This window comes from Coregonus clupeaformis, unplaced genomic scaffold (genome assembly GCF_020615455.1).
Source record: "Coregonus clupeaformis isolate EN_2021a unplaced genomic scaffold, ASM2061545v1 scaf1144, whole genome shotgun sequence".
Taxonomy (NCBI): Eukaryota; Metazoa; Chordata; class Actinopteri; order Salmoniformes; family Salmonidae; genus Coregonus; species Coregonus clupeaformis.
The window spans coordinates 24,676-93,285 of NW_025534598.1; the positions used below are offsets into that span (position 1 = coordinate 24,676).

At 43.0% G+C, this 68,610-nt stretch overlaps 4 protein-coding genes across 4 annotated transcripts; 2 read left to right on the forward strand and 2 right to left on the reverse strand.

The window, feature by feature from the left end:
* Positions 1 to 4,780: 4,780 nt before the first annotated feature.
* On the forward strand, positions 4,781 to 5,944 carry LOC121542530 (fibroblast growth factor 23-like). The gene is made up of 3 exons (XM_041851925.2): positions 4,781 to 5,015; positions 5,122 to 5,225; positions 5,498 to 5,944. Exons 1-3 carry the CDS (start codon positions 4,781 to 4,783, stop codon positions 5,942 to 5,944), a joined length of 786 nt encoding a protein of 261 aa, XP_041707859.2.
* Positions 5,945 to 16,748: 10,804 nt separating this feature from the next.
* Positions 16,749 to 19,081, forward strand: LOC121542487 (fibroblast growth factor 23-like). The gene is made up of 3 exons (XM_041851881.2): positions 16,749 to 17,001; positions 17,107 to 17,210; positions 17,515 to 19,081. The coding sequence occupies exons 1-3, from the start codon at positions 16,767 to 16,769 to the stop codon at positions 17,959 to 17,961; spliced, it is 786 nt and encodes a 261-aa protein (XP_041707815.1). The 5' UTR covers positions 16,749 to 16,766; the 3' UTR covers positions 17,962 to 19,081.
* A 1,091-nt stretch (positions 19,082 to 20,172) lies between these two features.
* Positions 20,173 to 25,614, reverse strand: LOC121542488 (fructose-2,6-bisphosphatase TIGAR B). Its single transcript, XM_041851882.2, has 6 exons — positions 25,524 to 25,614; positions 25,025 to 25,062; positions 22,999 to 23,120; positions 22,336 to 22,413; positions 22,076 to 22,186; positions 20,173 to 21,848 (listed from the first exon to the last, which is right to left on the reverse strand). The coding sequence occupies exons 1-6, from the start codon at positions 25,553 to 25,555 to the stop codon at positions 21,408 to 21,410; spliced, it is 822 nt and encodes a 273-aa protein (XP_041707816.1). The 5' UTR covers positions 25,556 to 25,614; the 3' UTR covers positions 20,173 to 21,407.
* Positions 25,615 to 26,864: 1,250 nt separating this feature from the next.
* On the reverse strand, positions 26,865 to 53,931 carry LOC121543531 (G1/S-specific cyclin-D2). The gene is made up of 5 exons (XM_041853467.2): positions 53,386 to 53,931; positions 52,185 to 52,400; positions 48,926 to 49,085; positions 46,982 to 47,130; positions 26,865 to 31,096 (listed from the first exon to the last, which is right to left on the reverse strand). Exons 1-5 carry the CDS (start codon positions 53,575 to 53,577, stop codon positions 30,908 to 30,910), a joined length of 906 nt encoding a protein of 301 aa, XP_041709401.1. The 5' UTR covers positions 53,578 to 53,931; the 3' UTR covers positions 26,865 to 30,907.
* Between the last annotated feature and the right edge of the window lie 14,679 nt (positions 53,932 to 68,610).

A 68,610-nucleotide genomic window follows, 5' to 3' on the forward strand; every position in this document is an offset into this window, starting at 1 on the left:
TGCATCCTGTCTTGAAATGAACTGAAAAGGGGACTAGCATTAAAACATGTATCTGCTCACAAACTGGGACTGCTGATATACCTGAAAGCTTTAGCGTTTGGCTTTAGGTAAGTGTGTGAAATGTAAAATTGCAAGCTTTTGTGCATCGCCATGGATAAAGATGTGTATTAAGCCAATGAAAAATGATGTAAATATTGACAAATGTGAAACATAGAAAAAAGAACCAGGAGCTTTATGTAGCTTCAATCTCAATCGCCCGGAAGTGGCTTAGTTCAGGTTGCACAATGACCATCAATGATGGTGCCTGATGACTTTTTGTTGTTGTTGAGAATCGTTCCCATACATGATTATTTATTTAGTTGTTTGGTAATGTGTTTGGTGAATTCCCATAGAGAGAGACCCTGCTGTGGGAAATCCTCTGAGATCAGTGTACTCTGCAGCAGCACTGCAGTGGCAGAAAGTTATTGGAAGCTGTAGTTGGATGGTTTTAAATATAATTACGGGAGGCTCAGTTCCTAGAGTCAATGTGTGACACTGGACTGAAGGACAGTGCAGTGCCTCGTAGTTGATAGTGTTCTTTCCTCTGCTGCTGGTTACTTGAAAACTGAGGCTTCTCACTCTGCCCACCCCAAGTCACCCTCTGGGAATGTTCTCTTTGGTGGAGCCGAGGAGGAGCAGGACTATTTTAACCTAGGAAAGACTTATGGGATGCTGCCTGCCTGCTGTCTCTGTTTGTTGTATCCCCCGCAAGAATGTGTCTCGGCCAGAATGACTGGCTGCTCCCCACATACTCCCCTTTAACCAGTACCACCCCGGTCGTCAGATACCCCTGTGAAAACCCATGGAGCTGGAGGGACCTTGGGATTCCAGCAGTAACCCAGGAGTTTTTAGTTCACGGTCAGAGTCATGGACCAGTGTTGACCCTGACTCTGTGTCCAGGGTGGTCTGCTATTTGGGTCACCCAACCCCCCCCTTCCCCCCCCCACTCTCATCAAATCTATGTTTGTCTCTATTTGATTCATTTTCAATGAATTTCATGAAAAGCTAGTTGATCGGTGTTAAAGGGACATACAGGGCTGTACTGGGTTTATTATTTATTTATGGAATCCCTTATGCACTGTTTGAATGGTCTCCATAGAAAGACCATCATTGGCCTCCAAGACTTCCATCTTGTTCTTAATTGCTCTTATGCGTGGCTTTAAAGCTACAGTCTGTGATTGGTGCATCAATTGTTGTACTTTACATGTAATGATCGCCTATATAGCCATTCATTCTTAAAGAATATACTTTAAAATGCCTCATGACCTTAGTTAAGCTGTCTTACCCCATCAGAACCCAATATATAAGCTTGGTTTACTCCACTGTTTTGTGAACAATGTAACTGTAAACAAACACTGTGGGTTTAAAATAGGTTAAAACTATATTAACTATTGGCTAGGCAGCGTTTTGTTTTTCAAATCATAGACTGTAGCTTTCAAAAATATATACAACTGTCGTTGTCACTTTTCATATCTGATTGCCTGGCTGAGAATGCATGTGTCTGAGATCTACAGTTGTTTGAGTTACGTCTTTAATTTATCTTGCCGAAGTTCAAACACTTGGTTTGATACGCCTGCCCTGCATTAATGTGAAATGCGGATTTCATTTTTGCTCCTCTCACACCCCTTCCCTCACACACTTGTGCGTAGCCTACATCCAAATACTTCCGGGGAGGGGACCTCTGCAGACTTGATGCAGTCCTTGAGGCAAAGAGCAATGTCACTGCAAGCCTCTCTCCTCCCAGTTCTCTGTGTCTCTACAGCAGGCCTTTTGGGCCACTGTGACGTCAACCAACCAACTACTCTTCAGGAATCACCTGGCTCTGCCTGAGAACCAAGGCTCTCATGTCAAAATACTGTGGACACGAGCTTCCAACCTTATCTAAAACAACCCTTCCCTTACACTTTTGCAACCTTAACAGAGAGGTCTAAAGATTTTAGTGGCACATTGGAGTACTGCAGGGGAGTTTCATATTGCAGTGTAACTGTTAAACAGATTTCCGAAGTTTACAAGCGTCAGTTGGGGTTATATTCAGGATTGATGGACGTTTTCTCTAAAGGGCAGCAGCTACCTACCTGTACACCTACTAGTGATGTGCAACAGGAATTTACTTTTTTAGGATGGATTATTATTGGCCATACAATGAATCTGTCACACGGTGTAGTGGCCTGGATCAAATCTCCCTTTCCTAACTTGTTGTAATGAGAATCTATGTAGTGGAAGTAAATGATATTGTTTGGCTATTGGTTAAATAGTGGTTTCAGAGATCAGACTAAAGCCTTGTTGCCGTTGTGACTGCATGTGGTATTACATGAAAACATTATGGGATAGTTATTGACATTGGTAAAAGTAAATACAAAAAAATAATCTGATACATTGTTCTGATAAAAGTGAGGCAAATATGTATTTAATAAGTTCAATGTGAGTTCATTTGAACAGCTAAATCCTCATGTCAACATACCAGGATGTGAAGTGGAACTGACCTGTGTGTGTGTGTGTGTGCGTGTGTGATTGCGTGTGTGTGTGTGTAAGAGTCTTGCACGCCCTCCCTCAAAGTCAACAAGATGTCAAAGGTGCACCTTATCAGAGATCTTGAAAATATTGAAAGTAGTGCTGCTTGTGGAAAGTTAACGTTTGCTATCTTAAAGTAGCCTATAAAATGCTGTCTTTCCTATGTCTGAGCATGGTAACGGGTTAGTGAGGCAATTAAAAGCTGTAAGCCTAAAGGTTCATATTCTGTTCCCTATCAGACTTGACCAAAACATACGACCGCAATAAATTCTAGTTCTTTTTTTAATGATTTGGGAATTGTGTCAATTAACTTCAGCAGAGAACACATCCTGTTATCATGCTCTGATAACTCTTAAAGATGTTTGAAGCCCACCAAGCTTGATTGGGAGTGTGTCTGCATGTGTTTCCCTTGTGTGTTTCGGCAAAATGTTCTCTCTCTTGGTTTTGTACCCCTGCACTAAGGGGAGTGAGCTTCCACCTATGCCCCTCCTCTCTGTTAACATATACCTCACCTTCTGCCTTAGTTTTAATTTGTTATGACGATTGTAAAATAGTAGACTTCTGCAATCATTTATTTCTGAAAAACTGATGAGGCTACATAAGAATACTGATATATTGAAAATGTTTTTCCTTTTATTTTTGTACGTATGTGCTGTGCACAGCATTCTACTGTATTCCTGAGATACCAATAAACGTTTGTTTTATACATGTTGTTTTCTTGGTTTCTTATTGAGCTCTGGGCTCTATGGGTTTGTTAAAGGTGACAGAGAAGAATGTACACGTCACCTAGGACGAGATCAACTTGATCTCATCCTAGCATCTCACTCACAAAGATGAGTGACTTACCAAACATATAGTGTGTGATGCACACTGACCAGTGCACCATGCCCTCTATAGCCTATTGCAATACTTCAAGTGATATACTATTTGAAGGATCTGGGGCACTGCTCCGCAAAAGGTGACCCCTGAACCCCCTTATAGAATGTTAACACTTATGTTGAAGGACCAACAACAAAGGCAAATCTGCAGTAGTTTACGCATGGAAAAGTGTCTAACATGAAATCATAAGGTCTGAAGATTAGATTAGATCAACTTTATTGTCCCACCAGTGGGAAATGCATTTAGTCAGGTGCATAAAAAGACAAAGTACTTACAACATATAAACAGAATAACACACAATAAAATTCATTTGAAAGTGCAATAGGCTACCTATTTGAAATAAGATAGTTATGACTTCTCATTTTATTTTTATTTGGTCCCACACTAGAAACCCCTGTGCCATCCATATTGTGGCATAAATTACCTTGTGGTTCCCTCTGCTGGTCAAACTCTGTAATGGTGGAACTGTTTGTGATGGACAGCTGGCACCAATGACCATACTTTATGTAAGGGGTCCATTCATCATCACATATACACAGTGTAATGTTAATTTGCAGCTTAATTAGTATTATTCAGGCATGGATTTATGTTTTTATAACGAAATAGAAAATACTAGAGAGAAATACAACACTAAATAAGATCAGTGTTTTTAAATGGTCAAATATGTATCTAAGTCTAAGATGTTGTCTTATCATTAATTCGAACAGATTGTAACATAATGTTCAATTACTATCATAAAATTACGTTTTCAAAACATTGGAAAGGTGTTGGAAATAGATTGTATCGATTAGGGACAGGAAACCATGGGAATTGGTTGTATAGATTATCTATAACCTTAGAAAATGGGTAAAACTCGATTCAATAAAGGGCGTATCCTTGACTCAGTGTTTTCAACGTGAAATGATTAATATTTTTCTATATCTATTATAGGTAATAATAATATGCTTACTGGACAGAGGGGTATATTGCACACACTGAGATGACAGAGGGTATGTGAGTCCAAGGATCATGATTATGAACGTTTTGATGTGTGAAAAAAAATACGTCACTTTTGTACAGACATTGTTCAAAGAGACTACTACGTTATTTGGTGACCAATACCTTTAGACAAACAGTCAGGTGGAGATGCACCCGCTTCCTTCCGCGGAGAGAAAGACCCACATCTGCGTTGGAGGCGAGCGCTGCGTAGGCTAAAGGATGTGAGCAGGAGTGGCACTTCGGTCCCTTTAAATAGAGCCGTTCTCAAACTTTGGACCATCAGATCAGCTGAAGTTTGCAAACAGTTTGCTGCAGAACTCACAGCTACATCCGAAATCTCTGGGATACATTTTCGGTGTTCTTTGGGGAAAAGATGGAAATAACCAAGAAATCTAGGATGAGGGACGCCGTCCTTGTGCTCTTACTGGCTGTTCTTCAGGGATTTCGACTTGTGGATGCTCTTCCAAACCCATCACCTCTCCTGGGATCCAACTGGGGGAATCCAAGAAGATACGTACACCTGCAGACGTCTTCAGACGTGAACAATTTCTACCTTGAGATCCGTTTAAATGGCCACGTGCGCAAAACTACACTTCGAAGCTCATACAGTAAGTTCATATTACATTTTTGGCGTTTCGTTTTGAAATAAATGTTGTTTTAAGTTTGTGTCTTTAATCTGCTTCTATAGGCTAACACAATTAATTTCCTCGACAGGTGTGATTTTATTAAAGGCGGAAACAAGAGAGCGCGTGGCAATACTTGGAGTCAAAAGTAACCGTTATCTGTGCATGGATGCCCTGGGAAACCCTTTCAGCTCTGTAAGTAAATGCTAATTTTCATGATTAATTTAATTGAAATACATGTTTTCTTAACATTTAGAATAAGACTCGTGAGATAATTGAATGGCACTTTTTACTAATTTGAACCATTTCTGACATAAACCAAAAATGCGCTTTTACGCACGGATTTCAGACCACTTTTTTTGTTGTTTTTTTGTTTAGCACTCAAGCAACACTTAAACAATTAAGTTAATGGATGTACGTTTCTATATTGCGTTTTTACGTAAACCTATGAATGTATCTGTTTACAGACCGTTTGCCACAAGGAAGACTGTCTTTTTAACCACAAGCTATTGGAAAACCACCGTGACGTGTACTACTCTTGCAGAACTGGTATTCTGCTCAACTTGGAAGGGGCAAAGCAAGTGTACACTGTGGGTCAGAATCTACCACATACCTCCCTCTTCCTATCAGAGAAGAACACGGTGCCCCTGGAGCGCCTCTTGCACCGGGAGAAGAGAAACCGGGTGGTTGACCCTTCTGATCCGTACAACATGCTGGATCAGACGGAGGAGGATGAGGACTCCCGGGCTATGCCGGAGCTGGATGACACCTTGGAGACAAACCAGGAGGCTGAACTCCCCGAGGGCCGCAACATCTCCAGGGAGACCCCCCAGTCTCCCTCCGACGACCCGTGGAACGTGCATTCCCTAAACCCCCCTCCCAGCCCCCGTATCATGAATGCAATGGTGGGATAAGTGGACAGAACACTTGCCATTGTACAGCTGGGTTTAAGAATGTAAGTTGTGTGCGCGTTCACGTTGGGTCTTTTCCAGCTGGTCTGGAAAGAAACCCCAATTATTACAGTTGTGAAAGTCTAACCGTGACAGGGTTATTAGTGCATATTAGTCATTTGTATATAGTCATAAGATGGAAAATTGTATTTAGTTGATTATTCATTATAGCACAGTAGCTAGTGAGTATGTAACTATTGGCTTCCGTGCTTTTTAATTCTATGATGCAAATTCTGCACTTGAGTGCGCTCTGTTTACGGGGAGGATTCTTATGAGAATCATGCTGAAACCCGAAATATTTGTGCATATTTTTTGAAGAAAAAAAGGGAGTTGAGCTGAAGTCACTTTATAAAATGTTCTACAATGGAAGAAGCCTACAAGAAAATACTCTGGTTATCAAATCAAATCAAGCTTTATTTATACAGCACATTTCAGACAAGGAATGCAACACAATATGCTTTACAGGAATAAATAAATAAAAAACAATGAAAATAAAAGCTGAAATATTTACTACACAACAAACATAATATAAAAACAAAAGAATGACACAAACGGAACAACTAAAAAGCACCCAAAGGAAAAGCAAAGCTAAAATATGTGTTTTAAAGATCTCTTTTAAATATGTCCACAGTTTCGGCCCCCCTCAGGTTGTCTGGCAGGCTATTCCAGAGGCTGGGGGCATAATAACTAAAGGCTGCTTCTCCATGCCTCTTGGTCCTAGGCTTTGGGATAGTTAAAAGGCCACTGCCAGAGGACCTGAGGGACCTGCTGGGTACATAACTTAAAAGCATGTCTGACATGCATTGGGGTGCACAATCGTGGATGGATTTAAAAACCAATATAATAATCTTAAAATGAATTCTAAAACTCACAGGCAGCCAGTGCAGAGACCTTAAAACCGGTGTAATGTGTGCTCTCCGTCTGGTCTTGGTCAGTACCCGTGCTGTAGCATTCTGCATGTTTTGCAGTTGACCAATGGCTTTCTTGGGTAGACCAGACAGGAGAGCATTACAGTAGTCAAGCCTGCTTGTAATGAAAGCATGGATGAGTCTCTCTGTATCAGCCTGAGCGAGAAACAGCCACACCTTGGCAATATTCCTCAGGTGGTAAAAAGCTATTTTGGCCACATTCCTAATGTGTGATTCGAAATTTAGTTCAGAATCTAAAATAACACCTAGGTTTTTTACCTGGTGTTTTATCTTTATTGCCCGTTAATTAAAATGTGCTAGATTCTCTCTCTGGGCTTTGGCTCCAACAATAAGTACCTCCGTTTTATCTTCATTTAGCTGGAGGAAGTTGTGAGCCATTCAAGTATTTAAATCAATAATACAGTCTAATAATTTATCCGTGGAGCTAAAATCCTCTAGAGAAATGTAAAGTTGTGTATCATCTGCATAGCAGTGAACATCAATTATTTGCTTTCTGATAATGCCTCCAAGGGGTAACATATTTAAACTGAACAGTACCAGACCCAAAATCGAATGTTGTGGAACGCCACATGTGATATGTATTTTCTTTGAGTTATATTCACCAGGGTTCGACCGGTTAAATAGGTCCTAAACCAATTTAGAACTGGACCGGAGAGGCCAACCCACCTCTCCAGTCTGTCCAGAAGGACATCATGGTCAACAGCGTCGAATGCAGAACTTAAATTTAAGAGTACAAGGACAGATTATGACAATGAAACTTAAACACATTCCATCTAAAATTAGGCCTACTACAATGTTGAATATGCCAGTAGGCCTATATGTTATAGGACACTTTATTGCAGTGAGACATTTCATTTAAAACAGGAATGAATGGTAGGCCTATACCCTACAGGGTATTAGAACAAATAGAAACGACAGGTTGGTAATAGGTGCTGGCCAGCAAAAGCAAACAACAAAGCCAATCCCAAGAAAGTTGAAAGAAAGTATTTATTTATTTAAATCTATCCATTTATTGTTATTTATAGTATTTATATGGATGCTTAACAGTTAAAGAGGAATTCTGAGTTAGCCTATGTTGGGATATAGCTTCCGTTCCCCCAGAAAAATGGATGTGGGGACTCAGCTCAGGCGTTTGTTTTATGCCTGCTACATTAGATTAATTGTGAGTAGGCTGTGTGTGAGTATTGGTGACATTTATCTAGAAAAAATAAATTATTATGAACAAAATATGACTTTTTCCAATGTACTTATATAATTTTATTATATTTTAGATAAATATTTTAGTACTTCAGGATGAAAAACTGTATACCTGAGATCCCCATGATGTCACAATAGCAAGCTAATGTAGTTCTGGGTGGAGAAAAAGGAGCACTCGGTTTTGTTTCGGAATCGTCTAAATCGACTTGATATTGACAGTAATCTACAAGGTAGGGACTTTGTAATTATATAAATTACAACAAATCCCATATTCAGAAATATAAGATGTTTCATGTGTTCTTTTGCTTATGTTTAGAGCTTGCAAGAAAGGCATTTCACTGTACTTGTGCATTTTACATTAAACTTGAAACTTGCTGTGTGAGACTATTTGAAAGGTTAGCAATCGCACCAGTTGACATAAAGTTGGCTACAGTCATGGCTAACAGGCAAACAAGCTGATGGCTATCGAGAAATCAAACAAATAAATTAGACGGCAATTCACCATATTCCCTATAATTGACTACTTCAATATCTAACTTGCTTGCTTATCACTGTGATTAACATAAGCATAATAACAGCCTCTACCCAATATCTGTGCAGATAATGATTGCATTGAGGAGCAAGATTCATTGTACAAAATAAGGGAGAGGGTTGGGGAGGGTTGTGTGTTTTTTGGGGGGGCACAGGGGAGGGTAGTGCATTTCTTCCCTGGTTTACATTTGCTCTTCTTCTCGTATTTTCTCTATAAACAATGGATTTACTTACTTTTGATATTATCATAATACAGTTTAGAAACATTTGAGAAGGTTTGGTGTGGTATGGCTATTATTAAGCTTTAGGTACTGCAGGCCTATGATATGAAGGCAGTGGGCCCCGGCGCGCCAACTGACTCCGACAGTTGAACTTGAGGTGAGGAAGACTGTTTCAGGTTTACCAGAGTTACTCCTATAATCTAACAATATAATGCTTATCTTTATACAAAATATTTGGATCGAAAATGAATGAATTACCCTCTGTAAGTCCCATATTTGTATAGCAGACGCAGTAGCCATCTGACAAGAAATGCATGTCAGTGTCGTAGCATGCCACCGGCATATCTCTATCTCTCTGGGGTTAGGCCTAAGCTTCTCTTCCTTTATATAGAATACATATACACTACTGTTCAAACGTTTGGGGTCACTTAGAAGTTTCCTTGTTTTCAAAAGAAAAGCAATTTTTTTGTCTATTAAAATAACATCAAATTGATCAGAAATACAGTGTAGACATTGTTAATGTTGTAAATGGCTATTGTAGCTGGAAACGGCTAATTTTTTATGGAATATCTACATAGGCGTACAGAGGCCCATTATCAGCAACCATCAGTCCTGTGTTCCAATGGCACATTGTGTTTGCTAATCCAAGTTTATCAGTTTAAAAGGCTAATTGATCATTAGAAAACCCTTTTGCAATTATGTTAGCACAGCTGAAAACTTTTGTGCTGATTAAAGAAGCAATAAAACTGTCCCTCTTGAGACTAGTTGAGTATCTGGAGCATCAGCAATTGTGGGTTCAATTACAGGCTCAAAATGGCCAGAAACAAATAACTTTCTTCTGAAACTTGTCAGTCTATTCTTGTTCTGAGAAATGAAGGCTATGCTATGCGAGAAATTGCCAAGAAACTGAAGATCTTGTACAACGCTGTGTACTACTCCCTTCACAGAACAGCGCAAACTGGCTCTAACCAGAATAGAAAGAGGAGTGGGAGGCCCCATTGCACAACTGAGCAAGAGGACAAATACATTAGAGTGTCTAGTTTGAGAAACGGACGCCTCACAGGTCCTCAACTGGCAGCTTCATTAAATAGTACCTGCAAAACACCAGTCTCAACGTCAACAGTGAAGCTGCGACTCCGGGATGATGACCTTCTAGGCAGAGTTGCAATGAAAAAGCTGTATCTCAGACTGCCCATCTTAATCTTTTCTTTTTATTGGCCAGTCTGAGACATGGCTTTTTCTGTGACCAACAGATGCATATCTGTATTCCCAGTCATGTGAAATCCATAGATAAGGGTCTAATGAATTTATTTAAAGCCAGCTCTGATTTTAGTGTAATGAAACAGGCAGAGTGAGCTCGTCTGTGGTGGTTGGCGAACCCTCAACCTAGCCCTGCGTGGCATCGACTGTGCCACAAAAGCATGCTGAAGTGGCAAAGTTGATATCCACGTTTATAAACACAGGGTCGCTACAGTTATTGTTATTTGTGGTCGTAAACATTATTTTGAGTGAATTCTATGAGGGGGAGGGTGTTTAATTTATTTTAAAGTACAAGGGGAGGGTCATGTGGAAATATTTATAACTTTTTTTTATGACACCTTGAGTTGGACCAGGCCCTCCCCCCTAATATATTTAGATCTGTCCCTTAAGGAGCCTAACATTACCATTACTCCTTAAGGGACAACAACCTTTTGTTGTTTTCAGAAGTAGACAGGCTCTGTGTCACGATCGTCGGTAAGAGAGGAGGACCAAGGCGCAGCGTTGCAGGCAAACATACTCTTTATTTAGCGATAAACGACAAAATAAACAAAACGATAACGTGACAGTTCACGGTCTAACACAAACCAACTCGAAACAAGATCCCACAACTAATGTGGGAAAACAGCCTCTATAAGTGTGGCTGGTTGTCTCTGATTGGGAGCCATATTTAAACTGTCTGTTTTTCCCTTTGTGTTTGTGGGTTCTTGTTCCGTGTTGGTCTAAGTTACCTAGGACGTTACGAGTCGTTTGTTGTTTTGTTTACTGTCCGTGTTTATCGCTAATGATAAATAAACATGTTCGTTCATCACGCTGCGCCTTGGTCTACTTCCTACGACGATCGTGACAGAAGAACCCACCATACAAGGACCAAGCAGCATGTCCAGGAGCAGGCAGACTGGACATGGGAGGAAGCGCCGGGAAAGGAGATGGAGAGGTTGGCGATGGCCCAGGTGGGCAAAGTGTGGTCCTGGGAGGACATGCTCGGGGGAAAAGGACCATGGGCTAGGATTAAGGCCCTGGCGAGAGAGGAGCAGCGGCGTCAGCAGTGTCATCGTCGGACGGACGAGAGGCAACCCCAAAACATTTTTAGGGGGGGGCACAGGGCATGGACGACGGGGCTGACGGAGGCAGAAAAGGGGCGTATTCAGAAGGCCACCAGGTTACGGGGGCCACTGGTCAAAGTAGGGAAAGAAGGTTTAGAGGCACGGCGAGAGGTACTGGGGTGTGTTACCAGTCCGGTCCGGCCCGTTCCAGATCCCGGGGTAGAGCCAGTGGTGTGTGTCCCCAGTACGGTCCGGCCTGTTACGGCCCCTCGCACCAAGTGTACGGTGCGCGTCGCCAGCCCGGCCCGGCCTGTTCCTGCCTCTCGCACCAAGCCTACGGTGCGCGTCGCCAGCCCGGCCCGGCCTGTTCCTGCCTCTCGCACCAAGCCTACGGTGCGCGTCGCCAGCCCGGCCCGGCCTGTTCCTGCCCCTTGCACCAAGCCTACGGTGTGCGTCGCCAGCCCGGTCCGGCCTGTTCCTGCCCCTCGCACCAAGCCTACGGTGTGCGTCGCCAGCCCGGTCCGGCCTGTTCCTGCCCCTCGCACCAAGCCTACGGTGCGCGGCGCCAGCCCGGCCTGTTCCTGCCCCTCGAACCAAGCCTACGGTGCGCGTCGCCAGCCCGGCCCGGCCTGTTCCTGCCACTCGCACCAAGTCTACGGTGCGCGTCGCCAGCCCGGTCCGGTCCGTTCCTGCTCCACGCACCAAGCCAGGGGTGCGCGTCGCCAGCCCGGCCCGGCCTGTTCCTGCCACTCGCACCAAGCCAGGGGTGCGAGTCGTCAGCCTGGTCCAGCCCGTTCCTGCTACTCGCACCAAGCCAGGGGTGCGAGTCGTCAGCCTGGTCCAGCCCGTCGCTGCTCCACGCACCAAGCCAGGGGTGCGAGTCGTCAGTCCGGTGAGGCCCGTTCCGGCTCCACGCACCAAGCCAGGGGTGCGCATCGTCAGCCCGGTCCGGTCCGTTCCTGCTCCACGCACCAAGCCAGAGGTGCGTATCGTCAGCCCGGTCCGGCCCGTTGCTGCTCCACACACCAAGCCAGGGTGCGCATCGTCAGCCCGGTCGGTCCGTTTCCTGCCTCACGCACCAAGCCAGGGGTGCGCGTCGTCAGTCGGCACAACCCGTGCCTGGGTCACCGGTGCCTAATCAGGTACCGGTCAACTGCTCCACAACGGAGCTGAAGCTATCCGCTCATACTACGTCCAGTTCAGCTCCAGCCAGCGGGGCCAGACCGGACCAGGGGCGTTATGGGGGGATTATTGGAGGGTGGTGGGCAAGCCCGGAGCCAGAACCGCCGCCGAGGAGGAATGCCCACCCAGCCCTCCCTGTTTTGCTCTGGTTGAGGCGCGGTCGCAGTCCGCGCCTTTGAGGGGTACTGTCACACCCTGGCGCTGGGACTCTATATGTTGAGCCAGGGTGTGTTCGTTCTATGTGGTGTAATTCTATGTTGGGAGTTCTAGTTTGTTTATTTCTATGTTGGCCTGAGTGACTCCCAATCAGAGGCAACGAGTGTCAGCTGTGGCTGGTTGTCTCTGATTGGGAGCCATATTTAAACTGTCTGTTTTTCCCTTTGTGTTTGTGGGTTCTTGTTCCGTGTTGGTCTAAGTTACCTAGGACGTTACGAGTCGTTTGTTGTTTTGTTTACTGTCCGTGTTTATCGCTAATGATAAATAAACATGTTCGTTCATCACGCTGCGCCTTGGTCTACTTCCTACGACGATCGTGACACTCTGGCAGCCCAAAACAGCCAAATACTCCATCTAAACATGAATCGATTCTCAATTGCGTTACGTTTCCCCCCTTGTTCATTCAATATAATCTATAAAAGGTTAAGCTGACCCTAAATCAGCACTCCCACTCTGAGACACTTCTGCGCTATCCCAATGAAAAAAAAAACAAGCGCGCATAATTTAGCTGAAAATAATAGTAGACTACATAATATATCACAAAACAATAAGTGTAAACTGTTTTACAGTGCCAGAGGGGGTCCAAACATATGGGAGTGAGGCAAGAAAAGAGGTCAGAGAAGGCAGAGTCAGGCAGAGAGGAGAGAGGGAGTGAGAAGCAGAGAGGAGAGAGGGAGTGAGAAGCAGAGAGGAGAGAGGGAGTGAAAAGCAGAGAAGAGAAAGAGTGAAGAGAGGTAGAGAATAGATCAGGAACACAATTATGGCTGAACTTACATTGGAGAACACTGACCACAAAAGATACCAACAAAAATTACAACTTTGCATTGAAGACCCATACAGTTTACAAGAAGGGTGGTATACAGACCCCAACAAATTACCTCCTGTTCAATATATGTCCATATATAATTACCTAATTAATACCTCTGGTCCCTGCACAGGTGAAGCGTTACATGCGTACAAATCACTTGATGAATACAATTACTATGTGTGTGGTCATCTAAAGAGCATCAGGCCATGACTTATCTGAAGAAAGCCCAGTTACATTTGCGGCAGCCACAGTGGACCCAGGCCAGAGAGTCAGTGAACTGCCATACAAACCTTGGGTGTGTCTAGACACGAAGAATGGCTATGTAGTGGCAACCCACTGCACTTGTGCTGCAGCTACATAGTTCCTGTTTTGTTTGCTGTTGAGGGGTGCACACAAGCCACTGCCAATAGAGAGTTCTCATGCACTGACATTAGGTGTCTGTGGAAAGGCTATCAGAAGAGAAATGTAACAAGCTGTGCAGCAGAAAACCTAGACATGTCACACCCAAGGCATGGCAAGGAGGTCACCTGCAAATGTAGGAAACAGCTAAATCCACCAGGCCTCTCCAATAAGGAACAGCAGGAAGCTCTTGCTCAGCTACATCAGATTCTGCCCGTCAGCAGTGGTTTTAGTCAGGAGTGAGAGTGATACAGTCACGGCCTCTGAGTCAGAAGATGAACTATACCCAATGGCAATGTTCGTTAAAAAAATGTTGGGCACCAAGCAAATTTCAGGTCTGCTGAGCGCAAACTTTAAAGTTGTAAATATTCTGTGCAACTTCTGCCGCACATTTACTGTGAACACTGAGGCTGTATCCGCTTTAAGTTACAGTTATAACAGTGGCCAAGTAGGCCAATTGTGCCTATTTGATCATAATGTCTAGAAATGCATATGTTTTGTGCTCTTGTAGGAAGCAACCACTCCCCCATTGATGACTAGAAATTAGCTATAACTGGGCTAATAACTAAATTACTAGCAAAGAATATGAACAAATGTGCACACGTGGCTACATGTTTTGATCTCAAAACAAGCACTTCTACTCTCGACCACTCATGCTGTAAACACTGTACAGTTCAAAGTGAACGGAACAGATCCATATATGGCAATGGTCTATTTGCATATAGGGATACTGCAGCTCTGATTGGTTATGGCGCACCGGTCTGTGTAGAGTGTGGGCCTGAGTCGTGTCTGTCAATGCAATAGAATCCTACTCCAATTGCACTCTGCCTACTAGAAAATCTCTTGCATAGTTCATTTTGCGTAGTAAGTCTTGCATAGTTCATTTTGTTTCGGTATGTTGCATTGAAAGTTGCTAATATTGCGTTGATTCGATCACAATTCCCACAGTAGAGGGAAACATTGATAGTGTTAACTAAAGGGGAAAACTAGAAAACTGAGTGAAGTTCAATCTCGTGCTTCTCTGCGCAGGCTGATATTTCTTCTGTGTGGCAGCCCCGGGGATCTTAGAGGGAACATTGCCCACCAGTCCCATACAGGTTGGCCCAAGTTATTCCCAGAAGGAAAGTCCCTATTCCCCAACCTTCAACAGGGTGATTGCACAAGGTCATTCACTACAACAGTGAGTCAGCTGTGAAGACCATCATGTAGTATGACACTGTTAGCATTTCCCATGTGCCCGCAGTGAAATGGGACATTGAGCATAAGGAAACTACAAGAAAGGAATGCTGTCGGCAGATGACAGACCAGCACATCAACTTTCACCTGAAACCCTCAGGCCTAGTTGTTTACCATGCCCTACCCTTCCTATCTGATTCGCCTGATGGGATTTCCTGGACGACTGCCATGGGTATACGGTCCTCGAGATCAAGTGTCCCCACAAATACAAGGACTTGCCTCCAATGGACATAGTTCAACTGGAGGATCCTGCATTTTGCCTGGACACAAATGGGTTGAAGAGAACACACCAGTAATTCACTCAAGTTCAAACACAACTGCAACTAAAAGTAAAAGTATAAACCATTTCAAATTCCTTATATTTAGCAAACCAGACGGCACAATTTTCTTGTTTTTTATTTATCTATGGATAGCCAGGGGCACACTCCAACACTCAGACATAATCTACAAACGAAACATTTGTGTTTAGTGAGTCCACCAGATCAGAGGCAGTAGGGATGACCAGGGATGTTCTCTTGATAAGTGTGTGAATTGGACCATTTTCCTGTCAAAATGTAAGGAGTACTTTTGGGTGTCAGGGTAAATATATGGAGTAAAAAGTACATCATTTTCTTTAGGAATGTAGTGAAGTAAAAGTAAAAGTTGCCATAAATATAAATAGTAAAGTAAAGTACAGATACCCCAAAAAACGACTTAAGTAGTACTTTAAAGTATTTTTACTTAAGTACTTTACACCACTGTGTGTAGGAATCCAAAGTAAGACAGGACAATGGTTGTACAATGCGTGTAGGAGGTAACCTAAACAAGAAGTGGCAGTGTTAATTCTACACATGAGTCAAGAGTATACAAAGTTACCCCCTCAAGGGGTAAGATTGGACTGTAGACTAGAGTAAGTCTAGCTCCCCCAGTCATCATCACCTATACACACAGTGTAATGTTAATTTGGAGCTTAATCAGTATTATTCAGGCATGGATTTGTGTTTTTATTATGAAATAGAAAATACTAGATAGAAATACTACACTAAATTAGATCAGTGTTTTTAAATGGTCAAATATTGATCTAAGCTAAGATGTTATCTTTTCATTTAATTTGAACAGATTGTACCATAATGTTAAATTATTATCATAAAATTCAGTTTTCAAAACATTGGAAAGGTGTTGGGAATAGGTTGTATCGACTAGGGCTAGGAAACCTTGGGAATTGGTTGTATAGATTATCAATAGCTTTATAAAATGGGTAAAACTGGATTCAATAAAGTGCTTATCCTTGACATCAGTGTTTTCAATGTGACATTATTCATATGTTTCTATATCTCTAAAAAAGATCTAGGTCTATTATAATATGCTTACTGGACAGAGGGGTATATGCACACACTGTGATGACATGTGTGATTTAAAAGATTAGTCCAAGGATCATGATTATGAAAGTGCTGATGTTTGAAGAAGAAAAAAAAAAACGTCACTTTTGTACAGACATTGCTCAATGAGACTACTACGTTATTTGGTGACCAATACCTTTAGACAAACAGTCAGGTGGAGATGCACCCGCTTCCTTCCGCCGAGAGAAAGACCCACATCTGCGTTGGGGGCGAGCGCTGCGTAGGCTAAAGGATGTGAGCAGGAGTGGCACTTCGGTCCCTTTAAATAGAGCCGTTCTCAAACTTTGGACCATCAGATCAGCTGAAGTTTGCAAACAGCTTGCTGCATAACTCACAGCTACATCCGAAATCTCTGGATACATTTTCGGTGTTCTTTGGGGAAAAGATGGAAATAACCAAGAAATCTAGGATGAGGGACGCCGTCCTTGTGCTCTTACTGGCTGTTCTTCAGGGATTTCGACTAGTAGACGCTCTTCCAAACCCATCACCTCTCCTGGGATCCAACTGGGGGAATCCGAGAAGATACGTACACCTGCAGACGTCTTCAGACGTGAACAATTTCTACCTTGAGATCAGTTTAAATGGCCACTTGCGCAAAACCACACTTCGAAGCTCATACAGTAAGTTCTTATTACGTTTTTGGCGTTTGTTTTAATTGAAATTTGGTGTTAATTATTTGGCTTTAATCTGCTTCTATAGGCTAACACAATTCATTTCGTCAACAGGTGTGATTTTATTGAAGGCGGAAACAAGAGATCGCGTGGCGATACTTGGAGTCAAAAGTAACCGCTACCTGTGCATGGATGCCCTGGGAAACCCTTTCAGCTCTGTAAGTAAATGCTAATTTTTATTACTCATTGGATTAAAATACATGTTTTCACATTTTGAATAATACTCGTGAGAGAAGTTTCCTCATTTGAGCTCTTTCTGTCATATGCCCAACAAAAATGCGCTTTTACGCACGGATTTCAGACCACTTTTATCCAAACACACAGCCGATATAATATCAATTTTTTACATTGGTCGAAGTGTTCTTGTGTTTAGTACTTCAGTAACACTTTGACAATTAAGTTAATTGATGTACGTTTCTAAATGGTCAGTTTGAGTAAATTAATACATGTATCTGTTTACAGACTGTTTGCCACAAGGAAGACTGTCTTTTTAACCACAAGCTATTGGAAAACCACCGCAACGTGTACTACTCTTGCAGAACGGGTATTCTGCTCAACTTGGAAGGGATAAAGCAAGTGTACACGGTGGGTCAGAATCTACCACAAACCTCCCTCTTCCTGTCGGAGAAGAACACTGTGCCCCTGGAGCGCCTCTTGCACCGGGAGAAGAGAAACCGGGTGGTTGACCCTTCTGATCCGTACAACATGCTGGGTCAAACGGAGGAGGATGAGGACTCCCGGGCTATGCCGGAGCTGGATGACATCTTGGAGATGGACCAGGAGACTGAACTCCTCGAGGGCCGCAACATCTCCCGGGAGACCCCTCAGTCTCTCTCCGACGACCCGTGGAACGTGCATTCCCTAAACCCCCCTCCCAGCCCCCGTATCATGAATGGAATGATGGGATAAGAGGACAGGACACTCGCAGTTGTACACCTGGGTTTATCAATGTAAGCTATATATATGTTCACGTTGGGTCTTTTCCAGCTGGTCTGGAAACAACCCTGAATGTTTTAACCAGAAGGTCGGACCGTGACACCCTTATTAGGGCATATTAGTAATTTATATGTAGTTATAAGATGAAATTGTAGCCAAAAAAAGGACCACATTGGAACATTTTATTTAGGTCATTCTTCACTATAGTGCAGTGAGTAAGTATTGGTTTCCGTGCTTTTTAATTGTAGGATATTCTGTATTTGATTGCGCTCTGTTTACGGGGAGGATTATTATGAGAATCATGCTGAAACCCGAAATAATGTTGCATATTTTTTGAAGAAAAAAGGGAGATGAGCTGAAGTCACTTTATTAAATGTTCTACAATGCAAGAAGCCTGCAGGACAATACTATTGATATGAAACTTAAACACATTCCATCTAAAATTAGGCCTACTACAATGTTGAATATGCCAGTAGGCCTGCATGTTATAATGCATTTTCTTCAAGTGAAACATTTAATTTCAAATGAATGGTTCACTATACAGGGTATCAGAACAAATAGAAACGACAGGTAATAGATGCTGGCCACCAAACGCATGAAATAAAGCCAATTCCAAGAAGCAAGTATTTATTTATTTAAATCCATTCATTTATTGTTATTTATAGTAGCCTATTTATATAGATGCTTAACTGTTAAAGAGGAATTCTGAAAACCTGTAAGTTATGAGTAGGCTATGTGTGTGAGGGCTGGTGACATTTATCTTGAAAAAATTTGTTATGTTGATGAAGAAAATATGACTTTTTCCAATTAATTTATTTCTATTTTATTCTATTTTAGATCAATATTTTAGAACTTCAGGATGAAGAACTGTATACTCACAGCCACTTCATCCTAGAATTCTAAATATGATTCAAGCATATAAGTACAGACTAAATGTGTGAGGAAGCTCTATGTGTCACATTAAGTGAGTAAGCAGGTTGACCATTGACTCATTCACTTCGAGCTTCCAGTCATTAAGGTTGCGTGTCTCACGTTTCCGCATCTCATTATGGAGAAAATGGGCATATCTGAGTTTCTGCCAAACCATCATTGTCTAAAAATAAACATTTCCACATTCTATTTTTGTTTCACTCTCACTAAGTAACATGTTGGAGGTATTTTAGTCAAAGGAACACATTACGGTGACCACTAACCTTTGTCCTGTTTCACTTAAACCACATTGACCTGGCTGTCACGTCTGAGAGGAGCCTTAAAAATCTCAGCGGTGGTCATGGGTGAAGGCACATTTTTTAGATTGATATGATACTGTAGATATTTATCAATATTTTTAAGGCAGTTTATTCAAATATTGCAATATTCCTTCAAAGGAAGAGTTGAATAAGATTTAAGTAAATCCACACATTCATGTTGAAGGATCAGATTTAGTACAGATGTTTATGCTGCCACTGGTGCCTTTGGAACATTACTCATGGTTGTCTCTGGAACAATCTAGACACAGGTCAGTAGCTGCAGCATAATTGTCAATTGTCCCAGTTCTTTGACCTGTCACTCTCGGCCTGAGCACTGAAACAAAGTGATTTCTATCAGGTTTTAAACATGAGAAAGTCTAACTCTGAAGTGGCCCCTCAGGTGATTAAACCTGATATTTCCCAACCTGCAAACGTGGACGGGTTCAAATCCTGCTCTGCATAAAGAAACTACAAGACTTGCACACTCTATTGCCTCTTATGCAACCTTTAGTGACGATTAAATTCGTGCAAGATCAGAGGAAGCTTGTGACCATTTATGGACACTTGAGATACATGGGCATTGAACATGTTAAACACCAATATTGAAGCCTTTTTTTGATTGTGATTAATCAATACAAAAATACCAAACAATACTGTAATACTGTATACTGCTTGCATATGAAAATGACAATGTGTAACAATACAGAAAAAAAACTGTAAATGTGTAACCTTTAGCTAGTTTGTAAACATTAGTATCCCCCGCTCTTAGCCATCTTGTAAAAATAGTATTCCAGTGGGACGGCCATGTCTGAGTATATGGTGAACTATGGTTCAACAGTTATGATACAAGTGTCTGATATAATTGTAACTATGTAGCAGCGACTGGTTGCTTGCACTCTTGCTGTTGAATTCATACATAGCACACCATTCTCCCAGAAAAGACACCACCTTTTGATAGCGTATAATTTATTATCTTGTAATGGACATGGACAACAATAAGAGATAACTCCATATGTTGAATTGTAAACGCTTTAAAAGATACTGACATCCCTCACACTTTTCTGCCTTTGGTATAATATGACAAAAACAATACAACTAAATCTTCAACGTGATCGACTTAGTAGTGGAAACAAACCATTACATTATCCACACTAAAACATTCCAAACAAGTCCTCATTTCATTGGACTATGACACAGGAAGAGTTTAGTTTTTCTAGAACATTCCATGGATAATTATAGGAAGACTGGGAAATCCACTGACACAGGACATACATACATCCTGCAAATAGTTTTGCAGAATTTGTACTGAGCAATGATCTACTGTAAAAAGGGTCCATTGAGAGCTAAAGAGCAAATCATTTACCCTGTATTCCCATAATACGTTCTGTCCTCTACTACTCAGTGTAATTGTCTGTGGTCAGGTAACAGTAGTCATTCCTTTCTTGTGATCAATTTCTGATTAAATTTTTCAATAGACCGGGAAAACAGACAAACCTCAATGACAACGGAGCAAGAAATTATGTAAAATAAATACATGATATTACAACAGGGACATGGATCCAACTTCAGACTGATTCAAGCTGCACCATCCGACCTCTCAAACAACCCACCCCGATCTCTAGCAAAATAAATACAGAATCAAACAATCAAAAGAACAACTGAGGTAGTACATTTTTTTGTGTAATTGCCATCGCAGTGCCAGCATCTGTTCTGCTGTTGTTAACCCTGTCAGCATTATACATCATTGTTGGAGTGACAGTGTGCGTGATGAGTCATCATTAAGGACAGGTATAGTGACTCCAACAAGAACATCAGATAGGGTAGAAGATACCGGTCTCCAAAATCTCTCCACTGTGGAGCACTTCCAATACATATGCATAAAATAGCCTAGGTCACTATGGTTACATAGGTCACACAATGTGGAGGTTACTTAAAAAGCTTTAAAACAGGCGATGATATAAACTGTGCAAAAATGCTAAATGTATTTACCCTGTGTACAAAATGAACAATGAATCAATTGGTGATTAGGGTTCTTCGATGACCCTACTCAAATCTCCCCCAACTCATCATCAACAGTAGACAGGTCCCTGTCCCAGATATTCTTTACTTTTAGTGGTTTGTAAGCTACAGTAAATACTATTTAAACAGAACAGAGTAGTGACTAAACCTTTTGTGTTGCCTTGTCTATCTTTAATGTGTGATGTAACATATGTTACGCGAGGTCAGGTGGTCCTTCCTGTTGGTGAAAACACAGCGGACAGCAGAGAGCGCCAGGCCAGACTCACTGGGAGACACGGTGAGGACAAAGCGGCTGATGCCTGTGTTGGGGCAGGCTGACAACACCTTGGACATCTTCAGGCCCTGAGGCAGAGAGCACTGCAGGTCCTCCACAAAATGTCTCACGGCCACGCGGATGTAGGCCCCGTGGCTCACCACCAGGGCATGGACAGGGACACCCTCCATCCCGTCGTCAGGCAGACCAGCCAGGGGCCCATCTGTGCCAGACTCGACTGCACCGGCCCCGGCCCCGCCCTCTGTCCCTATAGCAGCAGAACTCTGTCCTGAGCAGCCGTGGTCGTCAACCATGCGCTGGTAAAGGGCCTTTAGAAACTTCTTGCATCGCAGTCTTACCTGGAGGGAGACACAGACACACGTTTAAATTATTCAAGGAGTAAAATAATACTTATCTCCCTAAAAGAAAGAAATCTATTAATTATGTGTTGAGCTTCTGCCCGGAAGTTCCGAGTTGAACCACTGCATGGCACTGTTGGCCATGGAATCCAGCTCTGAGCTGTCAGCAGCAGGCCAACAGCAGGACCAAAGGGAAAGCTGATAAAATGTTCAGATCACAGACTAACCTGTTCCAAGGTCTCCCCTCCAGGAGGAGTATAGTCTCGACACGACTGGCCGGCTGCGTTAGCCATGTTCTTCAGATCCTCCTTGGGCCGTCCTTCTGCGATCCCAAAACCCTGTATGATTGATGAACCACTTTGATGATAATTTCTTATGCATTATATTTGAATGTCAAACTCTAAGGTCCCCGTTGAGGTAGACTGGGTTAGATCAATTGTATACTACACACATGCAATAGGAAATAGGAGGCATATGAAAGACTTACCCTCTCTCTGAGTAAGGGGTCAAAGACCACTTCAACGCCCGAGGAGTGAACATTGTTCCTCATAATGATTTCTGCAGTCTGACAAAGGATAAGGATGTGTGAACAATAACAGCATTGTCTTAATCTCTGCACCCAAATCAGCTACTAGGCCATTACGAGATACTAACATTGCCTTCGTTACTGTACTTCTAGTTCTACCCACTGACATTTCTCATATCCTGTAGTCTATATCTGTTGTTGAATATATCCTCTGCTCTCTTCCCTCCGTCACAGTAACATATACAATTGAGAAGTTTTGTCCCAGGAATTATTGAAGTGATTTTAATGTCTTATCTGAGTGTTTCCCACTGAAAAGGTGTTGTTGTAGGGAATAATTTTACTTTTACATCAGTTCCCAACATCTTCTGCCATTTTGTGCAAAAATATAGGCAATGACAGTACAGCCGGTGCCCACAATTCTAAGTCACACACTGGGAATCTAAACTAAATAGAGGTTACATTCTACATCTGCTGTGCATTGTTAATCTTTCTGGTGGTCATCTAACCTTGTTCCTAGGCTCAATTGCTACATAGAGCCGGATGGGTGGATGAGATTAGTGGTCAGCTAACCGTGACCTAAATTGACATCACGTGGAGCACCATTGACATCTCAGGAGAACTCACCTGTCTGGCGCGCTGTAGGTTACTGACAAACACGTTGGAGAACCTGAGCTCTCTGAGGTACAGTCCTGCAGCCTCTGCCTGCTGGAGCCCCGGCTCTGACAGGGGAGTGTCCACCCCCTGACCTGACAGCACAAGACCAGCAGGTATACACACTTAGTAAACCAGTTGGATAAGGGATTAGAGTCAGTGTTTGTGTAAGTGACCTTTCTTTTAACATCACTCCCCTTCAAGTGAACATGGAAACAGATGAGTATCAATCAATCACTTTGACTCTACCAGCTGATACAGTGGGGAAAAAAAGTATTTAGTCAGCCACCAATTGTGCAAGTTCTCCCACTTAAAAAGATGAGAGAGGCCTGTAATTTTCATCATAGGTACACTTCAACTATGACAGACACATTGAGGGAAAAAAATCCAGAAAATCACATTGTAGGATTTTTAATGAATTTATTTGCAAATTATGGTGGAAAATAAGTATTTGGTCACCTACAAACAAGCAAGATTTCTGGCTCTCACAGACCTGTAACTTCTTCTTTAAGAGGCTCCTCTGTCCTCCACTCGTTACCTGTATTAATGGCACCTGTTTGAACTTGTTATCAGTATAAAAGACACCTGTCCACAACCTCAAACAGTCACACTCCAAACTCCACTATGGCCAAGACCAAAGAGCTGTCAAAGGACACCAGAAACAAAATTGTAGACCTGCACCAGGCTGGGAAGACTGAATCTGCAATAGGTAAGCAGCTTGGTTTGAAGAAATCAACTGTGGGAGCAATTATTAGGAAATGGAAGACATACAAGACCACTGATAATCTCCCTCGATCTGGGGCTCCACGCAAGATCTCACCCCGTGGGGTCAAAATGATCACAAGAACGGTGAGCAAAATTCCCAGAACCACACGGGGGGACCTAGTGAAGGACCTGCAGAGAGCTGGGACCAAAGTAACAAAGCCTACCATCAGTAACACACTACGCCGCCAGGGACTCAAATCCTGCAGTGCTAGACGTGTCCCCCTGCTTAAGCCAGTACATGTCCAGGCCCGTCTGAAGTTTGCTAGAGTGCATTTGGATGATCCAGAAGAGGATTGGGGAGAATGTCATATGGTCAGATGAAACCAAAATAGAACTTTTTGGTAAAAACTCAACTCGTCGTGTTTGGAGGACAAAGAATGCTGAGTTGCATCCAAAGAACACCATACCTACTGTGAAGCATGAGGGTGGAAACATCATGCTTTGGGGCTGTTTTTCTGCAAAGGGACCAGGACGACTGATCCGTGTAAAGGAAAGAATGAATGGGGCCATGTATCGTGAGATTTTGAGTGAAAACCTCCTTCCATCAGCAAGGGCATTGAAGATGAAACATGGCTGGGTCTTTCAGCATGACAATGATCCCAAACACACCGCCCGGGCAACGAAGGAGTGGCTTCGTAAGAAGCATTTCAAGGTCCTGGAGTGGCCTAGCCAGTCTCCAGATCTCAACCCCATAGAAAATCTTTGGAGGGGAGTTGAAAGTCCGTGTTGCCCAGCGACAGCCCCAAAACATCACTGCTCTAGAGGAGATCTGCATGGAGGAATGGGCCAAAATACCAGCAACAGTGTGTGAAAACCTTGTGAAGACTTACAGAAAATGTTTGACCTGTGTCATTGCCAACAAAGGGTATATAACAAAGTATTGAGAAACTTTTGTTATTGACCAAATACTTATTTTCCACCATAATTTGCAAATAAATTCATTAAAAATCCTACAATGTGATTTTCTGGAAAAAAAATTCTCATTTTTGTCTGTCATAGTTGACGTGTACCTATGATGAAAATTACAGGCCTCTCTCATCTTTTTAAGTGGGGGAACTTGCACAATTGGTGGCTGACTAAATACTTTTTTTCCCCCACTGTACATGAGCAACAAGGAAAGGTTTATAGCTAGTTCTTACAGCCTTTGGTTTTAAATCACACAGGATGTCCGAGTGAAGGTCATTACTGGTCAAGGTTGGAATGTTTACAAAATGACAGAGGCTTTTCAACATACCTTGTAGCAACTTGTCCTTGTTGTATTGTGTCTCCCCACTGTGAAAGTGAGAAGAGAATCATTTTGAAAGGTACATGCGCAGCATTTTTCTGAGGAAACACATCAGAGAAATTCTAGAGGTGCACAAATAGCTTAAACGTTAACTTAGTAGCCTAGCTTTGATCACTTGCATGTCTTTCAACGAGGCTGCACGGGAGAGAGGCTTTATATGCGGTCTATGTAGAGGACACTCAGGGTGAGACTCGTTCGAAATAGTGACAGAATAAGAAACCTATGGACTTAGACAGGCAACCGCTTTGGCACAGAATAATAATGTTGGATGATACATTTGAATAGGCAACACGCTTGCTAGCCAATATTGTCGGCAACGGATAGCTTTGCTTGAAGTGGTTCAATCGAGTTGTCACGTATGCAGCAGCCTACGCACATTTTATGAAATATATTATACATACAGCATCTAAACAGCATACAAAACAGAAACGTGGTGGTATTTACTTACTGTCTAACAACTGTCAAGCTAAATATAAGCATTTTAGGCTAAGACAAAGATGTTCTGGCTAAGCAGACAATGTTTACAGGTTCTTCCTAGTTCTGTGACACGTGGACATGACGTTATGACGAGGTCTACTCTAACAGACCAATGGCATTGCAGAAGGTGAGAAATGAATAATACAATTTCTAGTTAACTACAAATACAAATGTTACTCTTATTAAGATTGTTCCCCGATCAAACACAATTCTTTGAACAATGTAACAATTCTTAGAACATTGTCTAGAATAATAATTTCATGAACTCAAAATGCCTTTTGTCTGTAATACCAGAGATTATAGGCAAAGCATTAACAAAGCAATCAGTTTAGCCTAAATGTCTCTAGTAGAGGGGGGTGCTATATAGTAGTTACTCATTACTAGTATGTCACCCCTGATGATTCAGTACTGTAATTGTTAGTGAGAAGATATAATACCCAAACAACTTGTGCTTTAGTCTACATTTCCTAAACTCTCTCTGTCAAATATATAGCTCTCTATGTCAAATATACAAAGATAATTGTAAGAAGTGTAAAGAGGTCTGTGGCTCTGCGGTTTAAACCACAGTTGTAGGTCAAATATCATCTTGTGTGTGCATTTCTGCAACTCTCCTTGTCAAAATTACAAAGAGTATAGAAAGCATGCCGGAGTCTGTGGTTCTGAGGTTAAAACCATACCTTGCACCTGAGAGGTGTAGGTTCAATCCTCAACTCTTACACTTTAGTGTGGATTTCTGCAACTCTTAATGTCAAACATACAACAGAGGAAGAAGAATCATTAACCTTTTACTGCAGTGGACTAAATCAGGGTCACAGAGTGATTCTTGGTACTCTTAAACAAGTCTACTTTGAAACATGAGTGGCGCAGTGGTCTAAGGCACTGCATCGCAGTGCTAGCTGTGCCACTAGAGATCCTGGTTCGAATCCAGTCTCTGCTGTAGCCGGCTGCAACCGGGAGACCAATGGGGCGGCGCACAATTGGCCCAGCGTCATCCAGGGTAGGGGAGGGAATGGCCGGCAGGGAGGTAGCTCAGTTGGTAGAGCATGGCGTTTGCAACGCCAGGGTTGTGGGTTCGATTCCCACGGGGGGCCAGTATGAAAAAAAGAAAAAAGAATAATGTATGCACTAACTGTAAGTCGCTCTGGATAAGAGCGTCTGCTAAAAAATGTAAATGTAAACAAAAGTATACACCTCACACACATGGTTATGGACTTAAAAAAAGAAGACACCTGTACCATGTCAGTTGAGTTGAAATGTATATATTTTTTGTTTTCCTCCCAATATGACCCTTTATATACATCACAGAAGACTGAAGTATCACAAAACTGTTTGACATAGAAACACCAGATTATTATATTTTTAATAATATTCATTCATTATGAAATTATGTAAAATATTAATAAGATTCCACCCATGAGGCCACTAGGTCATTTGTCTGCAGGAAAGGGGTACAGACTTGGTGGTTTAATAGTCAAAGCACTGACTTACAGCCAAGAGGTTGTGGGTTCAATTATCATCTATTTGTGCTTTTGTATACGTTTCTGCAACTCTCGATGTCAAAATTACAAAGAGAAGAGTAGCAAGTGTGAAGGAGTCTGTGGCTCTGGCGTAAGGATCTCCCCCCATAAAAAGTTTGAACCCACAGCCACTAGGTGTCAGATAAGCCTATAGCTGCAGACTAACACAATAGCCTTTTGGTACAGTATATCTTCAATCAAATGAGAAGCCATTTAGCACCCTCAAGCTTTAACGTACCTTCATATGGGTCTGCATAGTTACTTGACTGCACAGTACACCACCACCAACCCAATCATTCTACACGTCACCTTCCCTTAATCTCGTCCACCAGCCAGCTCTCTATGCACCATCAATTTGAGCCTGGCGATGAGGTTAACCTTCCCTTAACCAGCACAGAAAAGAAGACAGCTACATTACTAGCCAATAAAGATGCTTCACTCTTTTTTTGGGGGTCAAATTTATTGAACAGAAGTTGTAGATCAGACACTTCTGAGGTACATGTGGTTGACAGTGGTGGGGGTCAAAACAAACTGGAAACCCACAGATTTCCACACTGAAGGATTACACACAAACATTATTTTTTGATGATTAAAAAAAACTCTGACTAAATGGGTACCTCACAAAATTAATTCCACTTAATCCAATACACTGATCCTAATGTGCCAATTAAGTTGTAACTCATAAGTAGGAAAAATAATATACAAATATATCGTTTTTTAATCTTCCAAATACATTTTATATAGCCGTCTTTTATTTAGCACCAGGTATGATATGAAATAACTGGTATATGGTACTCTACTTGGCCAACGACAGATGTAATCTGACGGATGAGAAATAATTTCTGTTGTATAAAGAGAGGAGGTGCCACGTGGATCTCCTGCCTCTCATCCAGGAAAAAATTCTATAACCTTTCAAAATGCATCAGAGTCAGATTTGATTCCTCTAACTCCCTGAAAAAACTGCTGAGTTGTGAGGTATTGTCCAATGAACCTGAGTTACAACAACATTTCAATGGGAGAATGTAGCAAGGAAACGACAGAACACCAGATAAATGGAAAGAAGAGAGTAAAACATGCTATTTGAGAAAACTGCAGATGGTACTTCCAGTCCACGACATGTCCCACTTTCTTACTTTACCACTCTCTACAGTTTACATACAACAAGGAAAAAGCAAGGAAACAATAGGATACTTTAAAATTCATAATTTAGCAGCACACTCAAGTGAATATCACAATTATAAGATTGAAAAACAAAACGCTTAATAGCAGCAAGAAAAAGATATCAAACATAAACAGATCTATTTTGGCTTTCATCACTTAGAAATTAATTTAAGTAATTAATGTAAGTAATTAACATAAACAAAACTTGAAAGGCTTACTCATATCTTTTCTCCGTTTTTAGAAAATTGCGTTTCATGAGAAAAACAAGCAAATAGGTTCTAAGTTCTTTCCGCATTGTTGAACATGCATGCCAAAAGTAAAGAGCAAAGTTTTCTGCCTATAGGTTTAAAGATGTATGCAGTATGAAAATGTATGCACTAACTGTAAGTCACTCTGGATAAGAGCGTCTGCTAAATGACTAAAATGTAAATGTAAGACCGTATGTTTTTTTTGTTATTTTTGACATAGTATCACCCCATAAGGAAAATATATTTTTTCTGACAAACAAGCTGAAATGTGGAGCAAAACGAAATGCAAAAAAACAATGAACCAGAAAAAAACATTATGATGTGTAATCCTTTCTTAGGACCATCATATTGATTTGGATATGAAGCAGGCAAAAATAAAATTCAAGTTAAATGGATGTAATCAAAGAATCAAGTCTAGATGTGATTTGTTTTAAAGCATTCCTAGGTTTGCATTGCAATTGATTTGGTTCCACGTTGGTAAACCCTTCTCCTACTAATTGGTCAGGAAATGCTTTCTAGTCATTGTGCATCACCCTAAGTGGGAATCCAGCCCAGCGAATATCAAATAACTTAAAGAAAAAAAATCATAATAAAAAAATAAAACATTAGAAAACCCATCTACCCCGTTTGATCACCATCCCCTTCAGCTTTTATGGAACATGTTTTTAAAAGTGCATTTAGGTTGATCCAAGTCTTTGATCATGACTTAAATATCTAGTTGGATTTAACAACAGGATGGCCCTTACAGGAAACATTCCAGCACACCAAACTGCTCCCTCGTGATCAACTCTTGACCTATCAGAATGATAACCGTCTGCAGCCCTTCCAATCAAGAACAGGCTTGTTCCGGTGTGCCACTCGAGAGCTTCCTACCATGTCTTCATCCATTTCCCCCTCATTTCAACTGTCTGCAGTCCTTCATTTCATGGCACCAATCGTGCCGTCTCTAGTTCCACTCTCAAAACCTCCCTTTTTTGCCATCTCCTCTCACTCTCCAATAGGCTACTCCACCTTTGCCTAACTTTCTCTGGTCTAAATGTTCCATACACTCCAACTCTACAAAACATTTTTAACAATCCATCTGACACTAACAAACAACTGTTGTTTCATTCTCATCTCCAAACTAAGACCATCCCTTCAACATGCTGTCTTCCTTCCCTTAGTATTGGCTTTGGCTGATACAGAACAAAAACATGCTTTCACGCCAACTTTACTGACAGACTTAAACAGTGCTCCCTGGTATAAAAGGTGTATATGATCCTCAATAAAAAAAAATTATAACGTGCAGGAGTTTCTCAGAGCACACAATCCAATAACATATAACAACAAAAATAGCCTTGTTCATTTCAAAAAGTAAATATTGGCTTGGTATTAACTTGGCAATGAAATCAAGACCTTAACAGCTGATAGTTGTTCTGTCCTCACTCTCACCCTTAGGGGGCAGTATATACACACCCTCAGGTCTCCTCATGTGTGTCTCTCTACCCCCCTCTCTCACTCTCTCTCTCTGTGTTCTGTGTGAGTGGGCCCAGCCCTCTCCTGGCCAGCATATAAGACCATAAATAGGAAGCAGTGCTACAGATGCACAGTTTAGCAGGCAGGAGATGCAGCTCTCCTCCTCCTGTACATTAGCTTCTCCTAAGTAAAGGTGTATGAACACTGTGCAGAACCAAACCAGCACTTACTGTAATGTAAAGCACACAGTACTACAGGGGCTTCCTGTATTTGAAACTGAGGGAAACGCCCACTCACTGTGAAATTGATAAATGCTTAATAATGATTAACAATTATTATTATAATAATCATAAAACTAAATTATATTGAAATAATGATAACAATATTTATAATAACAATAATTATAATACAATAATATGAATAATAACTAAATGTTTTTGCTAGCTTTTTTCAAGTGAAAAACAATATTCTTAATTTTTATCAAGTAAAAAACTAAAATTTCTATATTTCATAATTCAAGTATGCAAATCTATTCAGGTTTCCTTTCTGCAAACCTAAGGCACTATCAAGTTTTCAAATACATTTTGTGTCTAAATAGCTTGTTTAATTTAATATGGTACATATGTTAATATGTGACCAGCTAAATATAGATGGGAGCCACCCAATTTTCTTTTAACCTATTCTCTATCTTGTTTATAAAAGTTCTTATCAGTTGATAATTCCAGCATGATGCTGTTGGCAGCTCATAGACTGTCATCCCAAACTTTGTGGGACCTCACAGGTTGACTTAACACACAAGGGTGGGAACTCAAAGATTGGTGTGGCATTTAGTGGTGGGAGTTCATTGGTTGACTTGGCATATGTGCTGGCAGCTCATTGCTTGACGTTGTTGGATCCCATAGATTGACAGAGTGACGTGATTGCTGGGAGCTCGCTGGTGGACGTCACTCTTGTAGATGGTGGTGGTGGGAAGCTCATAGGTTGACGTCGCGTACGTCTGTTGGGGTGCTGGATACGTCTGTTGGGGTTCTGGACTGGTCTTGCTGCTCCATGGTCTTGCTGCCCGGCCTGCCTCGGGCCTCCTGCCTCTGCTGCTGTTGCTCCTGCTGCAGGCTACTGGCCAACACCCGCTCTATCTGCTCCTGACACCCCTTCAGACAGTCCTGCAACACACACAGAGAATAGACATCAATACACTAACACCTCTCCTTTAGGGGCTGTACATACACGCACACACACTCTTGATTGACCCCAGACACCTGTGGACAAACAGTTAACGCTGTCACACAGTTACACGTTTGACATCTGACTGTTATTGGAATACCTTTGGTCACATGCATGGCAGGCCAGGCCGGGAGGGAATTATGGGTCTTGTGATAGGTGGTCGTGCCTGTTTCATGACCAGTCAGTCACTAGAACAATGGGTACCAGCGCACACAGACAGCAGGCGACTCAATGGGCCCTTGAATCCTCTCAAACACACCTGAAGTGTGGGGAGAACATTCCTAATAGTCCTAAAGTCGATAACGGGCTGGACTCCCAAATGGTACCATATTCCCTTTATAGTGCAACATTTTTGACCAAGGCCCATAGGGTTGTTGAGAGGAACACAGCAGCCCTGAGACCAAAGAAACATTTCTCACCACTCAGGAGACAGCGGGTGAATCTCCAAAGTCATTTCCCTGATTCTGTGCGTCCTCTCGTGGGAGGTCTGACTCTACGGAGCCGAAAGCGCAGACCCTAAAGAGTGCATACAGCTCGCAAAGAGGCCAACATTCCTTTGAAATGTACAGATAATTAAAACATAATGGGCAGCAGTCTGAGCGCCAGCGTTGCCATGGCCACATAATAACCACAGGTCTATCAAGAGCTGCTGGGTTATTCCTAGTCTTAGACTGACTGTGGCCCCTGAGTCCCTGTGTGCTGCTGAAATGGCCTCAGGTTCCTTTGTGTAAGTCAAGGGCGCAGATTTACAGTGATAAAGATATATCTTAGACTACAATCAGCGATTTAATCTGTGACGTAAAATTATAGATTTTCGCATCTACAGTACATATACATATACAGTGCCTTCGTAAAGTATTCAGACCCCTTGACTTTTTCCACATTTTGTTACGTTACAGCCTTATTCTAAAATTGATTATATTAATTGTTTTCCTCATCAATCTACACACAATACCCCATAATGACAAAGCAAAAACAGGTTTTTAGAAATGTCTGCAAATGTATTAAAAATGAGACTCGAAATTGAGCTCAGGTGCATCCTGTTTCCATTGATCATCCTTGAGATGTTTCTACAACTTGATTGGAGACCACCTGTGGTAAATTCAATTGATTGGACATGATTTGGAAAGGCACACACCTGTCTATATAAGGTCCCACAGTTGACAGTGCATGTCAGAGCAAAAACCAAGCCATGAGGTCAAAGGAATTTCCGTAGAACTCCGAGACAGGATTGTGTCGAGGGACAGATCTGGGGAAGGTTACCCAAAAAAATTCTGCAGCATTGAAGGTCCCCAAGAACACAGTGGCCTCCATCATTCTTAAATGGAAGAAGTTTGGAACCACCAAGACACTTTCTAGAGCTGGCCGCCCGTCCAAACTGAGCAATCGGGGGAGAAGGGTCTTGGTCAGGGAGGTGACCAAGAACCCAACGGTCACTCTGACAGAGCTCTAGAGCTCTTCTGTGGAGATGGGAGAACCTTCCAGAAGGATAACCATCTCTGCAGCACTCCACCAATCAGGACTTTATGGTAAAGTGGCCAGACGGAAGCTACTCCTCAGTAAAAGGCACATGACAGCCCACTAGGAATAAGCCAAAAGGCACCTAAAGACTCTCAGTCCATGAGAAACCAAGCGTCAACTCTTTGGCCTGAATGCCAAGCGTCACGTCTGGAGGAAACCTGGCACAATCCCTACGGTGAAGCATTGTGGTGGCAGCATCATGCTGTGGGGATGTTTTTCAGTGGCAGGGACTGGGAGACTAGTCAGGATCGAGACAAAGATGAATGGAGCAATGTACAAAGAGATCCTTGATTAAAACCTGCTCCAAAGTGCTCAGGACCTCAGACTGGGGCGAAAGTTCACCTTCGAACAGGACAATGACCCTAAGCACACAGCCAAGACAAGCAGGAGTGGCTTCGGGACAAGTCTCTGAATGTCCTTGAGTGGCCCAGCCAGAGCCCGGACTTGAACCCGATCGAACATCTCTGGAGAGACCTGAAAATAGCTGTGCAGCAACGCTCCCCATCCAACCTGACAGAGCTTGAGAGGATCTGTAGAGAAGAATGGGAGAAACTCCCCAAATACAGGTGTGCCAAGCTTGTAGCGTCATACCCAAGAAGACTCAAGGCTGTAATCGCTGACAAAGGTGCTTCAACAAAGTACTGAGTAAAGGGTCTGAATACTTACACTACCAGTCAAAAGTTTGGACACACCTACTCACTACAGGGTTTTTCTTTATTTTTACAATTTTCTACATTGTAGAATAATAGTGAAGACATCAAAACTATGAAATAAAACATATGGAATCATGTAGTAACCAAAAAAGTGTTAAACAAATCAAAATATATTTTATATTTCATATTCTTCAAATAGCCACTCTTTGCCTTGATGACAGCTTTGCACACTCTAATTCAACCAGCTTCATGAGATAGTCACCTGAAATGCATTTCAATTAACAGGTGTGCCTTCTTAAAGGTTAATTTGTGGAATTTCTTTCCTTCTTAATGCGTTTGAGCCAATCAGTTGTGTTGTGACAACCCTATTTGGTAAAAGACCAAGTCCATATTATAGCAAGAAAATCTCAAATAAGCAAAGAGAAACGACAGTCCATCATTACTTTAAGACATGAAGGTCAGTCAATATGGAACATTTCAAGAACTTTGAAAGTTTCTTCAAGTGCAGTCGCAAAAAACATCAAGCGCTATGATGAAACTGGCTCTCGTGAGGACTGCCACAGGAATGGAAGACCCAGAGTTACCTCTGCTGCAGAGGATAAGTTCATTAGAGTTACAAGCCTCAGATTGCAGCCCAAATAAATGCTTCACAGAGTTCAAGTAACAGACACATCTCAACATCAACTGTTCAGAGGAGACTGTGTGAATCAGGCCTTCGTGGTCAAATTGCTGCAAAGAAACCACTACTAAAGGACACCAATAAGAAGAAGAGACTTGCTTGGGCCAAGAAACATGAGAAATGGACATTAGACCGGTGGAAATGTGTCCTTTGGGCTGGAGTCCAAATGTTTGGTTCCAACCGGCGTGTCTTTGTGAGACGCGGTGTGGGTGAACGGATGATCTCTGCATGTGTAGTTCCCACCGTAAAGCATGGAGGAGGAGGTGTTATGGTGTGGGGGTGATTTGCTGGTGACACTGTCTGTGATTTATTTAGAATTCAAGGCACACTTAACCAGCATGGCTACCACAGCATTCTGCAGCGATACGCCATCCCATCAGGTTTGCGCTTAGTGGGACTATCATTTGTTTTTCAACAGGACAATGACCCAACACACCTCCAGGCTGTGTAAGGGCTATTTTACCAAGAAGGAGAGTGATGGAGTGCTGCATCAGATTACCTGGCCTCCACAATCCCCCAACCTCAACCCAATTGAGATGGTTTGGGATGAGTTGGACCGCAGAGTGAAGGAAAAGCAGCCAACAAGTGCTCAGCATTTGTGGGAACTCCTTCAAGGCCATTGGAAAAGCATTCCAGGTGAAGCTGGTTGAGAGAATGCCAAGAGTGTGCAAAGCTGTCATCAAGGCAAAGGGTGGCTATTTAAAGAATCTCAATTATAAAATATATAACACTTTTTTGGTTACTACATGATTCCATATGTGTTATTTCATAGGTTTGATGTCTTAACTATTATTCCACAATGTAGAAAATAGTAAAAATAAAGAAAAACACTTGATTGAGTAGGTGTGTCCAAACCTATGACTGGTATACTGTGTGTAAATGTGATATTTCAGTTTTTTTAATTTTTGTTATTAGCAAAAAAATCTAAAAACCTGTTTCTGCTTTGTCATTATGGGGTATTGTGTGTAGATTGATGAGGGGGGGAGATGTAATCAATTTTAGAATAAGGCTGTAACCTAACAAAATGTGGAAGAAGTCAAGGGGTCTGAATACTTTCCGAAGGCACTGTATATATATACAGCTGTGGAAAAAATTAAGAGATCACTGCAAATTTTTCTTAAATCAGCATCTCTACATGTATGACAGCCATTCCATTCCAGTGTCTGTTGAATTCCAACACAGGCACACCTCATTCAACTGAATTAGGTACTGATTAGGTGATCACCTGAACCAAATCTTATTTAACGAGGAAAAGTATAAAAACCACTGCTGCGGTCATCACTATCCTCTTGCAATAGGACCAGCTGGATGGCAAAAACAGTGCTAGTAGTACCTCAAAAGTATTATTAATCAAAAAATAACTACTGACCATGCCAAAAGAGTTGAAAAGGAACGTTTTGAGTGAGGAAAGGAAGGGTTCAATTCTGGCTTTACTAGCAGAGGGATACAGTGAATTTATACAGTAAAATTTCAAAGATGGCGGTTCATAAGAACAAGGTCAAGCAGCAGACATTGGGGACAACAAAGCTACAGACCGGCAGAGGGCGAAAACGACTCTCTACTGACCGGGATGATCGCCAACTCATTCGAATGTCACTCAACAACCGTAGGATGACATCAAGTGACCTACAAAAATAATGGCAAACGGCAGCTGGGGTGAAGTGCACGGCGAGGACGGTTCGAAACAGGCTCCTAGGGGCAGGGCTGAAGTCGTGCAAAGCTAGAAAAAAGCCCTTCATCAATGAGAAGCAAAGAAGAGCCAGGCTGAGGTTTGCAAAAGACCGTAAGGATTGGACCGTAGAGGACTGGATTAAGGTCATCTTCTCTGATGAGTCCAATTTTCAGCTTTGCCCAACACCTGGTCGTCTAATGGTTAGAAGGAGACCTGGAGAGGCCTACAAGCCACAGTGTTTCGCACCCACTGTGAAATTTGGTGGAGGATCGGTGATGATCTGGGGGTGCTTCAGCAAGGCTGGAATCGGGCAGATTTGTCTTCGTGAAGGACGCATGAATCAAGCCACGTACAAGGTTGTGCTGGAAGAAAACGTGCTTCCTTTTGCTCTGACATTGTTCCCCAACTCTGAGGATTGGTTTTTCCAGCAGGACAATGCGCCATGCCACACAGCCAGGTCAATCAAGGTGTGGATAGAGGACCACCAGATCAAGTCCCTGTCATGGCCAGCCCAATCTCCAGACCTGAACCCCATTGAAAACTTCTGGAATGTGATCAAGGGGAAGATGGATGGTCACACACCATCAAACAAAGCCGAGCTGCTTGAATTTTTGCGCCAGGAGTGGCATAAAGTCACCCAACATCAATGTGAAAGACTGGTGGAGAGCATGCCAAGACGCATGAAAGCTGTGATTGAAAATCAGGGTTATTCCACTAAATATTGATTTCTGAACTCTTCCTAAGTTAAAACATTTGTATTGTGTTGTTTAAAAATGAACATGAACTTATTTTCTTTGCATTATTCGATGTCTGACAACACTGCATCTTTTTTGTTATTTTGACCAGTTGTCATTTTCTGCAAATAAATGCTCTAAATGACAATATTTATATTTGGAATTTGGGAGAAATGTTGTCAGTAGTTTATAGAATAAAACAAAAATGTTATTTTTACCCAAACACATACCTATAAATAGTAAAACCAGAGAAACTGATAATTTTGCAGTGGTCTCTTACTTTTTTCCAGAGCTGTATATATACACTGCTCAAAAAAATAAAGGGAACACTAAAATAACACATCCTAGATCTGAATGAATGAAATAATCTTATTAAATACTTTTTTCTTTACATAGTTGAATGTGCTGACAACAAAATCACATAAAAATGATCAATGGAAATCAAATGTATCAACCCATGGAGGTCTGGATTTGGAGTCACCCTCAAAATTAAAATGTAAAACCACACTACAGGCTGATCCAACTTTGATGTAATGTCCTTAAAACAAGTCAAAATGAGGCTCAGTAGTGTGTGTGGCTGCCACGTGCCTGTATGACCTCCCTACAACGCCTGGGCATGCTCCTGATGAGGTGGCGGATGGTCTCCTGAGGGATCTCCTCCCAGACCTGGACTAAAGCATCCGCCAACTCCTGGACAGTCTGTGGTGCAACGTGGCGTTGGTGGATGGAGCGTGACATGATGTCCCAGTGTGCTCAATTGGATTCAGGTCTGGGGAACGGGCGGGCCAGTCCATAGCATCAATGCCTTTCTCTTGCAGGAACTGCTGACACACTCCAGCCACATGAGGTCTAGCATTGTCTTGCATTAGGAGGAACCCAGGGCCAACCGCACCAGCATATGGTCTCACAAGGGGTCTGAGGATCTCATCTCGGTACCTAATGGCAGTCAGGCTACCTCTGGCGAGCACATGGAGGGCTGTGCGGCCCCCCAAAGAAATGCCACCCCACACCATGACTGACCCACCGCCAAACCGGGGATGTTGCAGGCAGCAGAACGTTCTCCACGGCGTCTCCAGACTCTGTCACGTCTGTCACATGTGCTCAGTGTGAACCTGCTTTCATCTGTGAAGAGCACAGGGCGCCAGTGGCGAATTTGCCAATCTTGGTGTTCTCTGGCAAATGCCAAACGTCCTGCACTGTGTTGGGCTGTAAGCGCAACCCCCACCTGTGGACGTCGGGCCCTCATACCACCCTCATGGAGTCTGTTTCTGACCGTTTGAGCAGACACATGCACATTTGTGGCCTGCTGGAGGTCATTTTGCAGGGCTCTGGCAGTGCTCCTCCTGCTCCTCCTTGCACAAAGGCGGAGGTAGCAGTCCTGCTGCTGGGTTGTTGCCCTCCTACGGCCTCCTCCACGTCTCCTGATGTACTGGCCTGTCTCCTGGTAGCGCCTCCATGCTCTGGACACTACGCTGACAGACACAGCAAACCTTCTTGCCACAGCTCGCATTGATGTGCCATCCTGGATGAGCTGCACTACCTGAGCCACTTGTGTGGGTTGTGGACTCCGTCTCATGCTACCACTAGAGTGAAATCACCGCCATCATTCAAAAGTGACCAAAACATCAGCCAGGAAGCATAGGAACTGAGAAGTGGTCTGTGGTCACCACCTGCAAAACCAGTCCTTTATTGGGGGTGTCTTGCTAATTGCCTATAATTTCCACCTGTTATCTATTCCATTTGCACAACAGCATGTGACATTTATTGTCAAATCAGTGTTGCTTCCTAAGTGGACAGTTTGATTTCACAGAAGTGTGATTGACTTGGAGTTACATTGTGTTGTTTAAGTGTTCCCTTTATTTTTTTGAGCAGTGTTTATATATATATATATATATATATATATATATATATATATATATATATATATACACACACAGTGGGGAGAACAAGTATTTGATACACTGCCGATTTTGCAGGTTTTCCTACTTACAAAGCATGTAGAGGTCTGTAATTTTTATCATAGGTACACTTCAACTGAGAGAGATGGAATCTAAAACAAAAATACAGAAAATCACATTGTATGATTTTTAAGTAATTAATTAGCATTTTATTGCATGACATAAGTATTTGATACATCAGAAAAGCAGAACTTACTATTTGGTACAGAAACCTTTGTTTGCAATTACAGAGATCATACGTTTCCTGTAGGTCTTGACCAGGTTTGCACACACTGCAGCAGGGATTTTGGCCCACTCCTCCATACAGAACTTCTCCAGATCCTTCAGGTTTCGGGGCTGTCGCTGGGCAATACGGACTTTCAGCTCCCTCCAAAGATTTTCTATTGGGTTCAGGTCTGGAGACTGGCTAGGCCACTCCAGGACCTTGAGATGCTTCTTACGGAGCCACTCCTTAGTTGCCCTGGCTGTGTGTTTTGGGTCGTTGTCATGCTGGAAGACCCAGCCACGACCCATCTTCAATGCTCTTACTGAGGGAAGGAGGTTGTTGGCCAAAATCTCGCAATACATGGCCCCATCCATCCTCCCCTCAATACGGTGCAGTTGTCCTGTCCCCTTTGCAGAAAAGCATCCCCAAAGAATGATGTTTCCACCTCCATGCTTCTCGGTTGGGATGGTGTTCTTGGGGTTGTACTCATCCTTCTTCTTTCTCCAAACACGGCGAGTGGAGTTTAGACCAAAAAGCTCTGTTTTTGTCTCATCAGACCACATGACCTTCTCCCATTCCTCCTCTGGATCATCCAGATGGTCATTGGCAAACTTCAGATGGGCCTGGACATGCGCTGGCTTGAGCAGGGGGACCTTGCGTGCGCTGCAGGATTTTAATCCATGATGGCGTAGTGTGTTACTAATGGTTTTCTTTGAGACTGTGGTCCCAGCTCTCTTCAGGTCATTGACCAGGTCCTGCCGTGTAGTTCTGGGCTGATCCCTCACCTTCCTCATGATCATTGATGCCCCACGAGGTGAGATCTTGCATGGAGCCCCAGACCGAGGTTGATTGACCGTCATCTTGAACTTCTTCCATTTTCTAATAATTGCGCCAAAAGTTGTTGTCTTCTCACCAAGCTGCTTGCCTATTGTACTGTAGCCCATCCCAGCCTTATGCAGGTCTACAATTTTATCCCGGATGTCCTTACACAGCTCTCTGGTCTTGGCCACTGTGGAGAGGTTGGAGTCTGTTTGATTGAGTGTGTGGACAGCAGTGGCGGCTCCTGAAAAAATTCTCAGGAGGGGCAATTTTTCTGATGATTTAGGTGACCTACACACATTTAAAAAAAGATATGTCCAGCAACAACATGAAGACAGGGGCAGCATATAAGTCAATACCAGAAGCATTTATTGACTGATCTCAAAAGTGTTGGCTTACCAGGGTTGGTGGAGCCCTCAGTTTCATCTTTGCCTCGCAAAGCTAACTCAAACACTCCGCAAAACTTCACACACTGGATTAGCCGGCTGAGGATGTGGCGGTTCTTGCTAATGTCGTAGTAAATATATTTGTTATAGTGAATATGGAATATGATATGTTGAGTAAAATGTTGTGCTAAGATCTATTTAGGTCAGGAGCTGGTTATAAGTTCTGTTCCTATCCAATAACAATGGACAAAAGGGTCCTATCTTGTCAGCCTTGTCAGCAGGTGGCCAAGGACAACACCCACGCCATAGGCCTCTCAGTTCTTCCAACTCACGAGTTCTTGCTCTGAGGACACACACACACACAAACACACACACACACACATCATCACTGTTAAACACACACACACACACACACACACATCATCATCACTGTTAAACACACACACACACACACACACACAAAAATCCCCTCTCTTAGGCTGAACATTTGAAGACAGAGAACCCGACTCAGAGCCAATGCAACAGTGACAGTAGCCTGCAGGGGACCTCGCCCAACTCATCAGGACCAATCAGAAGATCAGAACTACTAGATTGAACCTACTTCATTTATTGCATAAAATGTCTGCACACAATGTTTCGGGCTCTCTTCAGATAATAATAATAATAATAATAATAATAATAATAATATGCCATTTAGCAGACGCTTTTATCCAAAGAGACTTACAGTCATGCGTGCATACATTTTTGTGTATGGGTGGTCCCGGGGATCGAACCCACTACCTTGGCGTTACAAGCACCATGCTCTACCAGCTGAGCTACAGAAAGTGGATACTCATGGATGCGCATTGCAATTGTAAAATGTCAACACAATTGGAGACACCACGTCATTTTTGGAGACATGTTATTGACAGTAAACTATTGTAGATGCGACTGCTAACTAAATAAAACATTTTAGCTGGCTAGCTAATCATCTTAGCTAAATGTGGGGCAAACAATTCAGTTATTCACCGTTAATTTGAGGGATTGGGGTGAAAGAAATCGAGTTACATAGTGATACTTTACGATATACTGTATTGACAATATCGCAATATTTTAGCGCTAGTTGGCTGTACCTGCACCAAAACACCATTATTGTTCCTTCATAGCTTGTTCTCAATCTTTTCACATTGGGAGCAAATTTGTTTTCAGCACTTTTATTTCCATGACTGATCAAAACTCGTTCTCATGGCTTTCTGATCCCTCTGCAACAGACATATGGTGCGCAATAAAATCACAGTATCGAATCGCAATACGTATAGAATCATGAGACTCGCAATGCTGATGCATATATCTTATCGTGAGGTTCCTGGCAATTCCCAGCCCAAGTTCATTTGCCACAACAAATCTCTTCGCTAGCAAACGCGATGTCTTCTCCAAAACGGCAATGTGTCTCCAGCAATGTTTACTTTTTTGACGTTCTATGGCATCTCCACTTTCCAAGCATATATGACCACATGTAATATTTTGGTAAGTGATGCAAATAGTGAACTATGTAGGGCCAGGATGTAAAATATATGTAGCTGCAGCAATTTCTCTTATCTGATATGGTAAGTAATGGGGCTTAATTTATAGCTCCCTAAGAGTTTGACGAACGGGTCCGTGAACGCGATTCCAGATATATTTACCTCTGAATAAACTGCCTTTATTACACCATATCCACATCCAGTAAACTTGTGATTATCAACACTAACCTCATCGTTGTGGCGGCGGACAGCTAGCCTGTATCCCTCGTCATCCAGTTGAGTGAGTGGCAATGTCTTTTTCGTTCGTACCAATTTTTGGAAAATCCTCGGGTGTAGGACTTTCCGCCTTTAGTAGAAACCTGTTGAATTATTAAATTTGGTCTGGGAGGTCCTAATTGTTTCGTTGCCAATTTATCTCCATTTGTTCGCCGACAAAAAGGAACTTCTTTCAAACAATCCACTCTTTTCTCAGTTACGTTCATGGTTACGTAACGTATGACGAAAGCGCGTAAGTGCAAGCCCACAGACACCCATTGAGATTGTATTGAAGGCTCTGAAATTTGAAAAAAATAGATTTTACATGGGAGTCTATTACAGACTTCTGGGCGATTTTCAACCTGACTAAAATCGCCCCAAAAGGGGGGGGAGCCATTTGAAGCACGACTTTAGCCTGATTCGACATTTAGTGGCAGTGTGGCACTGTGGCAGATCAGACGTATAGATTACAACACTGATAACTACTGTTGCCGTGATATAATTGATTAGAAAAAAAATCCCTTCCTTTTCCCGTTTGGCAGTGCGTCGCCCATATCGCCCTATTGAACAGGCCGCCCCTGGTGGACAGGTGTCTTTTATACAGGTAACAAGTTCAAACAGGTGCAGTTAATACAGGTAATGAGTGGAGAACAGGAGGGCTTCTTAAAGAAAAACTAACAGGTCTGTGAGAGCCGGAATTCTTACTGGTTGGTAGGTGATCAAATACTTATGTCATGCAATAAAATGCAAATTAATTACTTAAATATCATACAATGTGATTTTCTGGATTTTTGTTTTAGATTCCGTCTCTCTCAGTTGAAGTGTACCTATGATAAAAATTACAGACCTCTATATGCTTTGTAAGTAGGAAAACCTGCAAAATCAGCAGTGTATAAAATACTTGTTCTCCCCACTGTACATACAGTGAGGGAAAAAAGTATTTGATCCCCTGCTGATTTTGTACGTTTGCCCACTGACAAAGACATGATCAGTCTATAAAGCTTTATTTGAACAGTGAGAGACAGAATAACAACAAAAAAATCCAGAAAAACGCATGTCAAAATTTTTATATAATTTGACTTTAATGAGGGAAATAAGTATTTGACCCCCTCTCAATCAGAAAGATTTCTGGCTCCCAGGTGTCTTTTATACAGGTAACTGTGATTAGGAGCCCTCGGCCTGGGGCTCCATGGAAGATCTCACCTCGTGGAGTTGCAATGATCATGAGAACGGTGAGGAATCAGCCCAGAACTACACGGGAGGATCTTGTCAATGATCTCAAGGCAGCTGGGACCATAGTCACCAAGAAAACAACTGGTAACAGACTACGCCGTGAAGGACTGAAATCCTGCAGCGCCCGCAAGGTCCCCCTGCTCAAGAAAGCACATATATAGGCCCGTCTGAAGTTTGCCAATGAACATCTGAATGATTCAGAGGAGAACTGGGTGAAAGGTTGTGGTCAGATGAGACCAAAATCGAGCTCTTTGCCATCAACTCAACTCGCCGTGTTTGGAGGAGGAGGAATGCTGCCTATGACCCCAAGAACACCATCCCAACCGTCAAACATGGAGGTGGAAACATTACGCTTTGGGGGGGTTCTGCTAAGGGGACAGGACAACCTCACCGCATCAAAGGGACGATGGACAGGGCCATGTACCGTCAAATCTTGGGTGAGAACCTCCTTCCCTCAGCCAGGGCATTGAAAATGGGTCTTGGATAGGTATTCCAGCATGACAATGACCCAAAACACACGGCCAAGGCAACAAAGGAGTGGCTCAAGAAGAAGCACATTAAGTCCTGGAGTGGCCTAGCCAGTCTCCAGACCTTAATCCCATAGAAAATCTGTGGAGGGAGCTGAAGGTTCGAGTTGCCAAACGTCAGCCTCGAAACCTTAATGACTTGGAGAAGATCTGCAAAGAGGAGTGGGACAAAATCCCTCCTGAGATGTGTGCAAACCTGGTGGCCAACTACAAGAAACGTCTGACCTCTGTGATTGCCAACAAGGGTTTTGCCACCAAGGTTTGCCACCAAGTACTAAGTCAAATACTTATTTCCCTCATTAAAATGCAAATCAATTTATAACATTTTTGACATGCATATTTCTGGATTTTTTTGTTGTTATTCTGTCTCTCACTGTTCAAATAAACCTACCGCTAAAATTATAGACTGATCATGTCTTTGTCAGTGGGCAAACGTACAAAATCAGCAGGCGATCAAATATTTTTTTCCCTCACTGTGTGTATATATATATATAGCAGTGGAGAGTGGTGGGAGGAGCTATAAGAGGATGGGCTCAATGTAATGGCTGGGACAGAGTCAAACATGTGGTGTCCATATGTTTGATACCATTCCATTTACAGTGGGGGAAAAAAGTATTTAGTCAGCCACCAATTGTGCAAGTTCTCCCACTTAAAAAGATGAGAGAGGCCTGTAATTTTCATCATAGGTACACGTCAACTATGACAGACAAATTGAGAAAAAAAAATCAGAAAATCACATTGTAGGATTTTTAATGAATTTATTTGCAAATTATGGTGGAAAATAAGTATTTGGTCACCTACAAACAAGCAAGATTTCTGGCTCTCACAGACCTGTAACTTCTTCTTTAAGAGGCTCCTCTGTCCTCCACTTGTTACCTGTATTAATGGCACCTGTTTGAACTTGTTATCAGTATAAAAGACACCTGTCCACAACCTCAAACAGTCACACTCCAAACTCCACTATGGCCAAGACCAAAGAGCTGTCAAAGAACACCAGAAACAAAATTGTAGACCTGCACCAGGCTGGGAAGACTGAATCTGCAATAGGTAAGCAGCTTGGTTTGAAGAAATCAACTGTGGGAGCAATTATTAGGAAATGGAAGACATACAAGACCACTGATAATCTCCCTCGATCTGGGGCTCCACGCAAGATCTCACCCCGTGGGGTCAAAATTATCACAAGAATGGTGAGCAAAAATCCCAGAACCACACAGGGGGACCTAGTGAATGACCTGCAGAGAGCTGGGACCAAAGTAACAAAGCCTACCATCAGTAACACACTACGCCGCCAGGGACTCAAATCCTGCAGTGCTAGACGTGTCCCCTTGCTTAAGCCAGTACATGTCCAGGCCCGTCTGAAGTTTGCTAGAGTGCATTTGGATGATCCAGAAGAGGATTGGGAGAATGTCATATGGTCAGATGAAACCAAAATAGAACTTTTTGGTAAAAACTCAACTCGTCGTGTTTGGAGGACAAAGAATGCTGAGTTGCATCCAAAGAACACCATACCTACTGTGAAGCATCGGGGTGGAAACATCATGCTTTGGGGCTGTTTTTCTGCAAAGGGACCAGGACGACTGATCCGTATAAAGGAAAGAATGAATGGGGCCATGTATCATGAGATTTTGAGTGAAAACCTCCTTCCATCAGCAAGGGCATTGAAGATGAAACGTGGCTGGGTCTTTCAGCATGACAATGATCCCAAACACACCGCCCGGGCAACGAAGGAGTGGCTTCGTAAGAAGCATTTCAAGGTCCTGGAGTGGCCTAGCCAGTCCCCAGATCTCAACCCCATAGAAAATCTTTGGAGGGAATTGAAAGTCCGTGTTGCCCAGCGACAGCCCCAAAACATCACTGCTCTAGAGGAGATCTGCATGGAGGAATGGGCCAAAATACCAGCAACAGTGTGTGAAAACCTTGTGAAGACTTACAGAAAACGTTTGACCTGTGTCATTGCCAACAAAGGGTATATAACAAAGTATTGAGAAACTGTTGTTATTGACCAAATACTTATTTTCCACCATAATTTGCAAATAAATTCATTAAAAATCCTACAATGTGATTTTCTGGATTTTCTTTTCTCATTTTGTCTGTCATATTTGACGTGTACCTACGATGAAAATTACAGGCCTCTCTCATCTTTTTAAGTGGGAGAACTTGCACAATTGGTGGCTGACTAAATACTTTTTTTCCCCACTGTATTTCATTCCAGCCATTACAATGAGCCCGTCCTCCTATAGCTCCTCCCACCAGCCTCCACTATTTTTTAAATTTTGTATTCTTTTTATTTTTTTGTCATTTAGCAGACGCTCTTATCCAGAGCGACTTACAGGAGCAATTAGGGTTAAGTGCCTTGCTAAAGGGCACATCGACAGATTTTTCACCTAGTCGGCTCGGGGATTAGAACCAGCGACCTTTCGGTTACTGGCACAACGCTCTTACCCACTAAGCTACCTGCCGCCCTCCACTAATATATATAATGGTAGCTAACTCCGTTCCGTACATATGTGGGCAACCACAGCATTCAAACGAGGCTGCATTGAAAACTAATGGGACTGTAGCGACTGTGTTGGCATCAAACGACGTAACGTACGCCACGCATTATTCAACTCACTCTGTGCCATACAGCCTCTTTCCACCAGGTGTAGCGCTTCTCTCGCAGATTAAGGAAATGATCAATGGTGAGTGTAAAATTAATTACTCGTGAGTTCATCAATAGTTAATTTAATCAATTTTATTTTTTGCGCATAATCACTGCGAGCCATCATGACTCTCAAAAACCGTGACACCCACAGTTTAATTGTGAAGATAAATTTAGCACCGCCATAAAAACCCGTCGACACAAACCTTCAAATAGGTATGTAATGAGACATTATATAAACTCTTTATAGTGTTTTATTTACATTTTAGAGGTGATAAGTTGGACAAATTGGGTGAAAAAAGCCGGAGAAATGGTGCTTTACAATGGTATTCATATTACAGTTATCTGGAAGTATTATGTTTTTGGGGTGCTAAAATAAGGTCAAATGTACGGAACAGCGCGATGGGCGTTAGCTACCGTTAGTGTGAGCGGGCTCTCAATGCATGTCATCTTAAAGAGTTAGGAAATCTGTGCTTGTTTCTTTGCTGCCATTTCCCCTGGAAAGATGGAGCCTCTGTTAGGGATTAGCAACATGCTCTTTCAGGAGGGAGAAGAGCTAAAGTGGGAGCCATGCAAAGGAACTGCCTGCCTGTGTCCTACCACAAGAATGTGGGCCCTGGGTTCTAAGAAGACATTCCCTCGCCTCTGCTCTTTATAGCTGCAGTCTGGGTCCCGAGCCAAGACCCACAGGCTCTGACTCCATGAAAAGTAAATAGCTTCAATGTGCAACTACTGCAGGCATACTGTAGCATCGCTCTTGTTTATCAGGACGATCTCCGTGCTCCAAGCCCAGAAACGTTGGTGAATAGCTAAGTCTAACAGGTAGACGAAGAGGGTGTCGGTGCCCAATGTTGGAACACATTAAGTATTTTGCGCTATACACTCGCCAACACTGATATTTCCACCTCTTCAAAAGTTCCCTGCCATGCTCCTAAAATGTCTGCCGTGTAGCACTTACCTGATCTCAGATCTGTTTGTGCTGTATGAATTGGCCAAACAGCACAAACAGACCTGGGATCAGGCTATAGACACTACTTACCACCTCTGTGTTGGTGATCTTAGCCAGCAGGTCAATCAGATGGTCTCGACTCAGGGCCTGGTCTGATTGGTCCAGCTGTAGGCCGCAGACGGCCGCCCCCACGCTGCCCGAAGCGATCATGGAGGGGGGGTTCATGGCGAAGCTGAAATCTGAGGACAGGAGACAACGTGATCCGTCAGTCACCTGTCGGACATCAGTGAGTTCACAACAGTCAAGTCAAGGGGTGACAAACCAGAATCGTAGTTACACATTCAAGTCAAGTAGTCCAAAGGAAGTGAGGAAGCATTTAAAGAGGGACAAATCTATAATATAAGTTACGAACTGAGTTGAAATCTACTTTCCCATAGATTAACACATTCACACAAGATGCACTATCAAGTCAAGGAGTAGTCCAAATGAAGTAAGGGAGCTGAGCATTTAAAGACGTTCAAACATCTTTATAATCTCTTAATATGAGTTCTTAAAGAGCTTAACCCAACTTTCCCACAGTCTAACACATGTCCAAAATGGCCGTGGTGGAGTCTGTGTGTTTTCCCTCACTCTGCCTCAGCTGTGATTAGGAAAACAGAGGAGGAATCCTCCTACTCAGTGAGCAATAAGTTCCAGGAACTACTCCCACTTGTCTACCATCAACCAGGCCCAGAGCCCTGAGCGACAACAGCCCTGCTGGCTGGCGGGGGAGGGAGGAAGGAAGCAGGCCTAGAGGAAAGGAAACGGCCCTAACGTGGACTGGGGTTAGCTCCAGCTCTAGCCCCAGCACAGCACAGTCCAGCTAAGCACAGACCCTGGTCTCTGTGCTGTGGCCTTCTCTCTCTTTATAGAAAGAGGATGTGACTGATATCTTTGGATCAACCCCAGGGAGTAGTCCAACCACTCTCGTCTCCTCCTCAAGAGTCCAGCTGTGCAAAGGCCAGAGAGCTCCCCTGTCATGAGAACAACATTCAGAGCAGCACATAAAACCCCAAACATTTACATTACTGCTAAACCACAGCGGATTCTTTTTTTATTGTGGCTGTTTTGCGCTTGTGATATAAACGGGCAGCTTATGAATAGTGGGGAGACCGCTGAAACACGCCCAAATAAAAAATGCAACACTAAAATGGCACTAAACAGCCACAGGGCATGAACCTCATTGAAGGAGCCTATGGCTTGAATACCATATTGTAGTAAACAAGAACTTATGGGCCAGATCGGATCAAAGAGACACATAAGCTAGTTGGGACTGTCTTATTACTGCAGTCCATTCAATCATAACAAGGACATAGGAGGTAGGACATACAGTAGGATATAGGAAAGGAAACAAACCCATTGGGATTCACCCTTAGAGTTTAGGAAGGGCCTGAAGCAGCATCTGCTCCACAGCAGAGGTACAGAGGCTAGGGGAGGAAGGAAGGAAGACTGCCGGCTGCCAGTTCTGACTTGTCAAACCTGGAAGGGCCTCTGTCAACAAACAATACTCAGAAAGAGAGAGCGAGAGAGCAACCCAGCTGCTGCACCCGAGTCTTCCTAGTCCACAGAGGTGGTGGTGGAAGGGGAGCCAAACAGCAGGCGAGGAGACTCATCCACCCACTGTCATCACAGGGGGAGGCTAACCTAAACACTACACGCACTGAGAGGATTCTCCCAGCCTCCTTCAACTATACTATTAATGCCTTATATGCTCAAAGTGCTCTGATACAGCTTGCATCTGCTTTTAGCAGCCGTTCTAATGTAAAGATGACCCCATTAGGCTACGAGCAGTGTTCCAGTGATGGAAAGAGAAACGTGGAGAGCAGTCATTGGATGGATGTGTGTTTGTGGTCCCTGCCCTTAGACTGCAGAGTAGAGGGTCAGATGAGTGCAATCAACGATGAGTCACAATGTCAGACAGATTGTGAACGAGAAAGAGGAGAGACTATCCTATCAGGAAGCAGAAGGTCTCCTGAGGTCATTTCCTGTTATTACCTGTGGCACACAGGGCGATGAATGTCTGTGTGTGCTTGCGGACCACAGATAGCTTCTCTTTGGGCAGGGGCAGTCTGCCTATGATGTGATCCACAAAGTCGTTTGGGATGACTGCCGCCATGTTCCACTTCAACTTCCCTAGGACCACCAACTCCCACTCCTAGAGGACAGAGACGGAAGGAAGAAAACAAAGCATGAGAAGAATTGCAATGTCTTGTGGATCATTATTATGCATTCACCACTTTACTCAGCCTTACTGTCAAAAAATGCATGAGCTGGGTTTATAAACTGCTGACACTTTATAGGGTTTTATTGCTGAACGATTAACCAAAATGTTGGTTTTTAAACTACTAATTGACTGACGTCGTTTTTTCCCCCCTTCTTCTGTGACCTTTCCTTCTTCTGTGAGCTCAATGCGCACATCTTACAGTTTCTCTAGAGATAAATCAGATCGAGCCTGAACTGTGCGATGTAGTAGGGAGTTGTCCTTTCCAACAGGCCAATATACTACATAGTTTAGCGCATTAAACGTGGTAATTAACTACAATGACCAAAATCCATTGCGCATCTACTTGTCTGGTCTGAGTTTAATTTATGCCTGCTACAGAATAGAGATAAATGCACTATCATGAGGTGATATAGAGAGCAGCTGTTGCTTCACGAGGTATCTCTACCTGAAAATACACGATCTAATGAATTGATAGTTGGTATTCAGCAGTCATAAAAGTATGCCTTATTTACTTTGAAGAACTACTAAAATAGTGATTTAGTCAGACAGCATAGGCAGCAGCTCTATAGAGATGAGATGATGACTTGGAATGAAATAATAGTCATCAAATAAAACAAATGTAATATACACAACTGAAATACTTTATTAAAGTAAAATTATGTGAAATTATGGTTAATAAGTGATAAGCAGTAATGGGCAGTCACTGCCATCATGGGACTTTTATAAATTGTTTTATTCTGTTGTAGGGTATTGAGGGGATGTTTGAGGAGTGTTGATCCTGTTACTCATCTGTTTGCCATGAAATACCATGCATACCATCAAGTCTGTCTCAATTCAGAGGAGATATCATTCAACACCAGTACAACATTTTCCTTGACTCTCTATTTGCTCTCTCTCTCGCTCCCTCTCTCTGTCTGAATATTTGTCTGCATGGTTCTCTCATTGTTCTTCAACTACCCGCCCTCCAGGACACCTACAGCACCTGATGTCACAGGAAGGCCAAAAAGATCATCAAGGACATCAACCACCCGAGCCACTGCCTGTTCACCCCGCTATCATCCAGAAGGCGAGGTCAGTACAGGTGCATCAAAGCTGGGACCGAGAGAATGAAAAAGCTTCTATCTCAAGGCCATCAGACTGTTAAATAGCCATCACTAGCACATTAGAGGCTTCTGCTGCCTATTGAAATCACTGGCCACTTTAAGAAATGGAACACTAGTCACTTTAATAATGTTTACATATCATGCATTACTCATCTCATATGTATATACTGTATTCTATAATATTCTACTGTATCTTAGTCCATGCCACTATGCCATTGCTTGTCCATATATGTATATATTCTTAATTCCATTCCTTACTTAGATTTGTGTGTATTGGGTATATGTTGTGAAATTGTTAGATAATACTTGTTAGACATTACTGCACCGTCGGAGCTAGAACCACAAGCATTTCGCTACACCCGCAATAACATCTGCTAAACACGTGTATGTGACAAATACAATTTGATTTGATTTGATGTGACGTGTCGAACCTCGCCACTGGTTCCAGTCCCAGCCAAAGAGACAGCAGCATCGCAGCCACAGTTGCTTCCTTCCTGTCACAAGCCTTAGCTAGTCTTTGGTCTGCACCGCCCGCGTTGGTTAGCACGCTGCGGGGAGCTTTTATGTTAAAAGCAGCCTCACCCCAAGGGGAAAAGGAATGGAACAAAACAGCCAATGTGATAAATTCAGCTGATCCCCCAACTGGTTTCCTCTTTTGAGATGATGTGTCAACCCGAGACGGAGGCTCAGGCTGTGGCAGTGAACGCCCATGTTTACTGAAACCCCTCTGTTAGCGTGGACAGGGACAGCCCCCTCTCTGAGCGGCTCTCTCAGATGATATGGGCAGCCCAGGACAAGCGTCAGCCATACAGCGAGACTTCATTCATCCATATAGGTTTCCTACCAGCGCAGCGCCACACATGCAAACGATTAACCTATGCTAAGCCCGTGGAGAATGTAGACTGAAGATGTGCAGGGAGGAGGTCTGTTCTGTTGTCGCTGCTGCGCTCACTTCCTGGTCAGCTGCCCTTGCTAGAAACCCCCTGAATTCCCCTCTCTCTCCCAGCTGATGCACCAGCTGTGGCTCATTGACAAAGAATCTCAATTTCACCATGTCTCTTCTTAGCCTGGTCCCAGGTCTGTTTGTGCCGTCTATGATGAGTTGGCATTACTGTGACCTTAGGAATTGGCAAGACAGCACAAACACATCTGGGACCAGGCTAGTCTCTAACTATAAGTTTCCATTGACTTTTTCCAAGGAAACTTCTAGCACAAGGGTTGTGTGCTGATGCAACCCCAGCAGCTGGACAGCAGAGGAGAAGAGGAGACAGTCCTATAGCTCTCCTATGGTGATTCATATTTGGCCTCTTGAGCAACATGGGTGGGACATGCCATTTACTGTAGAAATATTGATGTAATGGTAGGGAGGAATGTCTTATCTGATACTAGGGAGTGACCGGCTTTAAATAGTTTCTAGGAGGGTGGGCTGGTTAACTGGAGGTCCCCTGTGGGATAACCTGTGAATTACTGGCCCCTGCGAGAGACCAATCATTCAATTAACAACAGAGAGAGTGGTCAAGAAAACACAGTTGGATATTATGAAACTAATGCATATAAACTTCCTCAACCAGTGGATCTTAATAGAACCCTTTCTGGATTTATGCACTACTGTTTCTTTCTACAAATTATTGATTCACAATGTTGGAAATGTTTAAATCCTTCTACCACAAGACAAATAACTGCCACTAGATGGCAACACAGGCCACTTCAGTTCAGATCTGATCAGGCACTCTCCTCATGCATGCATAGGCCTACTGTATGGCCAAGGAAGGAATCAGTCTCCAGAACTGTACACTGACATATCTAACTAAATATGTCTGAAGAAAAAAGTATAATCTTGTACAATTATTGGGCTATACATGAATGTATGATGTTTTAAGTAATTGCATACTTTTCCATGCATTAAGAGAAAACAATAGTTTCTTACCAGCAGCTCCCTTGGTGTGATGGAGTTGTCTGTGTACATGCACAGCTTTTCTGCAGTTAATGGACGACTCTCCTTTAACTTTGTTGCAAGGAACATGCATACAGCTGCTAGAAGTTGCAAATAACACTTTCTAGTGGGCACCACCGCTAAAAATCTGTCCAAATAATTAATAGCCAAGGGGAAAACGTCTTCCTCAGTCTTCTCCTCTTCACAAACCTGGTGGGAGAGAAAAGTATTATTATATTAGGCCTACTATTTCTATTCTATCAATATTTACATTAATGTCTGCAGAAACAAGAAAATATCGAATTTCAAAATGTGCATGATGGGAAAACCAAATGTGATCTATGTTGTCGATATTCAGTCAGTGGATCCGCATTAAAAGCTTAAATATCAAAGTATATCAAAAGGCTCTCATTCATTATAGCCTGTAGCGGAAGTCATGAGCAAACACCCACGCTGCTCATTTCGCCATGTCCGACATATTTTCAAAAAATAATTACTAATATAAATAAATTAGCTACAGCAGGGAAATTGTATGCGTAATGTTCATAAGCCATTCCTAAACCATTCCCGAAAATTGTGAGAATAATTTGTCTTCGATAAAGGTTTATAATTGCAAAAACGAAAGTAGCCTGTGCGTGCTTGCTGTTTTGAGGCAGCAAGAACTGGAAATAATATTTTCCAAAAATGGTCATAATTATTCAGAACGTTCGAATTGGATAGATTCAACATGAAAATGAAGCTTAGAATGTCTTCTTTCATTTGACTGATTCCATAACCAATACAATCCAAGATGTTGACATTCCGCGAACTTAAATGCATGGTGATGACTTTAGCTAGCCTGGTGGAACTTCCGAAGCACCACAACGCATTGCATGGGTCATTTCTCAGTGAATTAAATTGTAAAAATTCGGCTACACGACATGCATGTCAGCTCTCAAAACAACCATGCTATGAAACTTTAATAAATCATCTGAATAAATACACAACCTTATTACAGAGTTATTAGAACATGCGCCTATGAGCAACTTGCAACATGCTTACACAAAAACGCACACACACCCCTGTGTGTTAATTTGGATTAGAGAAATCAAATCGTATTATACAAGGCACACTTATTAGAGTGAGAGAAGTAAATTACATGCCTTCAAACAATATACCTGACCAATGCACATGTAGGCTAAAAACGCTCACAAACCTCGTGCATCCATCCTGCAACCATTCGCCTCATTTGTGGCTGAATGTCCTTCTGGACACATTTAAAATACGAACATTGCGGTAGAAACCTGTCTTCAATGGTTAGCAGACTTTGCAATACTCTGTCGTCATAGAGAATGTTGGGGTCAATTTGGGCTCTCACGACTTTGTCCTCGAAGCAAAGAAGTTCCATGGTTCGGTTCTTTCCTTTGCAGAAAAAATTTATAACGTCAAAACAGTAGTTGGGACAGTGTAAAACTGCTGGAGAAGTAGGCTATTCGGGAGGAAGCATGGGTGAGACTGCAGGGTTTATTCCAGCGTAGTCCTGCCTCTCGATAGCCTCTGTTTCCTCTCAGCCCTGGGCTTTAGGCTACTTTCTTCTTATTGAAGTCTGAATAAACGCAGGGTAGGCTATAGGCTATGACGCAAGCATATCTCATTCTGCACAACAATTGGCTAGGCTATAGTGATAGATTGTACAACAAGCTTTTGCTCTATCTCTTGCTGTGTTGCTAGAAGCAGGAACCGGATGAATGCCACCTCACTCGTATAACTTGTCCCTCTCCCCACCCCAACTCCGGCCTCACACATGCGCTGATGCAGTGAAATCGAAAATATAGAAATGTCAGACATGAACCTAATCGATCACACTAGCATTGTGAGGTTTCTGTATCTCTTACATCTTTGTTTGTCATCTTTAACCAGGCTACTGCTTCTACTACGGCTAACGAATTTAAAATAACCGTGTTATTATAAGATTATAACTAGGCTATTCTTAATTGGCACTTAATTGGTTAATTATCAAGAGCTTGGAATCTAGCAAACTAAACCGCAAGCTTTTCTTTAGTTCAACTATGTTAGTTCAACTATCTCAATGTTTACAGAACAATCACCTATACTGTTGAAAGAGGAACTACAAATCATTGAGCTGAAAAAGCAACATCTTGCTTGGATGATAACACAAATTTCCTCTTTCACAATCATTACCAAAAATAACTGAATGAAATATGGAGTTTCATTGAGAGAAACAAACTGCTGCAGCATCTGCTGAGTTGTTATGAGAACGGAATGCGCAGAAAGAGAGGGGGAATTGTCTCCATGGGAATGTCAAGGTTAGTGAGATTAGTTTTACTTCAAAGGGGACAGGCTGAAAGCATTCAGTTTGCATTCCACTTTCAGGTCAGACAGATATGCAATTAATATAGGCCTATGGGGGAACAAGTCGACGACCTCAGTTATAGTGTGCAGGGCAGGAGTCTCATACCAGGCAGCCATAATCCAAACCTTGGGGGAAATGGAGGTGTCAGACAGATAAAGCTCCCTTTGCTCAATGCTGCTGTGTGTGCATGTGTCTAATGATAACACGTGTCAGCCACTATCACACACTCCAAGTCGCACAGAGGTAACAGAGACTGGGCCGAGCCCTGGGAAAACGTGGAGGAGCGTGAAATCACCTTGATCCAAATATTCCTGCTGCATACCAGCCCACTGAACCCATTAGAGCAGGGGCTCCGAGACATACAGGCCCCCAGATCAGAGCAGATCACAGGATGACACCAGGGTCAGAGAAAGAGAGACACACACACACACACACACACACCCCCCCACACACACACACACACACACTGGGGGAGAGAAAGATAGTGGGGAAAATAAAGATATTCACTAATCCCTGAAATTGGCCTGAAGGTCAACGTCATTATATTATGAACGTTGTGTGATCGAGCGAATAATGCAAGCGAGACCATCAGGTAAATAAATACCGCAATGACGTGCCAGTTAACTGCCAAACCTGATTATAGCGTGCCCACATAGCCAGGGCCCAGAGTTTTTCCTGACCGTCTGACCCATCAGGGAAAACTCAGGGCCCCACAATGGCACATGAAGAGGCACAAAGTCTATTTTGGTTTATTTGCAGCAGAGACGAGCATTCCAGGTTGGAATGCCTGTGTGTCAACAGTCAGTGGTGAGAACCTCTCTCAGAGCTGCAGAGTGGTACTGGGAGCTAATGCGGTGAGAACCTCTGTCAGAGCTGCAGAGTGGTACTGGGAGCTAATGAGGTGAGAACCTCTGTCAGAGCTGCAGGGTGGTACTGGGAGCTAATGCGGTGAGAACCAATCTCAGAGCTGCAGGGTGGTACTGGGAGCTTTCATATGTTCCACTAATATCATGTCAGTGCTCTAATAATTGCATTACAGATATCTGTAATGGACATGACAAGCACAGCTTCAAGGTTTGTGTGTGGTAATGGGGTTAACACATTCAGTAGAGTTATGTATGTGCAGGGTAGAAGGCATTTGACATAAGAGACTCCCATCACTCCTATGGTTCTTCTCCAGAGCAAAGTGAACCTATGAAGAAGCCAGTGAATGCGAGAGTCAAGGGGAAGGAAAAGCTGACCTGGCACAGAATAAAAATCATACAGAGCAAAACAGATATGGTACCAGAACAGAGCCTGTCGGTAGGGTAGACAGCCCTGTAGACAGATATGGTACCAGAACAGAGCCTGTCGGTAGGGTAGACAGCCCTGTAGACAGATATGGTACCAGAACAGAGCCTGTCGGTAGGGTAAAGACAGCCCTGTAGACAGATATGGTACCAGAACAGAGCTGGCCCGACTGCAGCCCAAGTAATTCCTTTCAATTTGAGTCCTGTTGAAGTCTGAGGGAAGATAATAAAATATTTACATAGAAAACATAGACAGACACACAGACGTAGTCTATGCAGACATGCATAAACAGTTAATTTTACATCAGACGAGCTAGAGAGAAAGCAATGGAAAAAACTATACATTCAGAACAGGAAAAAGAGGGGTGTTTCCCACATTGTGCATTTAGAGATTCTCAGTAAAACTGAAAGCCCTTATTCAAAACCCAATGCCAACATTTGAGAAGACAATGTTGAGACAGTAAGCACTTCCGGGTCTAGTCTTTGGTCTTGAACACAGACCTGAGTCAGTGCCTCTATCCCCTCTTCTCTCAGCCCTTCCTATATACAACTCTCCCTCTATCTCTCTCTCTGATGTCCATCAGCTTGTGTCTCTCACCCGTAACCAGCATCTCTCCGAGAACATTGGCCTACTCTGTTCCTTCCATACACTCAGGAGTGAGGGAAAGAGAGAGCGAGCAAGAGAAGGAGGGGAGGGGAGGAATGGAGGGAGGGAAGGGGGGAGCGCCTAGCTCAAAGGGGGAGCTTGGATGAAGTCACGAGCGGCTAGCGAAATAGGTTGGATTTTTACTGGGTGAGATCACATCCTCTCCTCTGAACAGAGAACAAAACTCATCCTCTGACGTCTGGAGGAGCGCACTCTGATGAGCCTGAGACGGTGTCTGTGTCTCTGTATGTCAACCTGTATGTACAGCGTGCAGTATGTGTACATGAGTGTGATATGTGTGTAGGCTATGAGAGAGTGATGTAGTTCCTGTGAACGCATACTCGGTAGAGGGAGTCTGCGTTATGTAACTAACCAGGCCGAGGCTGAGGGGGCCCCCCGTGCTGCTCCGTCTGTCAGCTCTACAGTCAGTTCACAGGAGGTTGGTGCCACTCTAATTGGGGAGGACGGGCTTGTGGTAATGGCTGGAGCAGAATTAGTGGAACGGTATCAACTACATCAAACATATAGTTTCCATGTGTTTGATGCCATTCCATTCGCTCCATTCCAACCATTATTATGAGCCGTCCTCCCCTCAGCAGCCTCCACTGAGTCAGTTCCCCTTCCTCTCCCTCCGGTTGCCTCTCCTCTCCTCACATCACAGACATCTCAAGGCGTTGAAGAAGGGAAGTGGTTTGAATGGGAGCCAATAGGCAGTGGGCTGCCTGTCACAAGTGGACCGGGTCTGTGCGGTCAAAGATCAGGGGAAGGAAGAACACACAAAAAAAAGATTCTGGTGAGGGAGCTCCTGTCAGCAGCGTCGGCTGGTGCTTTCTGAATGGGGAGGATGCTGTATTTGGTTGTACTGGGCTGAGGGGGTGTGTCCTTGCGTCCACCAGCTTCCTCTTTAGGCCAATTCATCAGAAACAGGATGTCCAACAGGAAGAAAAGCCCAGGGGGCAGATAGACCAACAGAGCAGCTGGCCATAAATACAGTATACTTGTCCCAAACAAAAGTTCTGTCCAGACTGATAATTGCAGTTGTTTTGTAGCCTGTTGAAAACATGGTGTGTTAATCAGTGGCGAGACGTTTCCAGTAAAACATTTTGGAGACGTTTATTTTAAGGCGCTGGCCCCACTGGTCTACAAATAACATTGCTTTCTTCGTCTCTGTGACTTCCCTCTGTCTTTGCAACATTTCCTCCCCAGCACACTTACATTTCCCTCCAGAGAGAAAGGAGGAAATGGGGCCCTAGCTCGCACAGCTGAAGAAAGTGCTTTGAAAACTGCTATAGCAAGGTGATCCGACTCCCTATAAATCGCTAGCAGGGGAGGGTAGATTCCTGAGTCTGGTCTGGGGGCTGCCCCGGCCATGTTCCTTTCCTGTGTGTGATGCATGCTAACCATGGGCCTCTTATTCCTATACCAGGCACAAAGAGACCTCTGTGAGAGGATAGCCATCTCAACTCACGTCTTAATTCACCTTATTGGTCTCATTGCTTGATTAGATTGAGAGAGAACGCAGGATGAGAGAGCTCCCCTGTCGCCAGACTCAGCCATTCAACAGAACGATGAAAGTCATCCTGCAGCCCAAAGTGAGGATAATTTGAATAATTTCAAATACTTTATCTGTGCTTGATTGAGCTTGCCTAGCTTACTGGACCACTAGAAAAGTCCCAGAAAGTGCAAACCCCGCCCACCTGGCACTCCAGCCAAGCTAAAGCAAACGCTCAACAAATTTGAAAGATATCATATAGTATTTGAACACAGGTCTGGAGCAAGCACAGAGCGTTATCCTCAAACACAGCGATGGCTGGGGACACTGCTGGGCTTCAAGCAATTCAAGGTGAAAAAGCCATCCATGTCTGTGAGGTACAGTAAGTCTTTCTGACTGATTTCCCAACAGATTTCTCTCAAAGTGAAAAGCTATTCTAGGAATCAAGGCTGGGTCAAGTACAATCTTGCAGCACAGGCTTGGTCAGCCCACTCAGGGACCATAGGGTGGGGGCGGTAGGGCCTATCGCCGAGAGATGGCAGTGGCCACAACGGTCCCAACCGCTCACCACAAACCGGTCCGGCTGCACAGACCGCCGATTAACAAAGCAAACAAACAAACACTCTCACATTACGATGGTAATAAAAAAAAAATCCCAACAAGATTGCATAATCTTATATTCCAAACAGCCTACAGAAGATCCAAGACAAGCACCAGGCATACCATCCTTATCACCTAATCTGCAGGAAATGCCATTGTATGAATTAGAGTGGTGAGGTTGGTGTGACCGGGAGTGACCATTCCCCCTGCTCTCCCCCGTCCCCCGGGACACGGCCTGGCTTTGATGCTGTGATTTCTCTCCTGGCCTGGAGGACCAGGGAGGCAGAGGAGGCTGACCTGACCAGGGTGGGCCCAGTATTGCGGTGGTCTCCCTGGGATCAGAGCGTGGTACCATCAGTTTGGTATGTCAGTGCTCTGTACCCACCAGGGCGTTACTTCGGACTAAGCCAAGGAATTTCACATACTGCCAACTGCACACTGAAATCATCTAATCTCAAAACTTAATTGGAGAAATATGAGACTCAAACATGAATGGTATGTGTGTTGATTGCTCCATAATGTGGTGTTAGTCAGTCTATGTCTTTTTTATTCTTCTTCCCTGTTCCTCCTCCTCCAAATTACACTGAAAATATGTTTCATTGTTCTCCCATAATTCCGTGCCTGTCCCTTCTGAATTATGGTCACTGTTTTCCCATGTATTTTTTCCCATGATACCTTACTTTGGGCACAGCCCTTTTTTAGTTGGGAGCCTAAATTCAGTTCGACAGGCTGGATCTTTATTTAGCAAGAGGGCAATAAGCACTTTCTTTCTCCACAGTGAAAACCAGTTGAAATACAAACCTTGAGATGAAGAACCTAATAGGACCTGAAACTGGTGTTGTCATATACAAGGCTAGAGGCACCCAAGAAATGGGAGGTGTATCAGAGCAGGCTGATGATGATGATGGCATTATGAAGGGACCAATCAGAGAGCAGGGTTATGACGACGTCATAATAAAGGGACCAATCAAAGAGCAGGGTAATGATGATGTCATAATAAAGGGACCAATCAATAAGCAGGGTTATGATGATGTCATTATGAACGACCAATCAGAGAGCAGGGTTATGTAAGGGATAATCAACGAGAGGCTATGCATTTTATGGAAAATAATGAACAACGTGGATGGTGTGTACTGACCCTCCACAGAGTTGCATTGTTTTCCAGAGTACGCATAGAGCTCGAGTTGATTATTGCTTTTATACCATGGCTATAATTTAACACATTTGCCGCTAGAAATATGTCCATTTGAAGGTAGAAATGAGTTCAACATCCACTGAAGTAGCTAGCAAGTTTACTAGATAGCTACACTAGTTTCCTTGGTAACCAAACAAACAGACTTGCTAGTTTAGCTAACCAAACCATCAGTCATAGATTGCTATTATGAAAATCGAATTCAACAATGCCAATAATGTTTTCAATTCGACTTTTGCTTTCAAAAGCAGCACAAACATAAAACATATAAGAATGAACTATAGCCATGGAATTCTACCGTGCTGATACCTTGCGTTCTAGGAAAATAATGCACGCTGTAGAATGCCCTTCAAGCAAATCAGAAATGAGTATTCAACAATGCCTTGGTATAAGACAACGTGTATAATGTTAAATTGGTCCCTCATTATTACATCATCATAACTCTACTCTCTGATTAGTCCATCATAAGGACATTGTCATAACCCTGCTCTCTGATTGGTCCTTTCGTAATGACAATGTTCTTATGATAGGCACTGTCAGAGTGACCATCGGGTTCTTCGTCACCTCCCTGACCTAGGCCCTTCTCCCCGATTGCTCAGTTTGGCCGGGCGGCCAGCTCTAGGAAGAGTCTTGGTGGTTCCAAACTTCTTCCATTTAAGAATGATGGCCACTGTGTTCTTGGGGACCTTCAATAATGCAGAACTTTTTTGGTACCCTTCCCCAGATATGTGCCTCGGAGCTCTACGGACAATTCCTTCGACCTCATGGCTTGGTTTTTGCTCTGAGATGCACTGTCAACTGTGGGACCTTTTATAGAGAGTCGTGTGCCTTTCCAAATCATGTCCAATCAATTGAATTCACCACAGGTGGACTCAGGTCAAGTTGTAGAAACATCTCAAGGATGATCAATGGAAACAGGATGCACCTGAGCTCAATTTCGAGTCTCATAGCAAAGGGTCTGAATACTTATTTAAATAAGGTATTTCTGTTAAATTTGTAATAAATTAGCAAACATTTCTAAAAACCTGTTTTCGCTTTGTCATTATGGGGTATTGTGTGTAGATTGCTGAGGACATTTTTTTATTTAATCCATTTTAGAATAAGGCTGTAGCGTAACAAAATGTGGAAAAAGTCAAGGGGTCTGAATACTTTCCGAAGGCACTGTACAATCAGACTAAAACATTCCCACAAGGACTGTTCAGTTTGCTCCATTGGACATTTTAATACCAGATACCCCTCTGAAGGGACATATCCCTCCCTCCTCCCTGAGGTCAAACAAGAAGTCATCGATTCTTCCCACCGAAACTCTGGGAAGAAGAATAGAGGCCCAGAGTATTTTCCCCCTTAAACATTATTATTCCAATGTCAAGCCCCACACTGGCCAGTCCACTTGTGTGAGAGGAGAGAGCGAGGTTCACAGTGCTGCCGAGGCTTCGCTGAGATGCTCCAGGCTGATCCTGGGCCATCATTTCCCAGGACCAAGGCCACATCCCTGGGGATCTCTCGTCCAGTTTTGGCCCCCATCACTCTGGATCTTCCGTGGTCTTCCAGACTGGGAAAACGGCCCATCAGGCCATCACACTGACCTACATAGTGCACTGTTGGATGGTCCCCATCTATCAAATCCATCAGACATACAGTGCTCTCAGATCATTGTAGCCTTTTGATTTCTAGGAATGAATGTGACATATCCAATGTTTAAAAAACAAACTTTCTGCTGGAAGCTGAATTTTTCCATTATTCTATGTCAGACTAAAGCCATGTAAACAAATCATAATAAAACATCTTGCTTTATCCACCTGCCGTCATCAACTTACACACAGTGATGCACATACTGTAATTATATAATCTGGAGAATGTCTTGATAATAAAAAGCAAGGTTGTGGTTACAGAACAATAACCCTTTTGGAACTCTCAGTGATGCCAAATACAGAGAACGTGTCCTGGCTGTTTTTGGAATTGGACGACCTTGGATGTCTGTGTTTCCGATCCTTATGTAAGCATCCATAACAGGAAGTAGTGAGGCATATGTTATGGTTGGAGCGATGTCTGTGCTGGGGCTCAGGCCCTTGGTCAGGATTCCCACTGTCACTGAGGAAATGAAGGCAAAGGGAGGCTCTCTTTATGGTTAGCCCTGGTAGACATAAATACTCCTAGGGAGAAGGAGGAGGACTTTCAATGGGGAAAAATAACAGAGGACTTATTCTATCTTGCACAATGCACAAAACTGAGCAACTGGATAAAACATTGAGCAATGAAATTGACCACAATGCAACGGAACATTTTAATTTCAAACTAATTGAATTGATGTCTTGGTAAAGAGACCAAAGATTCTTCAGGAATCTCTGCAATGCACAGTGTGGGAGGAGTGATTATCCAGACCGAAATGTTTCTAGACATGACATGGCATTGAAGGTGCGGCCTTGTCCTTTGCTGTCATGGTAGTCATTCATTCTGAGATCACTACTCCTGGGTGTGTGCAACTGAGTGTGTGTTTGCAGGCCCAGGGCATTCCCACTGGGCAAAAACTGGTTGAATTAACGTTGTTTCCATATCATTAAAAAAACTACTGCAATGTGATGACGTTGAATCAACATGGAAAATTGATTGGATTTAAAAAAAGTTATTTTCTTCAACCAAAAGTTAACCTAAATCCATTGACATGGTGACATTTGTTGTTGATTTCACGTTGAGTACACGTTAGTTGACAACTCAATCAAATGTAAATCAAAACTAGACATTGAAATGACGTCTGTGCCCAGTGGGTACACACTAGTGTAACTATGGGGTCCTGTGGAGATTCCCAGTTCCCCAAAACAAACAGGCTATTAGTCTACACTGTGACCTGCTTGCAATCTGACTGTTAAAAAGGGTAGAGGAACAATAGTGGTAAGACTACCCAGCTGTGTCTGCTTCCTCAAGAGAGTGGTACATGCAAGGGGAACATGATACAGGCACTTTCCACTGTGTTCCGGCTAACCACAAGAACCAACATGACATTTGGCAAACGCATTTCAATATACATTACCTTAGAATAGACACTGGCTGACATTACAAGTCAGGATCTATTCAAATCAAGAGGGGGGACAGAAAGAAAACATGTCATTCGTCAGAGCTGTAAAATGTGTTTCTTCGCATCTAACTGAAAGGTTCTACCAAGTGTGGTGTACAGTATGGAGTATGAGGGATATACTGGGGGAAAGAAGAGTGATAACACATTCCCTTATGCTACAATCATTTCCTCCCTCAGGCACTGTTGCTGCCTCGACAGCTAGCTAACCAGTTGGGAGAGGATGTGCTGGAAAATATGCCAATGACATGGTGACATTCTTTGTTGATTTCACGTTGAATTCACGTTAGTTGACAACCCAACCAAATGTAAATCAAAACTAGACGTTGAAATGACGTCTGTGCCCAGTGGATACACACTAGGGTGACTATGAAGGTCCTGTGGAGATTCCCAGTTCCCACAAACACATAGTTGGGGGGCTGCTGCAGCTTTAGGTAGGAAGTTGCCTTCAACAACATGACCCATTCTCCCATGCAGCACTATAGTGCCTTTAAGAGGTCAAGTCCACATGACACAAGCAAAGGAAGTCAGGTGACAATGCACCTACTGGTAAGCAGACAGACATACAGGCAGACATATAAGTGGACAAAGAGGCTATGACAGTCTACACTGTGACCTGCTTGCAATCTGACTGTTAAAAAGGGAAGAAAAACAATAGTGGTAAGACTACCCAGATGTGTCTGCTTCCTCAAGAGAGTGGTACATGCAAGGGGAACATGATACAGGCACTTTCCACTGTGTTCCGGCTAACCACAAGAACCAACATGACATTTCAATACGCATTTCAATATACATGACCTTAGAATAGACATTGGCTGACATTACACGTCAGGAACATTTCATTCGTCAGAGCCGCAAAATGTGTTTCTTCGCATCTAACTGATAAGGTTCTACCAAGTGTGGTGTACAGTATGGAGTATGAGGGATATACTGGGGGAAAGAAGAGTGATAACACATTCCCTTATGCTACAATCCTTTCCTCCCTCAGGCACTGTTGCTGCCTCGACAGCTAGCTCACCAGTTGGGAGAGGATATGCTGGAAAATATGCCTCGGCAGTGAGTTACTGTAGAAGAAAAGGAAAAATGCTTCAGCAGTATTGGAAACTTATTTTCTCACAGTCAAGCCAATAGCCAGTGTCATGAGATATAGATAGGCTTTGACTGGAGCTAGCTGGGTCACCATTCACAAGCTGCACTTCCTGTCCCAAGATGACAGGAAGTCAGGAGGCTAGGTCATCACAGTAACGGTGTAGACCAGCCAAACTAAAATTAGCAAGCATTTCCCAACACAGTCCACAGATAATCAATTATAATCAGGAATAGTTTATATAAAAAAAGCCATTTTATCTTATATTAAGTGTGATTAAAAGATTTCTTCACTTTAATGGAAATAAATTAAATAGGTGGTGACTGCAAAGACAAAAAACTTGTGATAAATTACTGCAATATCTTGCCTAAGATACCCACTCATATGATGCATTAACAAATTCAAGGCCTGGCTATTGCAACAACCACTCTACAGTACACTATCTCCTTTTGATAGTCAGTGAGGCATCTGCCCAATGCTGGTAAGTCTGCACGGGCTCTTCCTCTGATAGTTCTGCATACTCTGCTCATTACCCACATACGCCGAGTTGTACTTTGTTCTTGACAGGAACTTTGATGATCTCTTCTCACCATTCACCACACAGACTGCCTCGTATAAATATATGGGGCACCAGCGCTCTCAAACAGATGGGTGAGACAGCGGGAGATGGGCACGTGCCAACACGCTCAGCTCTGCCCTCACTTGTTTGTAATACTCTAGGTGTTTTCTCATACATGCCAACTGCAGCGAACATGTTCTCAAAACTCCTACAGAAAACAACAAAGACGAGGAAGAGGTTTATTCAACATTTCTACAAACAACAATATCACAGAATCAACATGCCTCGCCTCTGGTGTTGCCTTCAACAACAACATAGTAGGAAACATGGTGGCATGATTGCACAGCTCTCTGTACAAACAAATAGGTTTCTTTGCAAGACAGAGGTGGATGGCTGGCCAAAGGGAGGGCAGAAGCATGCTTTTATTTACATATTCACTGTAGCCAATTTGCCTCAGCTCACGTTGCCACAACTAATGGCTGGTTACAAAGCTAATGGGACTATCTGTTTTTGCATGTTATTGTCCCACTGATGTAATTTGCGTCCCCAAGACACCTATCTAAACTCTGAACAAATGCCTAATCTTATTTCCAGATGTGTAATCTTCCTACCATTACCAAACATGCGCTAAGGGTTTCAGAATAAGCGGTGAATGAATGCCTCGTGGACCTTTGTATCATCAAGAGCAAAGATACAAAAACATGCGCCCTGCACGTCGTTAAGACGTTTGCAGCCGCTTTGAAAATGGGGATACAGAGGGTTGATTTTAATATCCCACACCATTATAGGCCTATTGACCAGAGAGATCTACAGCACCCCAGAGGTACAGAGCTCCAATGCAACTTTAATGGAAAACCGTGTGGGTAGCTGCGCAATCATTGATGTAGGCCTAGCTCTGATTCTACAAAAGCATCCAAGAACACATGAAAATGCTTTCTGCCATGTCATAACATCCAGAATAGGCACAGCTCTATCCCCTACAGCGTCAACGACAGTGCTGCATTGTGAATCAGATCAAACATCAGGGCTAGCCTGGGGCGCATTATATCAGATTTCATTTTGGGTTGAGGCCCCTTCATTCATTTCTGACATTTACAGTTGGAGCAGCCCCCTCTCGGAGGCCTCTTGTATCTGGCTCTCTCTGTGGCCCGTCAAGTCAGCCACTCTGGAAAAACCCAGCAGTGCATCTGACTTGCATTGCCTGGCTCCGCCGTGTGTGTTCCGTTTGGCCCGCATCACTGGTGGAGGAGAGCGCGCCAATTACCAGCAACTGCTCTCTCCGAGACCAGCATGATGTCATCCCCCAGTCCGCCATAACAGATTGCAGATGAGCAGGGGTATGGACTAGAGAGGGCTGGGTCTCAAGCTGAATGAATGTGCCTCCCACAGTCACAGCAAAGGAGCTGAAGACTTAAAACAAGGAGGATTTCACTGTAGAAACTGCAGAAATACAGACTTCTATTACACAATTAATTTTTCCTCAATATTAATAGGTGTTTGCATCACTTTCCGGTGCAAAATCAAAGGTTGTGTAAGAACTGAATTAGAAACACGCCGACAGTAGATATTAGTTCACCAGCTGTCTCAGATAACAACCCAGGCTACAGATGGGTGTGGCCCACCACATGGGTGTTAATGACTGATGTCATAGCTGTGAGACAGCACAAAACGCTCCAAGGCAGGACCTCTGTAGAGTCCTTCAGGTCTAATGGACCACACCCCTGAAGACACAACACTGTCTAAAGGAGAGAAAACAACTGATGATAGAGTGTGCTCCCCTGGCCTCTTCTAGGGCTCTGGAGGACATTCTTTTTTGTGTGTGGAAAGCCACAGATAGCCAACTGTGTCCTCAGATATCAAAGGAAGAATGAACAATACAGCACAGCGAGGCACACACACATACACACACACGCACACCACTCCAGTGATGACTGGTTTTGGTATCATCCCAGAGGGCTTTGCGCTTTTTAGGAAATGTTATAAAGCCACATCAGAGGCTGTGCCCCCTCCCAGAATGGACCTGTGGGTTACAGCAGGCCTCCTCTCATTTCCCCATATAATTCATCTAGAACTCTCCAACCACACACTCCACACACACTCCCCACCAGGAGTATAGGCTCTTTCTGTAACCCCTCTCTAAGAAATAAATATTTGTATTGCACTATTTAGGCGTGTAATGGAAATAGTAAAAGAAAACTGCTAGTGCAGTGACTTCCAATGACTGTTATGTAGTCTTATATGACAGGGAAACCCGTGGCATCATCCTTAAAAGGACAATTCCACCCAAAAACTATATTTTGGTATTTGTTTCATTAGTCTATTCTTGACATAGTCCCAAAATGTTTTGCTTTTCAGCAATCAAGTTTTCAAGATATGAAACTTTCAAAATACAGAAATCATCCCCGTATGATGCATTTTGCATCATATGATGCAAAACGCATCATCATATGATGCAAAATGCAAGTGTATTTTGAAAGTTACATATCTTGAAAACCTGATTGCTGAAAAGCAAAACATTTTGGGACTATGTCAAGAATAGACTAATGAAACAAATACCAAAATATAGTTTTTGGGTGGAATTGTCCTTTAAATCTAGCAGTGGCCTGAAGGTCTCAGAAACTGCAAGACAAGCATGCACTTCATTATATCTGTGTGTAAGAAGAACCAACCAACACATACATAAAACAAGATGACAAGATGGCAGGTTAAGACAAGAGGAAGTGCTAAACAAGATCACATTTGAAAATGACTGTGGTGTTTATCAAGAGATTGAATTCAGGATGTTTATCAATCTTCCTGGGTGACATCAGGTTAAGCCCAATGTTTCTCATCCTCAGAACTAGGAGGCTGCCCATGGTAGACACAGAACTTTCACTAAGGGAATGTTTTTTTTGGGCCGAAACATTCAAAGGTACGTGGCTTTATGGTCTGTGGAGGATATGACAATAAAGAAAAAATAAATTCAATAAAATTTGGCCACTGTCCAGCTCATTTCACTTCCCCTTAAGTTGAAAATGCTTTTTCAAGAGCATCTGGGCTCCTCTCATGCACTTTGACGGAAATTCCTCTCTTAATCTTCACAGACCACAGCTCAGATACGGCTCAGAGGAGGGTCATAGTAGTTGGAGTAAGGTGAGGTTAGAACCTTAATAAACCCATGTCCTTTGAGGCTAAAAAGATGCACAACCTTGAACTCCCTTTGTCTCAATCCTCAAAAAGTGTGATTGTGTGTGGTAGAACTAGCCTGGCTACCATAGAACGATGTAGGGTTTCAGACAATGTGACTTAGCTCAACAGAAAACTGATCATTCGTATGCTACGCTATGTTCAAAATGCCTCCTCATCTTTAAGAGGAGAACACCACTGAGAAGACCCATAGGACAGTCTAGTCTGGGGTTAAGAGGAAATGACCTCATAATCAGAAGTCCCCTCGGCCAATCTCTGTCAATCATGGCTCATGATAGATTGATGGTTTGTTGAATGTCTACAAACACAACTACAAAGGAAGATCTAAAACGACAGTCTAGGCCTAAATGTTAAAAAAATAACTCTGCTCTGTCCTCTTGACTAAAATCACGCCCTGTTATATAGCTGCCCTTCTCTCTCTCTATGGACCTCCACCCTATCAGTCTGCAGGGCTGTGTGTGTCACTGTCATAGTAACTGGTGAGCTATGCCATGGTTCACATTCCACTGCCATCCACCTCCTGTCCTGCCCACATTTTCCCACAGAACTTTAAACCCTGTGAATGAGAGTCTGCCTTTGTTTTCCTGCATTTTTCCTCCAGATCCCAGCAACTTCCCCATGGTAGGAATGTGGCCGGAATGCCAACACCAGCTACCTGCATTAGAGGGCCTTTGTCCGGAAATAGGAGCGGCTGAAGAAGAGAACAGGTCAAAGAGGTTTGACAGTTGATACCTCAGCTCGAAGGAGCCTAGCCCACAATCCTTAGCAAATGAACAGTACATACAGTCTGGATCTATGTTTAAACATGGCAAAGGGGCACAAGCAGAGAGGCAAAAACTTATTTTTGCGCAGGCCAGTTTCAGTTTGAGTCACAAGAGTTTGAGTCACGGGTCACAAGAGCCTCCCCTCACATGTCCCCCTGCACAAATCATTAACTTTTCTGCTG

Bases quoted from the DNA above. Each gene is read 5' to 3' on its own strand.
- LOC121542488 (XM_041851882.2), bottom strand. From the start codon at position 25,555: ATGCTTATATTTAGCTTGACAGTTGTTAGACA. The intron at 25,063-25,523 runs GTAAGTAAATAC...TCACTTTCACAG, and splicing joins AGCTTGACAGTTGTTAGACA to TGGGGAGACACAATACAACA. The intron at 21,849-22,075 runs GTTAGTCTGTGA...GTCTCCCTCCAG, and splicing joins GAGGGGAGACCTTGGAACAG to GTAAGACTGCGATGCAAGAA.
- LOC121542530 (XM_041851925.2), top strand. From the start codon at position 4,781: ATGGAAATAACCAAGAAATCTAGGATGAGGGACGCCGTCCTTGTGCTC. The intron at 5,016-5,121 runs GTAAGTTCATAT...TTTCCTCGACAG, and splicing joins TACACTTCGAAGCTCATACA to GTGTGATTTTATTAAAGGCG. The intron at 5,226-5,497 runs GTAAGTAAATGC...ATCTGTTTACAG, and splicing joins TGGGAAACCCTTTCAGCTCT to ACCGTTTGCCACAAGGAAGA.
- LOC121543531 (XM_041853467.2), bottom strand. From the start codon at position 53,577: ATGGAACTTCTTTGCTTCGAGGACAAAGTCGTGAGAGCCCAAATTGAC. The intron at 47,131-48,925 runs GTAATAACAGGA...TCCTGTCCTCAG, and splicing joins CATCGCCCTGTGTGCCACAG to ATTTCAGCTTCGCCATGAAC. The intron at 31,097-46,981 runs GTAAGTAGTGTC...TGTGTGTTGCAG, and splicing joins AGATCACCAACACAGAGGTG to GACTGTCTGAAGGGGTGTCA.
- LOC121542487 (XM_041851881.2), top strand. From the start codon at position 16,767: ATGGAAATAACCAAGAAATCTAGGATGAGGGACGCCGTCCTTGTGCTC. The intron at 17,002-17,106 runs GTAAGTTCTTAT...TTTCGTCAACAG, and splicing joins CACACTTCGAAGCTCATACA to GTGTGATTTTATTGAAGGCG. The intron at 17,211-17,514 runs GTAAGTAAATGC...ATCTGTTTACAG, and splicing joins TGGGAAACCCTTTCAGCTCT to ACTGTTTGCCACAAGGAAGA.